The 71,307-nt window shown below is 40.4% G+C and overlaps 5 protein-coding genes across 17 annotated transcripts in view; 4 read left to right on the top strand and 1 right to left on the bottom strand.

The window, feature by feature from the left end:
- bmp15 (bone morphogenetic protein 15) overlaps positions 1–2,250 on the top strand; it is a 3,370-nt gene extending 1,120 nt beyond the window's left edge. The window contains exon 2 of the mRNA XM_026162595.1: positions 589–2,250. Within this exon, the coding sequence (XP_026018380.1) occupies positions 589–1,592 (1,004 nt within the window). The 3' untranslated portion in view covers positions 1,593–2,250. The remainder of the gene's footprint in view (positions 1–588) is intronic.
- Positions 2,251–13,471: 11,221 nt separating this feature from the next.
- Positions 13,472–15,654, top strand: leap2 (liver-expressed antimicrobial peptide 2). Its single transcript, XM_026153162.1, has 3 exons — positions 13,472–13,890; positions 14,599–14,786; positions 15,063–15,654. The coding sequence occupies exons 1-3, from the start codon at positions 13,813–13,815 to the stop codon at positions 15,115–15,117; spliced, it is 321 nt and encodes a 106-aa protein (XP_026008947.1). The 5' UTR covers positions 13,472–13,812; the 3' UTR covers positions 15,118–15,654.
- A 4,879-nt stretch (positions 15,655–20,533) lies between these two features.
- On the bottom strand, positions 20,534–52,899 carry phka1a (phosphorylase kinase, alpha 1a (muscle)). Of its 13 annotated transcripts, none has more exons than XM_026162594.1 (35): positions 52,593–52,899; positions 45,973–46,131; positions 45,782–45,829; positions 45,132–45,300; positions 43,369–43,451; positions 43,202–43,282; positions 40,548–40,646; positions 40,321–40,467; positions 39,764–39,817; positions 38,028–38,150; positions 37,834–37,929; positions 36,797–36,904; positions 36,606–36,684; positions 36,269–36,403; positions 35,431–35,540; positions 34,356–34,500; positions 34,096–34,174; positions 33,670–33,839; positions 31,210–31,371; positions 31,028–31,122; positions 30,793–30,938; positions 29,771–29,924; positions 29,136–29,294; positions 28,926–29,055; positions 28,148–28,249; positions 27,578–27,693; positions 27,318–27,353; positions 27,062–27,097; positions 25,679–25,774; positions 25,140–25,169; positions 24,466–24,504; positions 24,079–24,240; positions 23,773–23,826; positions 22,371–22,571; positions 20,534–22,289 (listed from the first exon to the last, which is right to left on the bottom strand). In XM_026162594.1, exons 1-35 carry the CDS (start codon positions 52,668–52,670, stop codon positions 22,116–22,118), a joined length of 3,855 nt encoding a protein of 1,284 aa, XP_026018379.1. In that variant the 5' UTR covers positions 52,671–52,899; the 3' UTR covers positions 20,534–22,115. The 13 variants fall into 13 exon arrangements, with proteins under 13 accessions (XP_026018379.1, XP_026018378.1, XP_026018366.1 ...); XM_026162593.1 differs by having other exon boundaries at positions 25,679–25,714; XM_026162581.1 differs by lacking the exon at positions 25,140–25,169 and having other exon boundaries at positions 25,679–25,714.
- A 1,608-nt stretch (positions 52,900–54,507) lies between these two features.
- LOC113012816 (E3 ubiquitin/ISG15 ligase TRIM25-like) lies at positions 54,508–56,652 on the top strand. Its single transcript, XM_026153147.1, has one exon. The coding sequence runs from the start codon at positions 54,554–54,556 to the stop codon at positions 56,213–56,215; it is 1,662 nt and encodes a 553-aa protein (XP_026008932.1). The 5' UTR covers positions 54,508–54,553; the 3' UTR covers positions 56,216–56,652.
- A 2,215-nt stretch (positions 56,653–58,867) lies between these two features.
- LOC113019079 (tripartite motif-containing protein 16-like) lies at positions 58,868–63,696 on the top strand. Its single transcript, XM_026162580.1, has 2 exons — positions 58,868–59,056; positions 60,746–63,696. The coding sequence occupies exon 2, from the start codon at positions 60,779–60,781 to the stop codon at positions 62,453–62,455; it is 1,677 nt and encodes a 558-aa protein (XP_026018365.1). The 5' UTR covers positions 58,868–59,056; positions 60,746–60,778; the 3' UTR covers positions 62,456–63,696.
- Positions 63,697–71,307: the final 7,611 nt, after the last annotated feature.

Here is a 71,307-nt window from a genome sequence, read left to right as displayed (position 1 = left end):
TTGTGAGTCCCGTGTGTCTGTGTAGGTTCTCACCTTTTACTCCAGCTTTCTCCCACAGTCCAAACACAGGTCAGGTTAACTGGTGAATCTAAATATGAGCAGTTGTCTGTGTGTTAGGTTAGGCTATGAAAGCTTGGTGATCAGTCCAGGGTGAACTGGACTACAGAAGAGTCTTAAATCTTCCTAGTGGTCAGCAGGGGCTGCAAAAAAAGTAGTTTGACTGAACAGAATTGTCACTACACCCATGTTTTATATAAAGCAGAGTTAATTGGGTTCAATGATTAAGGGGTGGGGGGGCTCACACAAACATTTGTCTGACAGACATTTTTACTATAAAAATATTTAAGTGATATTTAAGCTGTTTCAGCAGCTGGAACATCTTCAGGATGCATTTAAGTACATTTTGTAAAAATCTCTTTAAGAACTTGTGAACCTGAAACTCAGACTTAAACGCTACATTATTTTGTACTGCACAACAGCTTTTACATATATTAATGTTGGCTCTGCTTTGCTCAAAGGACTTGAAGCAGTCAGTGAGGGATCGATATGATTGATGCTGATTTATTGACTTTGTCTCCTCCTCTTCAGACCACTGCTACACCTTCACGGTGCAGTACAACCTCGACACTCTCCCCTCAGAGCGACTGGTGAGAGCTTCTTTTGTTCACCTTCGCTCTTCTCCGCCCTCTTCTTCCTCCACAAACTTGAGCAGCGAACAGGCCGTCCAGCCGCCCCGCTGCAGGGCTCAGATCACCGCGCTGGGTGCAGAGAGTCTGGTCACCTTGGAGCCTCACGAGCGGTGGACGGAGACGGACATCACTGCACACATCAGCAGCCACGTCCTGCGTGGGAAGGATCGAGGCCGGGGGAGGCACTTGACCCTCACTGCCCAGTACTGGTGCACAGAACCTGAGCTAGCTGAAGAGAGCAACGGCCTCCTGCGGTGGTGGAGGATTCTGTCTCGAGGGAGGACACGCTGGATCGGTGAACCTCACCTCGAAGTTCCCTCTCTTCTTCTGTACCTGGAGGAGGAGAGGGAGGTGAAGGACTGGATGGGAGAACTGCTTGGCACGGAAGGGGAAGGCATCATGAGGCAAATTGGGCAGTGGCATTTTTCGCTTCACCGCCGCCGTCGCTCCAAAGATTCTTCAGAGCCTCAGGATCCTTCACTTGACGCACTAAAGAATGCCCCCACTTCCTCTTCATCTTTCTCCACCCCCACCTCATCCTTGATCGTCTCTGATATCCCCAGCTACAAACACAAAACCAACACACCCAAAAACCGATGCAAGCTCCACTCTTTCCGCCTGTCTTTCAATGAACTCGGCTGGGGCCACTACTTTATCGCCCCGCCCGTCTACAACCCTCGGTTCTGCCAGGGCGACTGCCCGAGGGTGCTCCACTATGGCTACCATTCCCCCAACCATGCCATAATCCAGACACTCATCAATGACCTGGGCGTCGGGGACGTCCCTCCTCCGTCCTGCGTGCCCTACAAGTACATGCCCATGAGCGTGCTGGTCGTGCAAAAGAAGAAGGTGGAGTACAAGGAGCTGGACGACATGGTGGCAGAGTCCTGCACGTGTCGCTAGAGACTTGGAGGAGCACGTCTAAGTGATTTAAATATGCTTTGCACTGTGGGGGAGGAAAAAGAGACTTAAATAGAATTTCTGATGGGACACTGTTTTGAGCTTCAGCTTGGCAGCTAACCACAACGAGCTTTATGCTGGAGGGAGGAAGCTGCTGTTGTGGTTTCCGTGTGGTTTCATGGTCCCTGTTGAAGCAAGGTGGATGCTGAATGTGAATGCGGGATCTGCAGACAGAAGAAAGCCCTTACTTTCCAGTGTGCAATGACTGTACTGTAAACCCTCTGTGGCTAAAAGCACTTTGTAGGTGAATATACTGCTGATGAAATTATGGATCACTAAAAAGCAGGTTAGGTCACCCTGAATGATTATTATCCCAAACGTCCCAAAAATATAACAAATGTACAAATACATAAACTAACTTTGGGTAAACACCAGTCTACGTATAAGATTTAAACAGAATAAATGTAAAATCTCAGTATTCAACCTTAATCTACAGGACTTTTTCTTCCTGTGTGTGTCTGTCTGTGTGTTGTTCTTTGTGTAAATCTGTTTCACGGCATTAAAAAAAAAAAAAAATCTGGATAATGTGACGGCACTATGCCGGGCTGCATTCTTCAGCAGGAAATTAGATGCTTGTTTAAAAAAAAAAAAAAAAAAAAAAGGTAAATAAAAAAACAATTTTAATGGACAAAGGGGTTGACCTTGTTGGATGTAACTGTAGAGGTGTTGTGACGTTACGTTCTTGATGTTGAGTGTGAAAGAAAAAGTGTTGTAATGGAAAAGTGTCATTTTATATAAGTGAAAATGAATAATAAAGTAAAATGCATATTTTGTGTAGTGTTATTTATTGCTAGTTTTGGTGTTTTTAAAAGTAAGTTGTTAAGTAACAACTTTGAAGAATTTGTTTGTTTGTTTTTTTTAAAAAAGTTCAAAAGCTCCAAAAGACCTACAGACCTGCAAAGACAACTGGATTTGGTCATTTTGTGCTAGCAGATGATTAACCTAAAAAAAAAAAAAAACCTAAAAAAAATAAAAACCTAGTGTTGTTCTTTCCAAAAGCTCTGAAAACAGACCTTTTGGAGCCGAACGCTAACTGTTAGTATTAATGTTTCCTTACAAAACTCCTTAAAACCTTAAACTGCGGCTGCTACTTTTTAAAAATGTGCTTTTATCTGCTGATGTTGACATTTTAATCATGTCCTAAATTTGAATGATGTTCCTAAGCTGTTGAAGTGCATTAACCCACTGAGTCCAACAGATGGAGCTGTTATCCCTTTTTTTTCTCCCAAATGCATGAAGTTTACAGGAATGGGCAGAAATTCTGACATGATTCTTTATGTTTGTATTGCCCACAGTAAAGTTAACAAACGTATCTCTATAAATATGCACACAGCACATAAGCAGGGGTGTAAGCAGGTTTAATTCTATTTGCTTTGCGTGCAGTGATCTTTGGGGCGTCCAGGTTAAGTTTTCCTTGACTTCACTCCGAGGGAATTCCTCTGAGGAAGGTTTTGAAATTTGCATGAAGCCAAGCAGGTCAACCAATCACAGCATGCCCTGTACTACACATACAGATCACCTCATGACAGAGTTGAGGACATTGGAGGTCTATTTTCTTCATTGTTGGCATTTAGTGCTCATTGTCACATTTATATTCAACTTATTTTTCTTTGTTACTTGTAATGTCTGTGACTGAACTACAAAGACTACAATTGAATTAATAAACTCTCTATTAATGCCAACAAAAATTGTGAAACCAAAATTCAGACCTTATGATAGTTGTCCAAAAACACCCAAAAGTTCACTTTATATATATTTCCACATCAATGACCAGTTGATGTCTTGGCCTGAAAGCATCCACTCATGGATGTAAATGACCTTTAATGTGGGTTTAAAGATCAGCAGAGGTCACACTCACAACAAGCACACAGGTAAAGGGCTCAAACTCAGTTTTACTAAGAGTCACAATCGGAAGATCACATCAAGAGGAAAACACATGTAGCCCATTAGCCTGCTTTAATAAATAAAAATAAACCCAGGATAATGATGCTCTGTTTTAAATATTTTATTATGTTTTAATTTGCACCATTTGTTCATTTAGTGTGATGAGAAAAAAAATCCTTATGATGTAAAGTTAAATAATGAACTTTTTTTCTACATCTTTATTAAAGTTGAAGGCCTTTTGGGAGTACCAGATAACACAATAAAACTGCTATAAAGTCGAAGTCTTGGTACCTGATATAAATCTTTTTTTGATTTTTAATGCCTTGGATCTGGTAATACAGGACCTCGTTTCAAGTCCTCTTCCCAGAAATGCGTTCAGCCTCATCAGCCCCTGTATATTGAAAATTGTTATATATAATTGTTTCGTATTTCTTTTGTAAAGCAGAACAACTGGGAATTAGAGGAGAAAGATGTCAATAAAGGCCTCCTTCATTGGCTGTGATCCGTGTTTTTGCTATTAAATTAAAAGGAGCCTTCTTTGGTAATAAGTAAATCTTTTAGCAGTCTTATAGCTTTCAAAGTATTAACAGTAAAAAGTTTCAATTTAGTTTTGACTGAAGTCACTGGAACTTTGGCAGTAAAATAAATCTATCCGCTCTTAAATTCACTGTTTCCCCCTGTGGCTTTTCTGTTTACAGATATGGAGTTTATAAGGTGACTCTTGAGCTTTTTAGAGGCAAATTCATCCACACCGGCCACGAGAGAGGATGAGGTGGCAGGTAGTGTTAAGATTAAAACTTTATTTTTAAATATAGGTTTATGGACTACAAGCTTTTATAACTGTAGAATGAAATCATATTCAAATGTAAGAATATTATTATTTTCATCATTATTACTATGACTATTACATGTATCTAATAAGATTTTCATGACATATTTCCATACAAAAGTCATGTATAATATAATATAATATAATATAATATAATATAAATCTAATCCTAAACAGGCCATCGGTGAGGTGATGGATTTTAAGAAGGAGCAATAATTTTATTTTAAACATCCTGTTAAGTGTACACAAACATTTCTGTTCGTCCGTGTCTGTAAGTGGGTCACAGAAAAGCTGTCATCACTGTTTACCGACACTCACACACCCACCTCAACGTGGATATCTATGTAGGTTGAGTGACGCACACACCACACACACAAATGACCCCTTTTAGAAAAAAACTCTCATTTTATTGTATTTTATGTTCTCATGCCTGTTATTTTGTTTCTTATAATCTTTCTTGGAAGATAATACATAAAATAAACTTTCCTAAACTGTGCATCAGTTTCACTTTACAGTCTCCAAACGCGCACATGCATTTAGATCAAGTAGATTTAGCTCTGCAGTCCTTTAGGCTCACGAGCGCTGCACCTTTCCCCTGTGTATTACACACTCTCATACAGAGGGTGTTTCTTTTTGAACAGCTGAAATTTTTACTTCTTTCAGAATCAGAATACTTTATTAATCCATAAGGAGGTTCACTTTATTAATAATATCTTCATGGAGCTGTGCCACTGACTCTTTGTCACATTCAGAATTTTCCATCTTTTTAAACTTCGCGTCACGTCCAGGAGTTTTAGATGAAAACAATGCATCTTTGAACCTTGTTATTATAACCGTGTTATTGTATGTAATGAGTATAATTGACAGTAAAATTATTCACTTCCTCACATCTAACTTGATAACTATGAATTCCTCTGTTTTCATAATTTTTTTTATTAAACAAAATATTTGTAGACAGAGAAATCATTTAAGCATTTAAATAATTTAATTTACACCCTCATGAGTGTTTTAAAGCCATAAATAAGAAAATAGAGATATAAAAAAAATCATTTTTTTATTTAAAAAAACAAAACAAAACAAAAGTCTGACTGGTGGGTTAAAACTCGTCATTTAAAAGGCAGAAGATTATTTAATCTGTAGCAGTAAGCAGTGATACTTCAATTACCAAATGTAATTACATTTAAATGTAATTTAATCAAAATTTTCAGGCAGTAGTAATGATCAGATTTCTTCATTGTTGCATTGTTGTAATTTAGACACATGTACACACTGTCTTTGCATCACTAACAGTCAATCAAAATTCACTAATAAAATATAGAATAATTTACCTAATATATATTATTTATTTATTTGTGTGTATTTATTAAAAATACACACACACACACATACAGACCCTGTGTGTGTGTGAAGAAAGATTAGTGCTGGTGGGACTGAATTTATGTGACACATTAGCAAACAAAAATGACAAATATTTAAGAAGATCTAAAAACAGTATATTAAAATGCAAGCAAATACAACAACAACAGTAATAATAATAATTCACTAATAAAATATAGATAATAATAATAATAATAATAATAATAATAATAATAACAATAATAATAATTATTATTATTATTATTATAAATTGCTCCCCTTTTCCTTTACTTGTCCAGTGTATGTCTAGATGCGCTCGCCTCTTGCAAATAATTTATTGACTTGTTTAGCTAATGACTCAGTATATGTAATGAATGGAGCCTTGTATTTTTATTATTATTATTATTATTTCTTTATTTATTGATGATAATGTCAGTCTTTACTGATTTCATTCTCATTTACTTACACAAACACACATGATCATGCATGTTTACCCACCAACCCACAGTACTGTTACTATGTATCTTGTACATAGTAACAGTACAAATATTATACATTTTGAATCTCATTTGTGAATATAGTGTTATTTAATGTAAACCATCATGGTTACATAAAATAAAATACAAGGAGAATTGTAAAATGTAAGGCATGTGTAATTTATTTACACTCATGTCTATAGTTGTTATTTTGCCCGAGGACCTGCAGCGTTGGCCTGTTACGGAAATATTTTATGACTCACTGACGGGAAATATTCAGTTTTACAAGGCCTCCCTGTGAACTACTTTGGGGGATTTCGTGTGTGTGTGCAGTTTTGTCCTTCTCATCTTAACCTCCTCTGACAGATGTTGCACACACGCACGAAGACATCCACTGTGATTCCCATAAACACTGCGCACACACATACGGAGAACAAATAAACCTGTAAAGCTCTAAAAGGCTTTGAGGTAAAGTTGATGAGTTATTGTGTGTGTTTGTGAGTGCGGTAGGGGATGAAGTGTGTCAGCAAGGTAGTCATATTGTGTGTTTACTGTGTGTCATGTGTTCTTACATTGTACATAAAATTGGTGACACACCGCACACTCACAGCAACAACATGAGAGAACGGTCTGTACTTGTTAGCTTTCACCTCCTATCAGACTTCTATAGGGCGGAGAACCAAATTACAGCTAATCATAACAGACTTGCTTAACAAGGTGCACTAATTGTAAACTGTAGAGGCAAATCTAAGGGGGGGGGGGGGAGTTACAGTTATTTTGAAGGGTCAAATTAGCTACAAAGTCTAAAAACCTGGCTGTAAATATCTTTATTTTATTGCTGAAGCTGGAAATTTTAACAGAACTGACTTGCTCAGAGAAGATCTGACACGTAAGCTTTGGCTTCACTTTTAAGTTCTCCGCTTGGTTAAGGTCAAAGATGTGAAGTGGACAGAAAGTGTCTGAGAGAACAGCTATGAACTATGAACAAATAAAGATTCTTTTTTTTAGTTACAACTATACTCGTTGTAGTTTCTGACTTCACTGACTAATTTTTTGGCTTAAACTAAATGCTCTTCAGTCTTTCTTTTAAGTTAGGGCTTGTTGCTCTTGAACTAAAACATTGATGTTATTTGTTTGTTGTGAAATTAAATGTCAGGGCGTCACTGCAGTCAGCAGGATTTGTCATTTTGATGTTTTAAATGCTAGTGCCAAATGTCACAAATATCCCTCAATAACTTAAAACGTGTTTCTCTCTGTCTGTGTAGTTTTTGCACTCTGGTCGAATCAGCGAGGCTCACTGAATGAATCTGAACATAGAAGCACATTTAGAAATGAAATTTAGAGATAGCCTGAATACAAACGAGAACTATCTGTCTGGATTTGTGCCACCGAATCTCTAATCAATACACTAATGGTAGATGGTGTGCCACGTTAGACAAACAAAGCACGAGAGTCAATAGTGTTCCTGTAGCACATTACCGATAAGCTAAAAATAAACGTGTTTAAAGATGCAGGGTGAAAACCCCCCAAAAAACTGGGTTTTATAAAAGCCATTGCTGAAGTAGAAAAAAAGAAAGCACAGCTGGAAGAGGCAGACAAGATTTTTCATTAGCACCTCCAGCCGTGAAATTAAACTGCTGCAAAAGCTGATTTATATGTGCTGTAGGAACATCAGAGAAATATTGTATCTGCTTTAATGTGAGACTTTCTCACAGATATCCAAGTCAGCGACATGTGATTATAATTTCTCTGTAACTCTGGTGCATAAAGCAAAACTAGGTTACAGCTGGAAGTGATGAACTTAAATTCAAAATTTATAGTTTGTACAAAAGCGTTTTAAATTCGTGACATTTAGCTTTTGTTGCATAACTCAATAAATAAATAACCTTTGTTTGAGTTTGTTTGAACATAATGGTCTCGTTCATATTCTAATACCGACACAAAAACATACGACCGGGGCCCTGTAACAGAAAAGTTACAAAGAATATTATGAACATGTTAAATTTATGTTATTAAAAATATTTCATTTGGTAACAAAGTAACCACAATCTTATGCAAAGTCTTAGTCACTTTAGCAAAAAGCATCGTATTTATGTTTGTTTTGAGACATGTTACATTGTCATGTATATGACATATACACATATAATTTTATGTGGACTAGTTACAGTTGCGATTGTGTGTGTGTTTATAAGAGTACTGTCCACCTTCTGATCTCAGATCTTGTTCAGATATCGTTGAACGTAATAATGTGGGACTGCACTGAATTAAAAACAAATAATTCAATAAATCTGCATTCGGTGTTTAGCATTTGGGTTCACCTTTAAAAATGTCAAACTTATGGATAAAGATGTTTGTCTATTTGACAGGTAGAAACATTAATCTGAACTAAGTCAAACCCAATGGATGAAAAAGTTATTGTTCAATTATTAACGATTGACAATTATTGTTCTGTTAGCAACTTAGGTTAGTCTGTTTTTCTAGTTGCTGATTGCATCAGTATAAAGTCATGCAGAGGAGAAATCCAGGGAGCCAATTAGAAGACAGTTGGCTTGAACAGAGAGTGGTGTTAAAGGGAGATAAGCGCAAACTTAGAGGCTCCATCAAAGCCATTGAGAACCTAACCAGTTAAAACTGTGAATCATGCAAAGATCCTCTATTAGAGTCTAGAATGAAAGTATGGAGCTGGGAATGATACTAAGAGTTCCCCCTTGAGGAGCTTTTGTGTGGCAACTGTGATTTTTACTGATGAGCAGTTCTTAAACTACTTTATATTTTTGTAATATAAACTTATGAATTCAGAAAACAGGCTTTTTTGTCCTTTAAATGCTTTGAATTTTAAATTAAGTAAAGGTTTAAGGTTTAAGGTTGGGCAAGAATTATAAAAACTATATTTAAATATGTATATATATATATATATGAGTTGTCGATGTGGCAGGTAGGCTTAAGAAAGAGCCTGATTTTTTTCTAAATTATCATAACTCTGGCTCATTCTACTTCTGATTACTTTTAAAGAGAGAGATAAGTGATAAGCGCTGCCACTGCTGAACCTTCACCATATTTACTTATCAAGCATTTATTGACTTCCACTCAAGGCCTTCCCACATTTATATTACCTTCTGGGTAACCCATTTCTGTGAACACCAGCCTGCACAGTCCACACGAGGACTGAATGCTGGTCAGATGAGGTCATGTCTGCAACCCTTCGATCAGGCCGTCCAGTGGAATTCAAGTTGAGAGTTCAAGTATCATTGCCTAGTCAGGCTTTTTTTTTTCCAGAGCTGATGACAGTGGCCTGCCTGTGCTGGAAGAAAAACTGGCACAGTCACACCATGAAGGCTGAAGCCAGCCAATGCTGCTTCAGTCTGCAGCACAGGCCACGCTGCAGCCTCCCACAGAGAGACCCTGGCATGATGATTAAAGTTCACTGGATTTGCTTTCCCTTTGTAATGTGGAAACTTTTTTTGGCAATGAACATGAGACAAAAAAGCCAAACAAACACATCAGTTACAGCACTCATTGTATTGTTGACGCTGCTGATCAGGAAGGACCTGACCTGCCAACAAAAGCCGATTATAGCTTCTCTTCTTGTGTAGCTTAAAGAGGGTGTTTCAGGGTTTTTCAGTGACGGTAAAGATGGAAACTGTTTCACATGAGCACAGGACACAATGAAAATGGAAACTATCACAGTCAGAAAAAAAATCGATGTTTAGCTTTGATTAGAAGTTTACATTCGTAGACATGGATGTCATGGTAATTTTGAGCTTTTAATGAGTTTTTGAGGGTGAGATTGTTGTACAACAAATATCTTAAATTACTTTATGCTCCAGAGTACACATACGTACTCTGTCTATGATCTGGTGCAGTACATTTTATTTGTAATATTCAGTACATTTAAAATATAGTCAATAGAAATTTGCTGTATCACTACCATCAACACCTGCTTATTTCACCTAACAAACTCTTTAGAAAAAAGAATTACAAACTTGAGGAAACCACAGGTGAAGTTGCAACAAAACGCCCCTGAAGCAGCTGCAGTGTTTGTTAGGTTGTGTGAAAGTGTCTGATTGCATGATGGAGGCAAGGTACACTGAGGTGGAGTTGCATCATTCAAAATTGCAGGTAAGTTCTAATGATTGATTCAGAAGAACTGATCCTACCATAGAGCAGGAATGTCAAAGTACAGCTGGAGACATGTCTTTAAAGGAAAACAAGCAAAGCTTGACAGCTTTTCTCGGTTTTTCCAGTTCATTTAAAGGCACAGAAGTCTTCTCGTGTAGGCTGCCTGTAAGCAAGCAACAGTGTTTTAACCCATTCAGTCCATGCATTTTGTTAACTATATCTCCAATCCAGAGTTGTAGAGGGACTAGAGCTGGCTGTTTTGCAGAGAGAGGTGGGGTAAACTCTCGACGGGTTGCCAGAGTGTCTGTATTCTTTTTTCTTTTTCTTTTTTGTCTTTACAATTCAAATTCCATTCAAATAATTTATCTAGACTGAAAAATACCTTTAACCTTCGGCACATCCTCACTCCCTTATAGAGTTATGACTGGCTTGTAGTGCGCAACAGAGTTACACTATGAGGATCAGGAACGTAATATTAATATATTTGCACTACCGTATATACATGTAGAGGAAATTCTTGTCAAGTAAAAATGTAAAAATCCCCCTGGTAGCATGTATACATATTTGCAAAGTGTAATGCAGCTGGAAACAGTTTAGTGATGTATTATTAATAGCTGTAATATAATCAGAAGACAAAGGACACGACTTTAAATACAGTTTTTATCTGCCATGCTTAGGAGGAGAAATATGCATGTCTCTTTAACTTGTTCCTTTAAATATTTAAACCAGTTGCAGATAACCAACTCTTGGCACTGGTCCTGCATCAGCGCAGCACAGCCGACACAGAGCCGGCGTGGAATAACAGTCTTTGCTGTTCTCCTCCAAAGCCCCCAACAGCGTCATCTGTCCCTGAAGTTTCTCTGCTGTCAACACGATAAGTCACGCTTGGCGATAAATCACGACGCAGATGTTCTGAGTTTATGTCGCGCTGATTCCTGTCAGTCTTGTGGGCTTAATGGTGAACAACATTACAGGAATCTGCACAGTAACTTTCCACTACATCCAACCTCAGATCCTCTTTATGAAATCCACCTCCACTTGTTCTCTTTTTGTTTCATTTCCAAGTATTTTAATCCTGTTTCTGCTGTGAAACATACTCAGGATTGATTTACATGAAAATGTTTCCAAAGGTCAGGCTTAGTGCAGTTTACCAGTGATTATTTGAATCCACATCCAGATGTAGATCAAGGAATTAGATGTTAGATGGACTCTTTACAATTGTGTGATATTTTCTCATTGTTTATGCAGGGATTTTCAGCCTTGGCAGACGTACGTCTCTTACTTCTGTGTTGGTGCAGTATATCCCATAAGATAAGTAGTCCAAGGGTTGCTTTCGACACACAGGTAGAGACGCTCCTGTTACTCTGTACCTGTGTTAACACTAATTCAGTGAAAATACAAACTACAGACTGAGATTAGCTTCACTGGCTGCACTTTAGAAGGTGGTGATCACAAACATTAAACTTACTTTTTTATTTATTTATTTAAAAAAATTTTTTTTTTTTTACATCCAAGTGATCATATACTGACACTTGGTTTGGACTCCACATTGTAACACACTAGATCAAACTGTAGTGTCATTTTCAACATGTAGTTCAGTACGATGGAGTTCATCTGCAGCGCCTCCACATGCCATGTCACACATGGTTATAAAAGCATAAGCACATGCTGTAAAGCTGTCTACATGGTAAGCAAAGAGACAAAAATGAAAGTAAAACATGTAAAAAAAAAAAATACTAAGAGGAACAGAACGTCACATTTATACTTTCAATTTAAATTTCAGATATTTATCATTAAACAATTAAATTTAAAACACTTCTGATAAAATTTATTTTAACTCTATTTAAACCTTCTTCTGATTTTTTTTATGTTACTGATAAGTGATAAGCTTTGGCACTGCTGAACTTTCCCACATTTACTTATCAGGCATTTATTTACTTTTTATCTCTGTGAGCCAGAAGCTCAGACTCCTCTAAATGCTCAGTTTTAGTCTTTTTAATTTTTTTTTAAATTGGATTTTATTATGTCAGTGAGAGCATACGTTCCTAATACAGTTAGCTTAGGTGTATAGCACAGAAGCCCCACCCACCTGGTGGATAAACCTTCTGTCTTCAGCCAATCAGGGGAACGTTTGTTTAGAGAGAGGAGAGGCGCTAAAACATCTTGTTTTAGACAGAAGAACTGTGTGAGAATCATGCACATCCACTTGAGTAGTCCTTAATCCTGTCTTCCTTCTCTCACCCCAACCGGTCGCAGCAGATGGCCCCGCCCCTCCCTGAGCCTGGTTCTGCCGGAGGTTTCTTCCTGTTAAAAGGGAGTTTTTCCTTCCCACTGTCGCCAAATTGCTTGCTCATAGGGGGTCATATGATTGTTGGGGTTTTTTTTCTCTGTATGTTTTATTGTTACCTTACAATATAAAGCGCCTTGAGGCGAATGTTGTTATGATTTGGCGCTATATAAATAAAATTGAATTGAATTGAACTGAACTGAATAAATGAATCTTTTGAAAGCTTCTATCATTTTTACAGCCAGAAAGATGGATAAACCAGGTGATGTTTTTTTTTTTTTTAGATAGCTGTTCTTTATTCTGAGCTTAAACCTATAAAAGATAAACAGCGAGACCGTTTACATTTTGTCTTTAAGTCTGATCTTTTGTCATATAATGATGAATAAAACGTTCTCTTTTTGTAGTTTTAAGAAAATGAAATTTTAATTTTGGTGTTATTTTAATCTTAGTCTGTTTGGAGTGACTGAGAACATCTGCACACATCTGTCACACATACCACATCCCTGCTTATGTTTGCTTATGTAAACCCTACCCTCATAAATTTGCACCAGCTACATTATATAAGTGCATGATGTCAATGTCCCTGGTATTCAAATATGTATTGCAGAACACAGATTGATAAAAACCTTATCATCCTCAAAGTTCATTCACATGCATTGAAATAGAAACACATAAATTTAGCAACCTCTCTCAAACGAGTTTGACCCAGCTGTCCTTGTGTTACCGTCACGTGGGCCGTGTATGGCGCCTCTGTGCTCACATTAGACACAGAAGGAAAAAAAAATGTGTTTGTCTTTGTAATAAGAAAGGACTTTCTCTGAACATACTGGACACATCATGTGACATTTAGACTGGATAAGAGAGGCAAAGAGGGTGAGATGAAGCAAATGGGGTGGACGCTGCATGGACTGTGACTCCCTCTCCCGCCCTCACTGCTCTCCCTCTCCAGGGATCAGGCCCTGACTATATAACAGAGAGACGAGCCCTCCTGAAATCCCCTAAGTCAGGCTCACTTGAAAAGACTTATAGGTTCCAGATTCACTTCTTCTCACTTCTGGAAGTTGGCAGGGGTGCTTGAGACCTCCACAAAGTCTTGGAAATCAGGGAAGCCTCCAGGTTGAGGCTGAGCAACGTAGCCAAAGAGAAAGAAAGGACAATAAAAGCAAAGAATCTCCGTAGACTTACCAGCAAACACCCCGGTCCACTGGAAAGATGCAGAAGACAGGCTTCTTCACCCAAAAGAAAGCAGCAGCAGCACTGTGCATTGTCCTGTTAATGGTGGCTCAACAGGTGAGTGGAGTAAATTTAGTAATAACCACAGATGTGGTGTTAAATTTATCCTGTTCATTCTGCCCTGTCATCAGGAAACACCCATAACCTGATTATGACTATAATTGTAATCCTGGGCAATTAGAACATGTAACTTTTGTTTCTATTCAATTGTTTTTCCAAGTGAGGAAAAACAAATCAGCTTAAAGTCCAATTTGCCTTTCTTTAAAGGATAGAGTGATAAGTTTGTTAGACTATGGTTACATTAATAACCCTCTAATGTATTCATCTCTTATAAGTCTACCAGCAGCATCTTTCACTTCCATTAGTTTTGGATCTAAACCCTTTTTGTGAAAGCCTGCTTTGAATTTTCCCACTTTTCACATCAGGCATAAACTCATATTTTCCTCTGTGGAGTGTCCATAGTTAAGAACTAAAGTGTAACTGAAAGGGTTTTCTCTCCTGCTGGTTGTGTTTGATCCTCTCTTTCTCTTGCTTCTGCCTTATTTGACTTCCTGTCAGAAAAAAAAAAGAGTTTTTCCTCCCCACGGTCACCAACACCAATGTCTTCAGTGTTCATATGAAGTCACTGAGTCACTAAATAGTTGATGAAGTTTATATCTTCCCAGTGCTTTGAGTCAGAATACACTGGACTACATCAGCATCAGTCATCAGTGTGGTTCCTTTTAACGAAGATGTGCATACCTTTCTGTCCCATCTGTATTCCAGGTGTGTGCAGGTCCTTTGGTTTCACAGGATCAGTCCAGCTTCCTCCAGAGTGCAGATCTAAGGGGGTCAGATGTCGACCATGCTCCGAGGAGGATAGCCCGGATGACCCCACTGTGGCGGATCATGAACAGTAAACCCTTCGGAGCATACTGCCAAAACAACTATGAATGCTCCACAGGCCTCTGCAGGTAACTGTGCTGGCAGAATTGTTAATGTAGAAAGAAAAAAGGAAATGTGGAGATTTTTGTTAAGTTCAGAAAATCCACTGGGCTGGTAAATCCTGCAAAATGAAACAGATCTTTTCTATGGCAGCTTGTATCTGCCACTCAATATATTTGTATTTTTTCCCTCAAAATTTCAAAATGTTATTTTTAATAACACGAACACTTAAATACACCTGATTGGAAATTTTGGCAGAAATAAGCTTTGATACTTTGTTAACATCTGCTTGTGTTTTGTTTTAGGGCAGGACACTGCTCCACGATGAACCGTTCGGCATCGCAGCCGGTGAACTATTAGACGTCCGAGGACACAACCAGCATGTTCATCCTGACGGGTTCTGATAACTGGGAGATCAGCTTACCCAGGCTTCTTCTTCTTCTTTTACTTCTTCATTTTAAATCAGAATTTGTATTTATTTTCCAGTAAAATTATATCTAAACAATTTTTTAAATGCACCTGTCAGGCAGCTACTGCCCCACCTGATGCATTTCTAATTGAGAATTGTCAGGCCTTTCAAACCTTAAGCATTTGATGACAGTTTAACCACACAGAAAGTTGTATTTCTGCAACTATTGAGCTTTTTTTTTTTGTTATTATCTCTGTGTCCTACTAGTTACCCTGGCTTTGAACTTATCCCACAGCTGATATAACGGCGCTCGATAACAGCGTTTCATTTAAAACCCGTTCCTTCAGAAATATCATAAAACAGTGAAACATTTTTAAAGGACATTTGTAATTCTGTAACTGAGCAGATGCGTAGTCTCCACATTTTTATGACTGAGATGTAATTGGTTGTGTTTTCTAGGGTGTGATAAACTCAGATTTTTAATGATACGACTTTATCAGAAGTAAATGTAACAACTAGCTGTGCCTTCTACAAACTCCTCACCCTTACTTTTTTTTTTTAATACTCGCAGTCATAATTTCTGTCCCCTTAATAATTGGACCAGCCTAGTTTAGTCCAAGGTTAAATTAAAAGGTAAAATGTAAATGAAGGATAAACCAATAGAGAACAAATGACATGGAGCTGACCTTTGATCACTTCTTACTGTTGGGCATTTTACATAAAGCAAAGTTTTAGAAATCTTAAAAATATGAATGAATATGAATATGAATGAAGTTGCGGAAATGACATAAAAGGTGATGGTATAAAAACTGAGAAGAGGTGGAGCAATGTTGTTATGGATTTAAGATAAAAGTTATTTAAAGTACACTCAGGTTCTTGACAAAAGGTTCAAACACAGTTGGATTAACTAACAGTATCTGTAATGCTGATTCTGGTATTTTATTTATTTTATCTTTTTTTTTAAATGTCAAAATGTGCCCATTTTCATTTACTATTTTAAACTCAGTTTAGGATATTTCACTTTTTTGTTTTGTCCCATAACCGTTTGGGTTTTTTGTTTTGTTGTTTTTAAAAAAAAAGGATTTAAAGCAGGAACGTTATGACATCTACATGCTCAAACAATCTTAAATCTGCAAAGTCTCAAAGTCGAGCTACCTGATGGGCTGAGTGTACAAATACTGGGAACAGATTCCTCACTATGAGCTGCACAGCCTTGTTTTTTATTTGCACATCTATGAAATCCTGAAATTTAAGAGGAGGTTGCAGCTTTAGCTTCAACTCACCTGCAGTTTACTTCATGCACACAGCAGGTGCTTGCTGATATTTTGTACACTCAGGTTGCACTTTTAAACCCAAATTATCTTTGTACTGTGTATTGCTTACTGTACTGTTTTACTTGCATCTGAAGGGCCGGAGATGAAGTGAAATAAAAGCATCGGACGAAAGAATCAGTGACTCAAACGTGGACTTTTGTACGCCGTTGCTTCGTGTCTTCTCATATACCTTTCACCTGGGACATAATGTGGACAAAGCTGACATTTGAATCCAAGGTAAACAAATGAATCTGCTGCCAGCGTTCAAAAGTCAAACAGCTGCTGGTGCACAGATATTCAGTCTTTCACAACGAGAGAAGCCAGCCAAGCGTGTGAGTGGGTGCAGGAGATAAGTCGTGTTCATTTAAGAGGAATGACGCCTCCGGAAGGAGTTTTCCACATCTTAAGAAAATCTGCAGAGTCATCAGAAATGTCTGTTTGCATGTTTGTCTGCACATTCCTGCTGAATTCACTGACAAGAAAACAGAATAGATGGTAATCCAAACTCTTATTTGTCTTTGTAAAAAGTGCAAGTACAGGTACTGGATCCAAGTCCTTTAACAAGGATTACCTTACCTTTTCAGACATTTTGTTTGACCTTTACTGTTTCGATAGGAGTTAAGAAGGGAAGGAGCAACTAAGTGGTGATAATACACTTGATTAAGCATTTGTCAGAAAGTCTGAGCACCGCTATAAAAATCAGAACTTCTGGAAGTTTCCTCGCCTGGAACATTCAAGTGTGTTTTAACACCATGATGCAATTTCACAAACTGTGCAACATCTCGGACTCTACAGGCTTCAGTTAGTTAAAAGTTAAAGTTCATGACAGTATTGTTAGAAAAAGATTGAATAAGTATGATTTGTGTAGAAGGGTTGCGAGGAGAAAGCCTCTTCTCTCTAAACAAGGCAGCAAGGTTCAAGTTTACAAAACCGCATCTGAACAAATCAGAAGACTTCTGAAACAATGTCATTTGAATGATGATAGCTGTAGCCCAGGTGGTGGAACAGGTTGCCTACTAATCGGAAGGTTGGTGGTTTGATCCTTGTCTGCTCCCGTCTGCAAGCCAAATATCCTTGGGCAAGATACTAACCCCAAGTTACTCTCCGATTCATCCATTGGAATATAAATGGGTGAAATCTGTGTAAACCGACTTGACTGCTCAGAGTAGAAAAGCACCATATAAGAACCATGATACCAAAGTATTCTAGAGTCAAATGTGAGGCCATCTGTCTGACAACGTCCCAAGCAAATCTACAACAGGATGGCTGAAAAAGAAAAGACAGTGGTGCAAAGTCCAGACACCAACCTGTGCATTAACAAATGTCCACACACCTCAATGTGCAGAAGCAATGCTGTAAAGAAGAGTGAGACAAAACTTCTCCAAAGGTGAGAGACTGAAGAAGTCATGCAGAAAACGATGGTAATGCCAAAAAGTGGTTCTACAAGCTACTGAATAAAGCGGCATATTCAGCTTTTGTCACAGGACTGTATAAAAGATGGATGTAGGTATCGTGACATCATCCACTGGGTTGGGAAGTCTGAAACTGAAGAAAAGCAATTTGTCAGTCACAAGTTTTTATCCTGGATAATCCTCCTATTAGACACTTAAAAACAACCAAAATTTACAAAATGGACTTCATGCTTTGAGAACGTCGTGAAATAAGTGAATAAATCAACCAGGCAGAGGTCTACTCAAGGTCAGCAACCAAGACGCTTACAAAAAAAGTGTGGAGAGTGGAAACCCAGCGTTGACTTTGTCCATCTTTGTCCATGACTGATGTTCATTGTGTTGGAGTGTTGGCCATATAGAGTGCAGTATGAGCCATAAAATTGTGCTCACTGGGGTAAATTTGTGTGATTAAATCCTATAACTGGGTATGTTTGTTGATACTGCCAGAATACGACATCTGAGTTGTTTTAGAAACAGACTCCATCAAACAGATTGCTGGCACATGAGTGTAACACTTACAGCTGAAATGTATTCATGTTTTTGGCAAACAATGAAGAACAAGAGAATTTATCACTAAGTATTGGCATCAAGTTTTTTCAAATCACATCTGGTTTCGCTGTGTTTAATTAATCACATAATTCAGTGAGCAAGCTGAACAGATGACTAAGATGGAGAAAAGAAAAAAAAAAAGTGGTTTACGTGAAATAGAAACTTTCACTGACCATAATTTGCTTAACCACAGAGACAGATTCATGCCTGGCATTGGACAAGTAATCATTGGTCTGCATGTTCAGGCCTGCCAAATGCAGTCCCTGTTTATCCTTGTACGTTTGCTTTCCACATACATGTAACCAGCCACACTTTGAACTGTTTTTGTTTTGTTTTTTTTAAAGTTCAGCAGCACTTAACATACTTAATTTATCTGATTGAATATTTTCTCTTTTGAGGCCATTTTATTTCAGGTAAAAAAAACCCCAAGATCCTGTGCTTAAACCATTTATAACTCTTCTCAAATTAACTAAACCTTTCAGCAGAATTTGAAGAACTTACATCAGTGATGTTATGGTTATGTCTGTGGTTTCTAATTCACTACATTCACTCACCTGATACCTTTTTTGGTATACCTTATTAGTTTTTGGTTGGATGCCCCTTTTTGCTTTAATTCTTGGTGACACCGATTCATTAAGGTACTGAAACTCCTCAGAGATTTTGGTCCATATTGAAAGGACAGTATCGCACAGATACTGGCTGGACATCCACGATGTGAATCTTTGGTCTCACCACATCCCAAATGTGCCCGGTGACTGTGGAGGCCATTTGAGTACAGAACTTGAAACTAGTTTGAGATTATCTGAGTTTTGTGACACTGTGTTATCCTGCTGGAAGCATCTATCAGGAGGTGGTCATGGACATGGTCAGCAGCAATACTTGGGCTATGGTGTTGAAAAGATGCTAAGGAGCCATAAATATTCCACACCACCACAAGCAGTTCTGCATTTGGCTAGGGTCAGTGTCACTACTGGTAGCATGAGGCGATATATGGACCCTACAGTGGGTGCACAGATAGTCCAACTCCTTGACGATGGCACATCAACACATGCCTTTGCCAGTGTCTCCAAGCAAACTGAGGAGCATGGAGGAGATTCCAGGAGACAGACAGGTACTCTAGGAGAGCTGGACAATGACAAAGAAAGTACTTAACCCATCAGCAGGACCGGTATCTGCTCCATTGTGCAAGGAGGAACAGGGTAAGTACTGCCAGAGCTACAAAATGACCTCCAGCAGGACACGCGTGTGAATGATTTTGATTGGTCAGAAACACGAGTTCATGAGGGTGGCCTGAGGGCTCTGTCTCCTCTTGCGGGCCCTGACCTCACTGCCGGTCAACGTGGAGTTCGATCTGCCACTCAGTACATTACGTTTTAGTCCATCTGAGGGTGCCAGGTTGCACCTCAGACTGTCCAGGAGCTCGGTGATGTCCTGGTCCAGATCTGGGAGAATCCTCCATGATACCAGCTGTCATCTCAGGAGCATTCCCTGAAATTGTCAGGGGTGCAAATAGGCATGTTGACCATACAAGCTACTGAGTACCCCTAATTACATTTAATAAGAATGGACTAAGCCTGCCTCGTTATTTATACACTTTGATTTTTTTGAGGTGTCTTTGAATTCAGCCCTCACAGTTTGGTTATTTAATTGCCACTAAACTTCTTGGCATCCTTTCAATTTCAAGACTTCCTTACTGCTTCCCTGTTCCTTTATTTTTTGGTTTGAGCAGCATATTCATATATATGAAGTTAAACCAACAAAGCACATGTAACAGGCCTGAAAGTTCAGGCAACTGTAAGATGGAGAGAGCACTTTGAAAAGTTTAAAAAGACCTACTCAGTAACATGACTGATTAAAAACACTCATAACTGATTTTGATTATTTTATTACAGAATTAGTTTCAAAAACAAAAAAAACAGTCAACCACCGGCTTGCTCATCGATACTCGTTCTGATACGATCGGCTGTAGTTCACGTGGAGTGTGCTGGAACGCCACAAAATGACTGACGTCAGCTGATTACTGGACATTTAAACAGGAGGCACGATCAGGCATGTTCTTCAATAACCTTAATAATTTATTCCAAATTTGCCGTCAATATCGTAAACAATGAACCATCGAAGAGCCAACAGACAAAATGTGTTCAAGTTTAACTGCAATTAATCTAAAAACAGAAACAAAATTACAGTTTCAGCAATCAGATGAGAAGATTAAGGCAAAGAAACGCATTAATACACTACACGCTGAAGAAAACGTTCTGAGAAATTAATTCAGTTCATTTATAGCTTTAAATAAAACAGCACTCCTGAAGTTTCAGTCACACAAACTTCTAGACTCAAAATACAACCATGTTAAGGCATCATGGCCTCTTTAAGACACCTACCTACAGGAGCTGACTTCAATTAACGGTTTAGACCTAAAAAAATAAATACTACTTTTTTGTTTGCTTTCCATTTGTAATACACCGTACAAGCACACAGGACTGGAGGTATACGAAGACGGGTGAGTCTTAGAGGTTGAGCGACCAGGTGAGGTAATAAATTAGGAAACGTTAGAAGATTAATTTGAAATTTACGAACTTCATGTTTAAGTTACGCAGGTAACAGTGGTTGGAGGTGAAAATGTTTAAGGTAGTGATGAGCGCAAGAAAAAAAAAGGGAAAACTGTATTTTCTGACCATGTTGATTATAGCTGGGATACATTTACATTCATTTCCACAGAGTGAATTAGTATATTTGGCTCATTTTCCCCATAAATAGATGAAAAAATGAGCAGGGGATGGAAATTAACTGCTTTAACTCATCCCCCCTTTGAGAACTACTACGGATGACCCTCGTTTCTCTTGTCTAAACTTAGTTTCTGTCATATTTCCTTCAGAACAAAATGACTGGGTGTGCATCAGAAGGTATGGGTAGCTTACTAGAGCTACCTCTGGAAAACCAAATGTGCATTAATCCGCAGCTGAAAATCGTTCCCAACAAAAAGATGCATTATTTACCACAGTTTTAGTAACATTTGCTAATAACTATAACTATGATATTTTAGGAAATGTATTTAAATATCTGGCCAATGTTTATTTTGCATTAACACTGAAAGTTTAAGTACGGTGCACAAATTTTAAGCTTATGAAACAAGAAATTTTGAACTAGTGGATGATGTGAATTTATACTAGTTAAAATACTTCAGCTCTGGCAAGGGGTTAATCAAAATTGCTGATTTCAAATTTCACATTTACGCTTCCTCCTCCTAACGTGTGCCATTAGAAGTGAATATCTGTGCATTTCCATCACAGCTTTTTTCAGGTGAGTAACACGAGGCATTTGAACGCACTGCCAGACTTAAAGTAGGGAACTGCTGGTGATTACTGAGAATAAAAGAAACACAGGAAGTCAGCACCCTGAAAAGAGGAACAGACGAGGCTAGCTAACGTGGCTGCTACAGTTTGTGCAGCATTCTGTTGCTTCGGTACGAGCAATGGTTGAAGACGACGAATATTCACGTAAAACTTGATCTATCATCTGCATTAACACACATGTGGTGACAACACGAAGCGAGGCTGTTACGTTAGTTTATGTAGTAAAAAAACAAACAAAAAAACCAAAAAAAATAACAACTAACTGTTGCACCATCTCGTCTTCTCACTGTACGGCACACGAGCCGCTGGGCAGGAAGTCCTGCACGTACACCGCCACAGCCTTTGTGAGGTAGGTCATGCTCCCGAAGCGTCCGCTGGGGGCGCTGTCATACAGCAGCCTGCATATTCCTGTGGACGGATCCCTCTCCAGGATGTGCTCCTCTGCACCAAGGTCCCTCTGCAGAACAATGGAAGAAGAACAACCTGCTTTAGCTGATGACAGGGATACGGACGCTGGAAGTTTAGAGCGACTGCTGACCTGGTCCTTGTCGAACATGTCGTTGGCCAGGTGGACGATCTTCTCCACGTGGATTATAGAGCCGATGCTCTGGATGTCCACGTCAGCCAACATGGTGAGGACCAAGATGGCCTCCACCAGCAGCTGTCGGTACTCGGGCTGAGGGACTCTGTTCAGGACAGTCTCCACATGGACAGAGAACTTTATCTCCCCTGGGGTCATCTGGTGGAAAGTTATAGTTTTTATTTTATGCGTAGTTTGTAAAATTATTTAGTTTTAAGGTTTTTCTGTTTAGTTTTTAAGTTTGGTTTCAGTTAGTTGGATAATTTCAGTTCTTTTTGTTTTTTATTTTATTTTTTATTACTGTAAAATATTGGATCAAATGTTTCGTTTTTATTCCTGGTTAACCAGGATGTTTTTTCACACCTAGTTTTAGTTTTGAATTTAATTTTAATGATCTTGGTGAGCAGATGAACAATAGATATGTCTGTAAAGAGAGTTTCTTTAAACTTTACAGATAAAAAAGGTGATTTTCTTGCATTTATGCATAGTTTAAAACCTCTAAATAGCTATCAATGGAACAAAAAATTACAACTTTAAATGATAAAATTGTAGAAACAATCTTAATTACTAGCAAATAACAGAACAGAGGTTTTTGCTTTTGGCTGTTTGACTGTGGCTGACCTGACCGACAACACTGCAGACTGATGAAAGTTTTACTTACATTTTGAGGGGGAAGTAAGCAGAAGAAGAGATAAGTAGGCTAACTACAATGAGACTCACATGTACAAGTAAAATGAACCAAAAATAAGCTAAAACTAAATATATTCAAACTTAAACAAGTGAAAAAATATTTCAACATATATTTTTGGTTTTCATAAGTGGTCACAATATACAGGAGCGATAACCCTGATGCAAATATACAAAGCACTAAATGCAGCTTCTCCTCACTTATTTTTATTATTAATACTATTTTTTTTTATGTTGTTTTAAGTTTATCATTCAAAGTTATAGTTTGTTTGTTTTGTTCTATTCACAGCTTTATGAAGGTTTTAAACTAAAGTGTAAATGCAAAAAAAAATATCACCTTTTTTAACTGTCGTTTCCAGATTTCAAGGGGATTCATTGTGCAACATCATTCAAATGTTTGCCGATCAAAGTATTAGTGTCTTAACAAAACGACACAATATATTACTCAGTATCGGTAAAAATCAGGATTAAATAGAGTCAAGGTTTTTCATGCAAAGTGTAGTAGCAGTAAAAAAAATGAAGGATTTTTAGGATTTTGATGTAATTTGGCAAAATACCCAACGTAGCATTTAAATGATAAGAAGACAGGTTTTAAAAAAAAAAAAAAATAGAAAATACTAAAGCAGTAAAATTTCTCTCTCAGTTTCATGTGAAGTGTGTAATCAGACATCACCTCTCTGGTGGTTGAAGATGGAAGAACAAAGCCCTCTATGGACAGACCGTGGCACTGCAAGAAGCACATCAGTATCACCACAACTACCACACAAGTCCAAGTGTGACAGAAACTTTTGGTTCATCTCGTCTTGTCACTTTACGTTAAAGATGTTTTAAATTTAACCACATGAAGGCTCACAACAGGAAACAATAATTATACGACAGGTTTAAAATGTGGAATGCAAATGTTTACCAGTTAATCCAAGAAGTGAATAACATTAAAAAACACACTCATGAGTAAATATGCATCTGAGTCATAACTCACCTTCTGCAGGATCTTCCAGACTTTCTGGTAAAAGCCGACGGGCACTCGGTTCAGCGCCCCGTCCAGACGCCTCCTACGCAGCCACTGGCCGTGTCTGGTATCCTTAGCAACCGGAATCTTGTCCGGGATGTCGAAGGATTCCATGGACGGCAGCCGGAACCTCTGAACAGATGGGAAGAGAAAAGTGGAGTCACTCGCTGTAACTGCGTCTATTCTGGAAGAACAGCGCCCTCTTCTTGTTTTGAGGCACAGTGACACCAGCTGACTGCTAATCCACATCTGATGCAGTGGCTCATGTTAGAGGGCCACTACAGGAAAACAGAAGAAAACAAACAAACAAAAACACTAAGTAAAAACAAAAAGCGGGAGAATAAGGCTAAACTTTACCCCAGACTCGATGCTTTCTACGTCCGGTGACTGCATGCCCTGAGAGGCAGAGAATAAAACATAAAAGAGGAGAAAGGAAAAAGAAAGCAAACAAACAAACAAACAAAAAAAAACTGACTTGAAAATAACTGAAGAATTAAGGATCGGTAAAAGCCAGCAAGCATGAATAAAACCAGGGCGTCAAGTGGGAGAAATTCTGTTAGAAAACCACGAATCACAGCACAGCTCCACCCAATCTGCATCATACTGTAACAGCTGGTTAAAGATCGGCGAGATCTTACTCACGAGACGGACCTGTGGGCTCCAAATATTTGAGGTTTTACAGAATCGACAACTGTGACATTTTCCTACAAAGCTTACTATAAATAATTCAGCTTAATTAACATAACTTTTCTTTTTCTTGTTTTAAATGGAGTAAAATTAAATTTACAGTCAACTCTGATTGGTCAGAGAAGCATTGGTTAATAATAATAATCACAATTATTGATTAATCAACAATAATTATTACTGATTAACAATTATTGGCAAATCAGTATCTGAAGCTGTGGTTAGCTGCTTAGATGATTACAATTGCAATGCAGTTTACTTGTTGAGCAGCCACACATTAGAGTGTTAATCACTCAAACCACCCTGAATGCTCAGTTATCAGACTTTAATGTCGTTATCACCGTCACCTTCAGGGTGGACGTCACAGATTGGTCGAGCTGAAAGGAAGAGAAGATCACAGATGGAGGCTTTAATTTAACTTCTGCCGAAACGTTTTCCATTCAGATTCCATGAGAGACGGGTCGAATCACCCACACCACCATCATTACCCCTCATAAGAGTGTGGCTGGTATCGTTTTCACCCTGTGAGTCTGATTTGGTTTTTAAGCATTACGGTAGGAATTGACTTGATCACACGGGGACAGAGGTTGCTAACTTTGTATCATAGTATAATTCCAGGTGTAGTTGAGCTCAAAGTAAAGGTTGAGTTTTAAGATGGGCGTGGCCTGATCAGAGTAAAGGATTCAATATAACAGACTCACACAGCTGTGAGCGATACAGCCACGGAAGTTCAGGTTTGTAGTCAACATGACGACAATGATAAAAACCAGCCAAGGTTTGATTCAGATTGATCAGAAACGACCTACAGCTCCACTTCATTTGAATGAAGTGTGAACTGAAAATTACAATTTCTAAATCTTCCTCACACTTTCTTTATCATCGTCACCTCAACTGAGTCGGTCAAAGACACGCTGCGGTCTGTCTGTAATAGACAAAAACACATTAAACAAAGGCCAGTTTTTAAATCTGCAACCCCAGCTTGCTCTTCCACAGCAAAGCCAAAAGCACATTCAAATCTTCCTCCTCAATACCCATGAAATCATCATCATCATCACGAGCAGAATTACAGCGGCTGCCTGAACCATCACAGCTTGTTGTTCCAGAGCTTTCAACTCTCTCTCACAGTCTTTATCCTCCGGGAGCGTTTATACAGTGTTTAAATCAACTTTAAATACAAATATATGGAGGGTCAGTGAATTTAGGGTAGTTGAGTGATATAATTCAGGCTAACATAATACAGCGACGTTGCAAATCTCATCTACAGATTAAGGATGAGAATTAATAGAAGTTTGTGATAAGGGTCATTCTGTGAGGTTAACACCTGCTGGTGGTTTAACAGATACACAAATAACGGCAGGAAGAAGTCACCCAAAATGGACACAATTATAGCAGGTGACTCAGGGGACCCGATCCACAGATCAATAGTTTGAATCATTTTATTACCAAAAAGTTCTGGTGTAACAAGTTTGCAGTACACACCCTCAGTTTTAAAGCATCTACATTAAGGAATAGTGATATCAAACTCATCTCCCCTCATGGGTTAACTGCAGCCCCATCTGAACTCATGCACAGCCCAACCACTGAAACCATTTCAAAGTCTATTTAAAGTTTATTTCTACTATGGGGTCCCCATTATTCATTTTTTGTTTTATGAGATGCTCTATAGTGGGAAATAAAAAAAAAAAAAATCTCTCTCTCTCGATACACACACACACACACACACACACACACACACACACACACACACACACACACACACACACACCTTATCTGATAGCCTATAAAGTTTACAGTTAAATGACTGATGTATTTTAGGTTATCTTAAGGAAAATAATGCATGTTCAAAAAATAAAATAACATTCATCAAGACTGGTGTCATTATGTGTACACTACAATTTAAGAATCATGGTAAAAAAAAATAATATAATTTTTGTCTAACCCAAAAAAACAAAACAAAATAGCCATAAGTTTCTTTTGACTTAAGGATGTTTTGTTAGCTACTCTCCAAAATGTTGACAAAACTCATCTAAAACCTTCATCATGATGAAGTCTGAGGAACGCAGCTGAAAGCTCTGGAGCAAATAAGCAGGCCTTGAGTTTTACAAATGAACAGCCTCCCTAATGATCGATCTGTTGATCTGATCGATCGGTGAGGTTTACACAGAAGGTGAATTAACAGCTACAGGTAAAAAAACAAAAATAAAACAACAACAACAAATGAACAGATGTCATCACTGTAATAGGTAATATTCTTTCATGTGATCATCACCTTAAGCGTGTCCATCATGGATAACCTGCGATCCACCTGCAACACAAGGACCAGGTCGTGAATGAACGACTGAGCTGTTCTAACAGACATAATGATTCAAATCGATCAATAGTCTCGATCTTAAAGCCGACAATTTCCCATCAACGAGCCACCGCTCTCCTTCAGCACATGCTTTCAGCTCTCTATGAATTACTTCATGTCCCACCAGCACCCTCTTCCAGGTGAATTAGCACCTCATTTAAATCATTAACATCACCTTGTTCAGATCCGTCAAAGACAACCTGTGCTCCAGCTGCAAAAACACAAAAGTCGAGTTTGCCAAAAAAGCTCAACAATTTCAAAATAAGAGCCTCTCCTGCCTCCATCTCCATCTCTGTTTAATGGGCTGCTGAGTTTACTCGTTTCATGACAGTCAAATGTTAAAGTTGACACAGTGTGTGTGTCTGAAGAAGCGCTTTAAGATGAGCTTCCTATGTGGAGCAAGGTAACTGTAACCTCACAGTCATGGCATCCTACCATTTTCATGTCGCTCTTCAGTTTGCTGATGCCGGCTCTCTCGCTTTTAGTGGCTCCCACATTCCCGAGATGATGGATCGAGATGGCAGGACTGACGCCGGCATCCATCTCCCGAACTGTGTGGAGGGTTGAGGAAGAAGAAACAAACAGCACAGGCACAGAGAGAAAATAAATGGGAGTAAAGGTCAAACGGTGAACGTGTGGATTTTTGTTTAAAATCAAGTCTGGGAAAACAGATTAGGACAATGATATCAATAACAAGAATAAACAATCTAGAGAGGTCTTCTCTAGCAGTTAGTGGAACGTCATGCGTGCAATGTTACAGTTTCTCTGTGGAAATATGAGGCCTGTCAGTGGCTTACTTATTAAAAACTGTTGCCCACCCTTCTTCCACAGCATATTGAAACAGATTACTTTGGCTACACTCTTGTCAAAAGATTTCTCTTTTCATGTGACGACTGCCCCACCCAATCAGAAAGCTTCACCGTCATTGCAAATGAAGCAGCAGTGACTGCGTCAGAGTTGCAGCATATGACTGGTTCTCGTGTTACATGAGGTAAGAGGTCTCACCACTGCGCTCCACTCCAAACTCCTTCCCGCTGAGGATGTGATGGAGCAAGTTCTTCAGTTCAGACGGACTCAGACTCATCAGGGTCTCTGTGGCCTCCTCTCCTGTTTTCACAAACGCAAAGACAAACATGACACCTGAAGCCCGTACTATGAAGAAAGATTACTGTGGAGCTTTAAGTCAGAGTTTCTCTTCCCATGAAACAGACTCTTATCTGGCTAAATCACCATGGTAACTTATGCTGAACACATAACTTGGTTAATACATTACAACAAAAACCTTGAAGATAAAGTTTACAAGAGTGAAAGAAGAGTTCATTAAGATTTCATTTCCCACACATTTCTTTTCTTAGCCTTACATCAAGCCAAAGAGGCCAAAGAAACTATTTGGAGGGAAAGCCAAGGAAAACATTTTACGATTGGAGGCAATATTTCACATTTAACTCGCATCAACAAATTAATCAGTTTAATAAGATCTGTGACTGTGTTTACAGAATGTTGATGATGCACTGCTTGGATACGTTTGGGGTGTTTTGTTGTATATATGTGCTTTTATGTCCCGGGGCTACAGTTGTAAATTAGCAGTTCTGTTAAAAGCCAACACGTAGTTCATCCTTGTTCAATTTACAAATACATGGTTTGTAACATTTAGGCTGAATGTGATCTTTGGTTTGTTACTCCACTATAGGCATAAAGTCACAATGAGAGACATGGATTTTTAGTAACAAACTTGAGTAATTTACTTCTTAAAGCCCAGCTTTAAACCACCTTCCCGTCTTACCTGAGCAGCCGAGTGACTGAGCCAGCTCGGTGGCCATCACCTGGATGATGAGACCGATTCTCAGCCTGAACATCTCGCTGAACAGCCCGGGCTGAGTCCTGATGCTCATAGCCAGGTACACCATGATCTCCTGGTGGAAAGACATTTAAAGGATGAAGGACAGAGAGAGGAGAAGGTTTTAAACACATGATTGTGGAGGAGGTGACTCACCTGTGTGAGAATGGCAACACTGATGTTGTTTTCACTGGCCTCGTCGATAAGATTCGCCAGCTGGTCCGGCGGTATCGGAGCCGTGATGGTTTTCTCTCTCGGCTCAGGAGGGAGTCCGATCGTCAGGTGCTTCTGGTGGGCCAGCAAATCAGAGCAGGCCTACCGAGAGAGACCACAACCAATTAGGAAAGAGCAGGAAAAGTTAAGGGCTTGCTGGTGGGAGATCTAATGCAGCATGGAGTCAACTGATAGCAGAGGGTTGGCATTTCAGAGGTATTTCACTCCAACTTCAGGAGCTTTTCTTTAAACCTTCTTAGAAGTTTTTAATTTAACCACAAACTGTGGTCAACTCATTTCAAGCTTTTCGGACTCTGTGACTCGCTGCATGTGAAGGTAAGAGATGAATGACTGAAGATTTAAAGGCACACGTAGAGTTCAAATCTGTGCCAATAATGAACAATGAACCCACCAGTTGTTCATATAGATTTTAGTTTTACATTATTTTTTACTTTACTTAAAACTGTAGCTTCAGGACTTTTTTCATAATCATGGCTAAAACAGAAGATTCACTAGTAACGTCACACCTGACCACACAGCTTCTGTACGCTGCCCTGTTATCTATAGCTGCACCGTACCGAGTCGAGCTCCTCCACCTTCTTCCTCAGCATGCCAGAGATCATCCTGATGAGACCCCAGTGTTTCAGTTCACCTGCCTTCTCATAAAGATCAGTCAGCAGAGACCTCACAGTGGAGCCTTTACCATGCACACCCGTGTCCCAGTCCATACCCCTGACAAAGGAAAGACAGCAAGGGCTTTTCATTCTTTTCAACGCCGTTTTGACATGTCACAGCAGCACAGTCTGAATCAGGAGCGCTTAATGACTCAACTGTGGAGTCAAGTTCAGATACTTCTTCCAGATCCTGAGACTCACACTGATGAGCTAGCTTGATTGGTTGACTGTTTGCATGATGCAGCACAAAATAAGCCAGCCAAAGACGCAGCCGTACACAGAAACAAGCCAGCCAAGCAACAACAAGACTTCACTGTCTGTAAATATCTGTCAAAACTATGACTAAAAATTATTTATTAAACAGTTTTTTTATGTGTAAAACACAAAGAAAACAAAAAGTAAACAAACTGCACTATTTTGCTTCCACGTCAAGGCGGCGACCTCCGCTCAGCACAGCTAAAAATACAGAGCGCTACAAGTTGGCCAGTCAGCCGATGACCTTTAGACTTTAGTTCGTTGTTTCTTGTAAATCTTTAGAGTCTTCCAATGAGCTGTAAGTGAGCGTGTCACCATTACTAAATCACAATCATTCAAAAGGAAAAAATGTAAATGTTGGGCTTTAACCTGGTTTTTCACATTTACGAGGAGATATTGAAATAGACAGTTTTGTTTTAATCCTTCTATTCTGTAAACATCCATCAACTGCTGGGCTGCCGGTGTCTGGGAATACACGCTTCCCTAGCAACCAGTGGTTGCCGGGGGTAGCTGACGAGTCTCTAGGCTTTTGTGACTGAGGCTTTAATATTTTAATACCAAAATTAAGTTTGCTGCAGTTCCTGCTTTTTCGCATCACCTTCGTTGTGTTTCATATCTGTTTTAATAAAAATCATGGTGATGTCAAACACACCCAGCCTCATGTTTCTCACTTGTCTTTGTAGAGGATGTAAAGTATATCAGCCTGGTCCTGCAGAGACTGTGTGTCTTTCAGCAGCTGGGCCAAAGCGTTGTAGTCGATGGCTCCGCTGGCATCTCTGGGAATGCCACTCTGTGTTGTGACCCCTGCCTCAGGACCCTGGAGTGAAAACACAGAGAGACCGAGGAGTCTGCAAGTGAGCAAAGAGCTGACATCAGAGGAGAGAAAAGAAAGAAAGGAAGAAGAACCTGAACGTCTGGTGATGCAGGAGAGTCTGTAAGATTCAGGTTGAGCGTCGGCTGAGGAGAACGAAACAATTTGCTCGGCAGGTACATGTTGACATCTGAGGGGGAAAAATAGAAAACAACGTTTTATTATTAAATTTGTGATTTAGTCGAGTTTGTCAGTCGGAGACGAAGCGCCGACTCACTTTGTATGTTGAGGTCCTGAGCTTTGTTCATCAGAGTCACCATCTCTTTGGTTTTGGTGGCCGCAGCCTTGAATCTGCTGAGACCTCCCACCGGACGCTTGGGCTTCTTGGGGGCAGAGTGGGCCAACAGGTGGTCAAGGTACTGCGCGAGGTCGTCATCCTCTGTAGGGAGGGACCAAGAGAACAAAACAAAGCGATGAAGGAGGGTGGGATGAGGAGAAGAACAGAAATGTGGAGAGGGAAAGGAGGAAAAATGAACACGCAGAAAGAGATCATTTACTCACCGCTCTTTTTTGTACAGACAAGTGTTAAAACTGAGTTTCCTTCTAAACTTCATAAAGTACTAAAAAGAAATAAGATCTGAAAACCATTTTTCATTTTATGCTAATTTATAAACTTTGAACTTGCAGCTTTTAAAGGGTTTGCTCACTCAAATCTCACAAAAACAAAACTTATTATTGAGTATCTGAGAAAAAAAGATCTTCGTTCATTTCAGGTGGTTTACAACAAAATTAATATTGCTTTACAGAAATTTCTGTTTTTCCGAGGAACAAATTGCAAATATTCATAAACACCATTAAACGTGACAATTGTGTGTAATAATTATAATGGCTTTTGTGGGTGAGGCTTTGGGGTGAACTGACCCTTTAAACTGAAGACTTTATTGGTCACAGCCATGCTAGCAAATTGTGATGCATTTAGGGACCAACGGGCTGTCTGTAAACAGGCGTTTAAGGCAAATCTAACCAGCTGTGCGTGAACACAAACAACACAACCAGAAACTGAGAATGTTTTCATTCTTCCACTCGTGTTAAGATTTTGAGGCGTTTTAAATGCACCACAGTCAAAAATACACTTTTATTTTTTAAAGAGGACCCATTATCTTTATTTCCATATTGTCATTTTTCAATCATGGACTCTCTACAGCAGCAGTTCTGAAGCAAGTCATTTTAGCTCCTTCCTAACTTTCGTCTGATTGGCTGCAACGCTTAAACCAAGCGTGGGGAACTCCAGGCCTCAAGGGCCGGTGTCCTGCAGGTTTTAGATCTCATCCTGGGTCAGCACACCTGAATCAAATGATTAGTTCATTACTAGGCATCTGGAGAACTTCAAGACATGTTGAGGAGGTCATTTAGCCATTTAAATCAGCTGCTTTGGATCAAGGACACATCTAAAACCTGCAGGACCCAGGAAGATCCCATCTGCCAGTGGGCGGAGCTTCTGTGCTGTAATTCCCATATAAGTATATATTTTTATTTTATTTTCTCACTTAATGCATAGCCAAGCAGAGCAGAAAAATAAAGAAAAACTGCCTGAAAATGCTTTGTTTTAAATATTTTTAAAGTTTTAAATTGAGTGTTCAGATTGAACTCTGGCTTGAAAGGATCATTAAATCTGAGCGTCTTTTTTTCTCGTTGACTGCAAATGATTTTACAATTTTATTGTTTTACAAGCATTAATATCCGGTTCTAAAACAGAGCTAATGATTTTACTTGAGGATTTATACTAAATCTGAATATAGAGTACAGTTAAATCTGGTTTTTATTTTCCCTCTTTCAAACCAATAAACACCAGTTATCGACTCACACTGAGCCATTAGATCCTCCTCTGTCCCAATGATAGACACAGGAGGATAGGCTTTCTTTCCAGCCTTCAAAAAGGCTAAACTTTACTGATATAGTAGCTTTTACCCCGCATGCATACATTCATTTATTCAGTGCTTTTACTCGACTACTGTTCAGCACTACTTTCATATTTGCCCTTCCTTTGTAACATTGCATTTATCCATGTCTGTGATTGGTCAGACGATCATTAAAGAACTTGGCAGCAATGTTTAAAAAGTGCAGTAAAAGAAAAACAAAACATTTTAATTACTTGTATATTTGCAGACCTCATTACCAAGCTTTCCTGTGTTAAATATGAGCATCAACAAACTGACTGTACATCAAGTATATGACATAAAATAAGGAAAAGCATTAGAGGTCCACTTTACGGTCCATTACAATTCAAGTTTTGAGTTATTTTATGTAATAATTTAGAGCAAAAGAAGAAAAATATTCCAAGTTGCCCAACAAGGCACCCAAAGCCCCGAGTGGAAGAACTCTGATACACAGGGATGATGGGTGATGATGATAGGATGAAACAGGAAGTGTTGATTAATGAAGTCATGGGTATTTGATTTTAGATTTCACAATGAGATGGCATGAGGGGAAAAAAGAAATAAAATGTAGATGCACAGATGCAACTCAAAAATCAGCCAATGTTAAAACTGTCAACTTAAAGAAACTGTAAGTCCGCTAACAGCTGCTGGGGTCTGTGACTGTGTGAGTATTTTCAGGAATGATCAAACCAACCCAGGAAAAGAAAAATGAGCTGTCAGTGTGAGCTCCGGCTTTAAAAACGTGAATCCTGGTGTCACCATTCCTTCTCCACCCTCCATCCACGCTGTGTTTTTCTTACCAGCATCATAATGCAACTCATGCACGTATCCATCGCCGTAACGCTCATCATCATCACCATCATACTCTTCGTCGTGGCGGCCCATGCTGCCAGAAGCCTTACCGTCCAGGAAGCTGAGGTGAGCACAACAGGAAGTGGTCAGGAACTCCGACAGCTTCCCCGTCTGGATCCTAAAGACGAAGAACAGAAGAGGAGGGGATGATTATGAGAACTGGGAAACATTAATAAGCAGTTTGATGCATTTTAATGACAAATCTTGGCAATTAATCAATAAAAGAGGATTTTAAATTGTCTCTACAGTGCAGGAAAAACTAATAAAGTCTTTAATTGGACACGCAAAGAAAGACAAAATAAATAAAACAAAACAGAACTTATTACAAGTTGTCAGATGTAAGAATTCAAATTTAATGCAAAAAAGAAATTGACCTTGCTCCTCCGTAATATCCGTCCTGTAATTTCTTGAGTGTTGCCAGAACTGCAGGGTCCAGGTCTGAGTGATCTTCAGCTGAAGCACAAACATAAGATGAAAACATGCAAGCACAGAAAATGTAAAAACAGAAAATACTTTTTTTTTTTCAATATTTAAAGATTTCCTTTCAAACTCTCTCTACCATTAATAATGCAGGTGCTTCATTTAATAAATAAGATGTATTTGGACATTTAGCAGAAAAGGTCTTCTCACTCACTCAGCATCGTCTGTGAAATGGGAAAAGTGACAGTCGGTCTTCCCGTCATCCTCCATCTGCATGAGAGGTAGGCGATTTCTGTCCTCAGCATCTCCACGATCATTTTATTATCCAGAGCCAAATAGAACTGCTGATGGTCAATGAACTGAAACAGAGGAAAATATGTTTACTTAAGTTTATTTAAGTCACCAGATTTCCCTTCACCAGAAGGGAATTTGGGTGGTCTGCAAATCTCATTTTATCATCAATCTCATTTCTCATTTTGACACAGATTTTATTCACAGTATATGATCAAAAAGAACAACAATGGTGTGTAAATGTCTGGGAGCTGCTGGACTTTTGGGAGAGGAATACTGTCCCCATGTTTTGGCACAGATGGTTTCGCCTTCCCTGATGGAGCTTTAACCTGCACGTGTGGATGACACAGTGAAGATGAAGGACCTCCAGTATTGACTGTTGGCCTTTGTCTGCTGCACAGAGATCTCTCCAGATTACCTGAATTCTTTTAGGATATTCAGTACTGAAGATGATAAGACATTCAAAGCCTTCATAATTTAATGGCGGGAAACATTACAAATGTGGAACAGCTTCAGTAGACAGTGATGAACTTCTGCACATCTTTGCCTCTCTAAGACGCTCTTTTTAAACCCACTCATGTTACTAACTTGTGGCCAATGAACCTCATTAGTTGCAAAATGTTCCTCCAGCTGTTTCTTTTCACTTTTCCAGCCTTGTGTCGCTCCTATAAGCTTTTTTTGCACTGTGAACAAGCCAATATTATTCATGAGACAGTAAAACAGTCTGATCCAATATGGTGTCCTACGGTGGCCGGGTGCACCCAGGACAGGCTGCCAGACTGTCTCAGGACATTCACACCTATGGACATCGTTAATTAATCTAACCCCACTAACTGCATGTCTGTGGACTGTGGGAGGAAGTCGGAATACCTGGAGAGAGAACGGGGGACAGGCTCCAACCAGATGGTGGATTCAAACCCAGGACCTTCATGCGTGCCACCATTAAAATAAAAAGTGAGCTGCGTGTTATTCTGATGTTTTCTGTAGTTTTTTCTAACCTGAGGTGTGAATGTGAACATGGTGTTCCTGATGATGTAGAACTTGGAGGTTCCCAGCACTCCTATCCTCCTGTAGGGGCGTCCTGTCAGCCCCAGCCTCGGGTTACGACCTGAAACAAAAAAAAAAAAATAAGCAGTTAAACTTTTGATTTCATGAACCCCCCCCTGATAAAAATCTACGCTCTACTCTTTGGCTTTTTTTGTGTCCTTCAGATATGATGTTTTGTGAAGTTAGTCAGTCTCATCTAATTTAGGAAGTACCGTCATAACTTTACTGCAGACGCTGCTGGACTAAAAAGCATCTACCCTGAACAGCAAACACTTCCATCCCAGACAAAATAATGCTGAATTTGCATTAATTTGATTTAAAAGATTCAAATAGTCAAGAAAAATCCCGGGTTCAGATCACAGACAGTCTATGAACGATAAATGTCGTCATCGTGACATCACCCGCTGGTTTGTGATTAACTTTGAAGCCTTGAGCTCAGCGTTTTGGCCGCCAACATCGTTTTTTGTTGTTGGTGGTTTTTAAATCATAAGCGATAAGCAGGCAATGCCTCACATTCACACGGTAACGACGGCTCAATCATAAGGTATGCTTGTCCTAAAGTATCTCTCTCTTTTTTTAATGGTTTATTTGACTGTAAAACGGACCATTATGTATAAAACTAACATGTTGTAAAAGAAAAAAAAAATCATGTGACTAAGACTATAATATTATCATTATCATAAGTGTTTACTGAGGTCATGAATCTGTAGCAGGCTCTAGTCCATAACATTTGTGCCTGATGCATAAAATCTTGATGGGACAGATCAGGCTACAGCAGGGCGTTTGTACCAAGTCTGGCGTAGATATGGCTGAGGACTCTGGAGGGCTGCACGTGGATGGGGTGGATGTCCGCCACCGTCTCCACCTCTATCCCTTGCTTAAACAGCAGCTCTTTGATCTCCTCCGTCTCGGCCAGAATCGACACTGAAGGGGGAGAGACGCACATGAAACCATACAGATCACTGACATCACTCACATCTACTGCCCAGCCTGCATATTGAATTATCCTTGGGCAAAATGTGAGTGTGTGATGAGGTGGTTAAAAGAACTTAAGTAGTCCATTTAAAATAATTAACACTAATCTGGAGCTCAAAACGTCGTACTGGGACCTGGGCGGTTAACTCACCCTGTACGACCACGTCAGGCTTGGGGATGGTGGAGAAATGCCGGTTAAGAGGGTCAATTTCTCCAGGCGCCAGAAAACCCTGAAAAAAAAAACCCACCAAGTTTTCTTCGACTCTTACGGTATAACTTTGTTATTAACACTTATCTGAGCTGCAGAGCTACAGCTGGTCATTTGTTTATGTAGCAGCTCACCTCAGCTAACAGGTTTCCCAGGATGTACAGACTCTGCCCCCACCTCAGGGGTAATTTTCCCATCGGGATCCTCTCCACGGTGTGAGGGTTTATGTACTCCTCCTCCACCTGTTTGAATAAGCAAAAACGAGACAGGATAAAGACGTTTGAAAGGTCTGAACGAGTTTAAATATGGGGCATTAAAAGTCAGAGGTCATGAGGTCGTTTCTCCTCATTTATCGTTTTAATGGGCACGGGCGTATTGCATTTAAGAAAACACTTAAATCACTTCTGCTGTGAGTAAAGAGAAGCAGATTACAGTTTCTGTTTTTTTCTACAGAGGAACTAAAACACCTGAAGATGAGAACAGAGAACAGGTTGAAACAAGTGGACTTGAAACTGAGGCTACCCTCCACACTTACATGGATATTCCCACTTTTTGTATTTGTGTTAAAGACCCCGAGTCAAGATTGTGGCAAACTGACGTGTGACACAACGGCCTCGGTGCTGACAGCTGTGTACATGTAATCAGCATATGATCAATATCACAAAGGGTGTGTAACAATAAATGTACATATACGAGGAAACACTGGAAGGACTTCCTGAGGGCTTGATGCCAGTATAACCAGTACATCTATGTGACAACATCATTTACAAGCCAATCAGGAAAGCATTTGCGACCACATAATTCCAAAGCTACTAAGAGCTGACAAAGTTAGACACAGTTTATTGTTAGCTTAAATAACAACCAGTGTTTAAAGATGAACAGCCTTCAGGTTGTCAGTGATGAAAACTTCATTTAATGCAAACTGTTTTAAGCCTGCAGAAATAATAAACTGGCAACTGAATAGTATCTCTATGTTTTCAATCTGAAAAGCCTGTCTGGATGCTCCCGAGATATTGCATTAACAAACATGAGTCCATGTTGCCCATCTGCCTGGCAGGGTGAAGACAATACCCCATCGGCCTTTTACGGCTGCAGGGTCAAAACTAAGAATCTTGTAGCTCACACATTAAAATGAGTTAAAATCAGCTTCTAAATCATCAAGATGTCTGACCTTGTCTGCGGGGACGCTGTAGAGCTCCGGCAGCAGTCGTACCCCATCCTTCTGTTTGATCAGGATTCCCTCCAGAGCCTCCTGGTACTCCTGCACCTGGATCACATCAAAACACTTCCTTTGTTAATAAAGGAGGTAAATACCGTCAAACACTGATGCACACACACAGGCAGAGTCTCTGAGATTTAAATTACCTGTTCAGGGCTGTTGATAAAGATGCCATCCAGTATGAGGTAGGTCCAGAACAGAGGCCACTCGCACTCGATGTTCTCAAACAGCTTCAGCTCTGCGGACTCGTAATACAGTCTGTTTGGATCCTTTATGGAGACAGTACAAACCTTCAGCTGCAGTACTTGCAAAATCAGATCCAGATCTGACTTCTTTCCTCTGTGAGAGTCAAACTGTCTCAAAAATCTGAGTTTCTCAACATGAACCCGATACTTAAACAGAGATCCTAAATATGTCCACTTCTCTCAGGAACTGTTTGCAGGCTGTAACCATGTGAGTGAACTTTTATGATCATGCACAACAAACATACATATAAGTAAGATTAGGGCTGTGCGATATGACCAAAATCTCATATCCCCATACAAGACATCTAACGATATAAATCACAAACATTTAACATTTTCTGTAAATTCTGTGAATCTCGGGCAGCTCGCCTCGTGTGACGTGTTTCCAGCTGCGTGTCGCGTACCTGGAGTCGAGTGTTTTAACCGATGCATGAAACAATACATTTTTAGTCATAAGTTGTAATGGACGCAGTTTTCTTTGTGAGTATTTATTACACGGCGTGCTGCGGGGAAAAGCCTGTTCTAACATTTGAGTTTAAGGTTTATTTTTTAGCACCTGACGGCTCTTTTTTGCTTCTCATCCGTAAATACTCTGCATCCTCTTTTACGTGATTCAGTTTATTTTGAAAAGTCTCAACAGGATCTTGAGCTTTATTGTGAAAGGTTTATGTGGAAAATAAACAAGCGGACACGCGATGGTTTTGCTTGATGCTAACAACAACGCATAAAAACAGGCGCTTGTCCGTCCGTAGTGTGGTTATATTAAATATAAGAGAAAGAGAGAACTTTAAGAAATTAATATAGCCACTACAGTGTCCATCAAAACCATGAAAAAAAATGTTGCCGTAAACAGTTTATTTTGCAACACCACAAAACAAACGATAGCGTATAGATGTTTTTATATCGTCATCCGATATATATCGTTATATCGAACAGCCCTAAGTAAGATTAAGAAGATTAATATAGAAAATTGTATAAAGTAAGAGTGTCTTGGGTCTTTTGTACTTTTGTTCCTTTCCTTAAAAAAAATAAATAAATAAATAAATAAATGTATGATGCCAGTGCTTCCCTGTCTCTACTTCCCTGACAAATCCATGTCTGTTCCCCTGTATCCCCCTGAAATCTATACCCATGCAAGGAATTTCACTTTGTCCTGTCACAAATGTTTGAGTTTTTCCATAACTTCATCTTTGGTTTGGATTTTTCTCCTCAGATTCCAAACCAAATCTGAGGAAAAATGACCCCGACAGATATTAAAGAGTAACACTCACAGATGATTCAGTGCTACAAGATAATCTGTAAAGCTGCAGACATTTGACACACTCCTTTAACCAAACATGCTCTTTTCACAATCCCATATGTAACAACAAAGCAGCACAAGCCTGGTGTTCGCCTCAGACGTGCCACCAAGCTTCATAACAGTGAACAGAGTTTAAGCCACAAAGTTTGACCACATTAATAAAGCAACAAACAGATCAAACAGCTGTGCATTTACTGACTGCAGGAGACAAAACAGAAAAAAATGCTACATAGATTCAGTCGAATGTTTTTTCTTCTTCTAATCCAAACAAATAGATATAAATAGATTATCCGACAGGACGAATTAGAGGGAGCATTGACCTTTACAGGTTGTTTACCTCTTTGGGGGTTCTGTGTCCATCTCTGAGAAACCTGCAGCAACCGTATCGACCCTGAACAGAGACAGAGGAAATCAGCACCTCAAACATGCCGCAGCATAAATACACGAGGCATATTCTTATAAAACAAGCTCAATTTTAGCTACAAGTTGTTTCTTTTAAGCTGGTTGGATTTGAAAACTACTTTTTGCCCAGTCTAACCTTCCTCTGTGTCCTGGCTTATGACCCAAACTTTCATTTACTGCTAAAACAACCAGCTGATTCAGAAATCACACATAATCAAAAAAAGTCCAGTACTTTTTTTTTAAAGTGTCTTCTTTAAATGTGACAGACTGTTTGAATGAAGTCCACAGAAAATCAAACAACACATCCAGCCATATGAACGTTTTCCTGCTTTCTTGTTGCCGTTTTCTTCTTTTGGGAAACTTACATTAAATCAATGTTCTGCACAAATCAGCCAAAGTTTAGAAAATAAATTGTCCTTGATATACCGAAAATTATAACTTGAGCCCTAAACTTCTGCCACGTTGACCCTGCCTCTGTGAACTTGTCTGCACCTGCAGTTTGGAGATGATCTCCTCCTTGGTCGCGTTGACTATACTTATGTCCTCAACTGCAAAAGCGGGGTACGAGATGATGGCCAGCACTCCGGCATCCACTTCTTTAGAGATGGACGCTCTGGGTAACATGGACGTCAGGATGGACTGATGGGAATACAGACATATATTAAAATCAAAGGAAGCCGATGAGCTTCCTATCCTGATATTTAACTGTGTGCACGTACCTGGCACTGCTGTATGTCATCAGCCAGAGCGTGGACCAAAGAGCCCGGTCCTCCCTTTGCTCCAAACAGGTTGAGTTCATCCAGCGCCTCCAGAGCTGCCTGAAGGACACAAAGCAAACACACTCATTAATAACAGTCAATGAAAAGAGGGCAACTGTCCACTACTCAAGTCTGACTACATTCAAACACTCTTTTACTTCCCAAAAACAAACAACAAGGCACCGCTGACAGTTTAGAGGCTTACAGTTATTTCTGCTGTTTATCAGGCGCTACAATAAAGCTTTAAAACCAAATCTGGAGTTTGGTTATCAATCCAGATAACATGTAAATAGGTTATACCGTGATATGACTGAAGTATTTCTAAAAAAATCTAAAACTCTGGTTGTAAATAAAGACTAAATGCTAAATACCAGCAAAGTCTGGAGGCTCAGTGAAGTCAGGCTCCATCTGCTACCAGGTGACTGTAGCTGCACAGCTATTGTTAGGGTAATACAAACTAATTAGCACAGAGATGATGGAGGATAAGGGTTAAATTGCAAAAACATCAGACAAAAGAGCATTTGGGACCCACAACACGAGGTTAGTCTGATGTGCGGCTGTGTGAAGCCATCAAATATTACGTTTTAGCTCAAAGAAATGAGAACAGTGCAAATAAAGCGCTGCAGAGGCTTTGCTACTGCAGATTCACTAGGAAAAATAGAGGATTAAAACACAGTTTGTGGATAAATACACTCTGGTTTGGTAAACAGCAGCTTATTTGCACTGGAAATGTGAGGCACTTATTTACATTTTTAAAATTATGGGTCAATTTAAACTGGAGATGGACCGATCCGATATTACGTATCGGACCTAAATTGCTGGATCGGATATTGGAGAGAAATAAAAAATGTAATCCGATCCGAAGTATCACAAAATCACCTCACAAAACGCGCTACTTGGCATAACCCAGCTGAGCGCATCGGAGCGGTATGTGTCACGTGATAGAGCGGCTGTTGTCTGCGAGACCTGTCGGCGGTCTGGTAGAGCTAAACTTCCAAACCGCGGAATTTAATCTCGGAGAAAACTATCCCAGAGAAGTAAAGCAAGTGTGTAAGTTCATCGCTAAATGTTTGCATAGTATTTCCACGTTAAGCTTAACAACTGATATATGGAGCCACAGCTGGACTGGCCATCGGAGTTCCATATTGCAGTGAAAAGGAAGCGATTTGTCCCGTAATTCAGCTAGAATGAAAAAACAAACAAAAAAACCCCCAAAGCTGGACTTCTTCTGTCTTTGCTGCACAGCTGCCTCCTCTTCTCTCATCCTCTCCCCCTCCCTCTCCTGTTGCTACTTCAATCATGAAACTGATCAATGATCAGCTGATCGGCTTTTCTGACGCAAGTCCCGTCTCTCTTGTTTATCGCCCACTTTGAGCCAGAAAGAGGAAACCAGCACGTTTAAGCTTGATCAGCTGTTGTTAGAATTTATTTAATATTAATTTCTAGTATCAGCTGATGTTTGCTGGAGCCACAGCTGTAAAAGCTGCTGGTCATGATATGGTTTGGTTATCTGGTGAGAGGGAAACATGAAGATGAAACCAGGAGATGTCCTTACTGAATCATCAGAGCTGAACAGGTGATGGAGAAACAGGTTTACCTTTTAGGTGACATGAATGAGTTGAAGGGAAGTTATGAACTGTTTCTGAGAGACAAATAACACCAGGATCCTTTTTTATGTAGCTGACAGCTGGTAACTGTGCAGGGGTGGATCTAGGAAAGTTTTGCCAGGGGGGCCGATAGGGCATTAACAGGGAAAAGGGGGCACAAAGAAATACTTTATTTTGTTTATTCATATCGGTAACGGCAGATATCCAAATTTATGATATCGGTATCGGACATAAAAAAGTGGTATCATGCCATCTCTAATTTTAAACCTTGTGGTTCAATGCGTTAAGGAGCAAATCATGTTAAAGCTGCTCAGCTCAGGTCTGCTGTTATAAATAAGATTAACTTTACATAATTAACAGAGCAGAGAAGGTCCTGTAGTGGTGCTTGTTTTCAAAGTCTTAAATTAAACGTGTGTGTGTGTGTGTGTGTGTGTGTGTGCTGAGTATTATGTTATTTCTGAGTGAGAAGCCATTCTTGGAAGACCACAGAGAACATGATAGCCCTCTTTTAATGCCAACTGAGGACAGAGCCGGACGCACAGAGAACATGCCCGGCTGCTGCTGCGTGAAAAAACTCAGTAATGTTTACCAGTAACCTGAAAGTTTCACTCTCACTGCAGATTTTTACCGACTGAGGTCAAATGTGCTGCAGAGAATTCAATAAAATTAAAACATGTTGGAATTTAAAAAAAAAAAAAAAAGCAAGACTGTCACCCTTGTTCTGGAACAGATTTGACTTCACAGTTTATCTGAACATTTACTGACATGCTGCGGCTGAGAAGATACTTTCAGTACAGAATGTGATCCAGACTTAGCTCTGTGGAGTCAGGGTCTTCTAAAGGTCAGCGTAAAGGCCGCTGTGCACCTTTGACAGTGCCAGACATTTTTACTGGAGCACCTGTTCCCCCTGTGCGTTGGAAGCTCTGCTCTCACTTATTTTGTCCCCCCGAGCTTGTTAAAGTGTCGTAGATGTCTGCGTTTATTGCATGTTTGTGTGTCTGTGCCAACCTTGGCCATGCCGATAGAGCTGGCGTTCAGCTCGGTGATGCCCTGGTTGGTTTTGTCTCCTCTTTCCCACATCCCATAATCCTGAGGGGAAATAGAAACAAGACAGAATGAATAAAACAAGAAGCAGTCATTTTCTGTGGAGCTGGAGAAGAATAAAGTTGACTTACAGCCACTTTGTAAGCCGCCTCAATGTAGAACATGAGATTCTGAACTACGTCCACTTCGTCCTGGGTGTAGATGATATGAAGACCTGGGACACAGACGTAAACAATGAAGACAGGAACCTTCATTTAAAAATGTATCACAATCATTTTGTTTGGATGCAAATCACACACATACAAATTATTTTTCTAGATTCTGGAAGACAAAATGATACCACACACAGAAAATAACACTGACAGCATATATGTTGAAATTTTGGATTGATTTTGTTCTAGTTTTGGCTTTCCCTTGTGAAAAGGGGAGCATGAAAAAGGTGTTTTTCCCTTTAAATTGTATAGTGTTTATATTTTCACTGAGTTTAGTTACTTGTTACCTGTTGTGCTTCCCTTCCTTGCCCCATTTTGATCTTTTCAAAGAAATACAACCCAAAAAGAAAGGAAACAAATACACTGATTGATGTAAGACGTTTTAAATTTAACTCCCCACCCAAAAGAAAGAACGCATCTCAAAACCTTACATCTGCCCAAGTTCACATCTAGATGTGATAAGACTTACTCCAGGTCTGATGTTCGGCCACGTTCTGAAGGTCTCAGGCTACGTCCACACTAATGCGTTTCCTTTTGAAAACATCGTTTTCTCTCCATTTTAGCCTCCCATCCACACTGAGACAGCATTTTGGCTCAAGGAAAACGCGGCGTTTTGAAAACACTCTCAAAAACGCACACATTTGAAAACGGTGCTTTCGTGTCGCAGTGTGGACAGCGAAAACTGAGACTTTTTGAAAGCAATGACAGTCATGTGATCCAGTCATGTGACCAATTAAACTAAGATAGCGGAGCAGTTGTTTTGTTTCCTCTCAGTTTTGACAGCCCTATTAAAGATTAATCTCAGTCTGTACATGCTCCAGATAGCTTTTCTTCAAATTCTTTAACTCTCACTCGCTTTTGCAACTTTGTACTTTTGTGTTACTCGCAGCAGCAACTCCAGGTTGAATCGTCTTGCGTTTCACGCATGCGCAGTACTGGAACATAAGCGTTTTCGTCTGTTTCAATGTGGATGCACAACTCTGTGAAAACGACTGAAAACATTAGTGAGGACGCGGAGCGTTTTCAGACGAAAACGCCATTTTCAGATCTATCCGGGCGAGTGTGGACGTAGCCTCAGTCAGCCCCAGCAACCACTGGTTGCTAAGAAAATGTGTACAATTTGCGACAGGCTGGCAAGAGTCCTTTCCATGCAAACTGCTGGCAATCAGGACAATCTGCTACTTTATCTCATTTCTGTATAGTTGTATATTTGAATTTTTTCGTCTTTATTTTTACAGTTTGCACCTTTGATCTGATATCTCGTCCCACTGTATACTTGAGTGCATATTGTTGGGGTGACAATAAAACGCTACTCGACTTGATCAAAGCAATTATGACAAAGTTTTTGGTGCAGGGCTCTCTCTATGACCAATTTCACCTAGTAACCGGCAGAAACCTACAGCCAGTCAGGTATTTTTCCCTGTACGGCACTAACGGCTATCTAGACCTGTGCAACTGAGGCCTAAGTCTGACCAACATGGTTTAAAATTCACTTAACAACTCCTTCAGCTAAATCAACACAAAATGGGAAAAAAAATATTAATGATTCTTCAGCAACAAAGTCTGATGTAGACAGACTCAAGGTAACAACAACATCTATTAACACTGGTTCTGGTTTTCCTATAATGCTTTTTAGTTTAGTTTCATCTGTTTTACAGGGGATGTTATAGGTTCCCTCCTACCAGACGCAGTCATCTGAGCGAGGAACAGCAGGAAAAGCGAGGTGGCGTCGACCTGCAGGTGACCCCACTGATCGTCCCCGACCACTGTCGCGCAGGTCTTGGTGTTGTACTTGGCGTGGAGCGAGTCTGAGGTACTACGGCTGTATTTAAACTTCTCCACCTTATCCAGCTGAGAACAAGAAGGGTGGAGAGATTTTTCTTTTAAAGCGTGTGAAAAGAGCAGGTCCAAAGAATGTGCAATGATTCCTAAACGTTAATAATGATTAAAATATCCAACAAATGTAATCACAGAACTGCACAAATGAATGCAGAGGTTATAAATATGGAATCAATGTTATTTAAAATGGCAACAATAATGTTCACATTTATATATAAACTGTGGAAATTCACAGTCACACTTAGAGTCAGCCGCCCCCGCTCTCAGACTCACAGCGAGCGCAGTTAAAGTAAAATCATAATAATAATAATCCAATCTGACGACGGCACGTTCAAGTTTAATAAAAGTAATAAACATCACAATGTGAGCAACGAGAAGCTGGTAGGGAAACAGCTGACAGGGTTAGAGAATTTTTTTTTTTTTTAAAGAGAGAGGGGAAGTGACGTGTATCTAACAGAGAAGTTAAAAGACAAACAGAATGGAGATATCCTACCTGCCTCATTATGCACTGCAGGACGCCTCTCATTAGCTTCACCACACTCTAGAAACGCAGAGAGACGCTTAAATGTCAACATTTACACCTCAGCCTGCACATCTTTAAATAAACAACCCAACCAGCCAAGTCAGAGAATAAAAACACAACCTCTTGACCTCAACGCTCTCCACCCACAGGCGCACACCTACCTGCTCCAGCTCGTAGGCCTTCGCTTTGTCTTCGTCCCGGTCGGCGTTCTTCCTGTAGGCCAGACTGAGCGCCCACACGGACACGATGCTGTAAACATTGTCACGGACCCAGGCGTCAGGCTGATCTGGGCTTGCTGGGAGAAGGCCTGTGACCGGATCCTATGGGACACAGGCAGAAGTCAAAGGTCACAGGCACTGTAACCTTTGATAGGCACTGTAGGCAATGTAGAGGTAAACTTTGCGAGAGAAGTCAAGATTATTGGACATGCAGAGGATAAAACGTGTTTTCTGTGCAGCCCTTTGTAACCTGCAAAGGGCTGCCAACACAATTGGACAGATTCGGAGCGAGAAAGGCAAGAAAGACGGGGCAAATATTGCAAAGTCAAGATAGCTATGCTGATAAACTCTTACCCGAGTGCGTACACTTGTGCAACCAATTTATTGTACTTCTTTTTTTTTTAAATCTTTCTCCCCCCACCTGTTTCATTGGGAATGACTAAAATCAGAGGGACAGCTCAGGCTGAGCAGTCTGGAGACAAGGTTGGAGAGGTGGGGCTGAGATGGTTTGGACATGATGAGAGATGGAGGATATATTGGACAAAGGATGTTGACGATGGAGCTTGTTGAGGAATAGAAGAAGAACTCATAGGAGGTTAATGGTTGCAATGGAGGAGGACATGCAGAGTGTTGGTGTGACAGAACAGGATGGCTGGAGTTGCAAGACGGAGGCAGATGATCCACAGCTGAAACAAGTTCAGTGGTAAAAGCAGAAGTTGTTGGTTTTAAATATTGCATCCAATGAGAAAATGCACAGAAATACAGACACAACAACAGCAGACAGCACAGCTTATACTACAACTTTGATGTTTTATAATGCTTTTATGACAACATGCTGACGTCAGCCCATTACAGCGTCATTGTGATGTTGTAGGGCAGGGGTCTCCAACTCCAGGCCTCGAGGGCCGGTGTCCTGCAGGTTTCAGATGTGTCCTTGGTCCAAAGCAGCTGATTTAAATGGCTAAATAACCTCCTCAACATGTCCTGAAGTTCTCCAGAGGTCTGGTAATGAACTAATCATGTGACTCAGGTGTGTTGACCCACGGTTATATCTAATACCTGCAGGACAGCGGCCCTCAAGGCCTGGAGTTGGAGACCTCTGTCATAGTGTAACGTACTGAAAAAATAAAAAGTGTGTGCTACAGCTCTCACGATGCACTTTCATATGACATATTACTGGATATGGTTTCTTCACATTTCTTTCTCATGGTCAACTTTGACCTTGAGTACTAACAGTGAAGGTCAAGTCCAAATGCTTAGCCAACCTTGGTACTCATGTCCCCCGGAGCCTAGTATATTGTTGTGAAGTCTGAAGACAATCTATAAAAACTTGTGGGTAACAAAGTTTTTGGTTTGTTTTTGATCAAGGCCATTTGGTGTGGCCTTGATCTGATTTTGAATAAAATTAAAGCAGCTCGAGTTGTTATCGACATCTGCCGTCACACAAAATTGAAAAAAAGATGGATTGAAAACTGTGGATGCTAAACTGATAACAAACAGACTGACAGACAAACTGAACCAATTACACACTCCCTTCATTCTGAAAAAAAAGACCATTATAGAAAATGTTGAGTCATTTTTGTCAATGTAATCGACGAGGGGAATTTGAAGACTAAGCATGCATTTCCCCTTACTGCACGAGCAGCATAGCTGTAACTGTGCATGCTTCTCTTCATTTCCCCTAAGGTCGGTGTTTGCTAATAAAACCGGATAATTGCAAAGTCCCTTTCTACGAGTAGAGAACTCTTTCTTCCTGTTATAGCGAGGTTGTTTGACAGCAAAATGCACTTTTCAGATCAGCAAATGTGAATCGCTGCTGTCTGTCTTGCTACCTGCTGCCTAAAGAATGTCCAAATGTCATTTTATCACATGCACAAGACATAGTACGGCTGTCAGAGCTTTCAGCATCAACACAGGTTTCATCACCAACAGAAATGACACTCAAAGTGTTTTGTGAATATGTTGCAGAAACACAGCGAGGTGTTGTCAAGCTCTAAAAGTGAGAATGGTTCGAGTGATTCGTGTGTGGAACAGCTTGTGTTTAGTTGCTTTTATAACAGGACAAACTGCTGCAGATCTTTTTCACTCACATATATCAAAGTCTCTGAGCTTGCAGCTGCAGCAAGGGCCTCAGCTCTCACTGAGTAACTGCGGTCCTTAGTGCACTGATCCATCTGAGCAGTGAACTGTATACAACTGCGGGCTGGCTAAGCAGCCACTTGGGACTTGTTCAAAAAGTGACCTCACACTGAATTTGTCTACTGGACTACAAACTCGGCAGTGAGACAGTCCAGGATCACCCCTCCCCAGGCTTCTTACGCTCTTCCTCCAACTTATAAACTCTATAAACTCCAAAACAGTGCTATTACCAGAAGCTTTTCCAGGTGTTTTCCTCTCTTTAAGAGGGTGAACTGTCCTCTGTCCTTTCTAGGTGGAGTTGTTGTGTTTGCTTTACTATAACCTCAGCCTCTCTTTTACCATTTTTAATTCCTTTGCTCTGTTTTTGTCTCCAAAGCGTCACCGATCTTATCAACGTGCTCTTCTGTAAACAGGACTCGCTAATCTCTGTAGCTTCTATGTAAACTGTGACAGGACGAAGACACACCAGCCGATACAAGGGTAGATGTGTGGGGTTATCTGCTGTTATTCTCCCTGCTCTTTGCTTTACTCTTTACCCAGATGAAGGAAAATGTTAATCCTGAAGCACGCTGGGATATTTTAAGCAATAATATGATTTGAGCTTTGTTGCTGCAGCTCATGTTCCCTGTACTGACGTAGCAACACTGCAGTGCACAAAGTCAGGGGTATCGAGATTATTTGTGCTGTTTTTGGCTGTGCAAAGGACTAAATTCAACACTTTCTGTGAGCCGGAGGTATCGTACAACATCAGAGGTGTCCAGGCCATAGATTTGAAGTTATCATTGTAGTGGAGGGATGGCATACACAAATCTGAGCACATAGCACAAAGCACATAGACAGGTACACTAGCACCGTAACTGCAAATTAATAAGCTGGATAACTCAAAGAAACAAAGTGTGGGAGATGTCTGATCACCTCAGAGTCTAATATTTTACATAGTCTAAAATGAGGCCCACAAATTTCTGTTTTAGAGGAACGCTGATGTTTTCATGCACACACCAGCAGAGATATTTGGGCTTCAGAGCATCTCTGAACTGAATGCAGGCTGCAGCCACAGGAAAATGTCTCTCTGAGCCAAAAGTCAAAGGCACATTTCATGTTTATGTGCAGCCAGATTCATGGAAGCAGATCGGGCTGTATGACTCCTGTGCACGGCGACAAAAGCTTGTTACTTTCCGTTAACATGAGGATTAATTTGGTTGCCTTAAATGGCCCAAACTACCAGCGGCTCTCACATTCAGGTTTGTGAAACAGGCTAATTTGAGGTGGCTGTTTGTTTTAAAGCCCCTGAATAGAAATATGATGAGAACATCGTTTTGCTTGAATGAGTGAAGGAAACTAATAAACTGACCAAACTGAACATGAAACAGCTTAATGAGATATGCTTCATTCATTAAATTAAAAGCATGTTAATAAACAACAAGTCTGAACTTGACCGGGGTGACCTTTAGTGAAAGTGAATATGACACCGCTGCTGAAGGTCGACTCTCTCCCAGTGTATGCGACACAGGGAAAACACACTGCCCCCCCCCCCCCCCCCCCCCCATTTTTAATGTACTGCTTGTAAGTTGATCAAATTAAGTAAAGTAAATAAAAATGAATGACTGAAGAGAGGGGAAAAGACAATAAACTCAAGCAGTTATGACTACAAAAACCTTAAAAAAAAAATAAAACAAAATAATACCAACAATACTAGTTTCCTCGATGCAGGATGATAGAGGGGTCTCTTAATGTCAGTAATCAGGACTCGTTCTAATTATGGTAAATGGCCTGCATTTGTATAGCGCTTTACTTAGTCCCTAAGGACCCCAAAGCGCTTTACACTACATTCAGTCATTCACACACTGGTGATGGCAAGCCACACTGTAGCCACAGCCACCCTGGGGCGCACTGACAGAGGCGAGGCTGACGGACACTGGCGCCACCGGGCCCTCTGACCACCACCAGTAGGCAAACATGGGGTTAGTATCTTGCCCAAGGATATTTGGCATGCAGCCAGGAGGCAGCCAGGGATCGAACCACCGACCTTCTGATTAATTATGGGCAACACCTGCAGCCCAGTTATAAAATATTACATCAGAGACTGCAGCAGCAGTTATTCAAACAGCCATATTACAGGGGTGTTCATTGTTGAATGTCTGGGGTGCCACTACCCCCTGTAAAATATGGCTGGCCACCAACCATATGAGAAATATTACTCTAACAACCCCCATTGAATGGAAAGCATGGCTAGGACCACTCAAGTACTGTACTTTAAGTATTTGTTGCACCACAACACTTGTTGGTAAGCTTTTGATGAATAAAATGGTACTTGTGTAGCACTACTTTACTGTAACTGAGCAATCTGAACACTTTTGACTCAATCACACACACATTCATACAAGTGAGCGTATGAAGCGCCTTGAGGCGACTTTTGTTGTGATTTGGCGCTATATAAATAAAATTGAATAAATTGAATTGAAAGTGCTTTTCTCTAGTGATGTGACGTTCTGTATCGAGGCTTCGGAGCGTGTGTCGAGTAATGGAGGGGGCGTTTCCGCGATGCGCGTATCGAGGCTTGCTTCATTTATGGGAGGAGCTGAAAATGATGACGTCCGAAGCCTCGCTGCCCGGCTGTACCACGTGACTGGTTCATGAAGTGGTTCGAACTTTGCCGCGAGATATGACAGCGATATAAACCCCTCAGACTTCATTCAAAATGTGGGTGTTTGATGGAGAGTTGCGGTTAGTGAGAGTTTGGAGACAGTTTGGAGGTTTAGGAGAGTGAGGAGAGAAAGTCAGGAGAGAATGGAGCCAGCTAAGAAGAGGAGGATGTCCTCCCCTGTGTGGGAACATTTTGATCTTATTCCTCCCAACAAGGTATGTACATTTCTACAGAAGATGTATTTTCACAATACTGATGGTGCAATACAATTTGTGTTAAGCTGTCTTTACTGTTGTACAAGGTGAAGTGTTTGCTATGTGCCAGGGAGCTGGGATATAACAACAACACCTCATCCATGCTTAGGCACTACAGAGCTTTGCATGAGAATAAGGGGAACACCGATTGTGGAGCAAGACCAGGTGAGCCATCAAATGCCATGATAATATAGCATGCTGTAATGTTACTAAATGATATAACAATATTATACAACTGTTATAAGTTACGTGTGTGATATTTATATTTGTGCTTTATCTTTATTGTCTTTCCTCAGGAGAACAATCTCAAATAGATGAAGACCTGGTCAGCATGGTGATTGAGGACTCCCAGCCATTTAGCATTGTGGAGGACAAAGGATTCAAAAGATTTGTTAAATCATTAAATCCTAGCTATGTTCTCCCCACTAAAAAGGTCATAAAAGCAGTGAAAATTTAGTTTTTACAGAATAAAATATGGGCAGGACTGAGGCTCAGTGTGTAGCTGTCCATACCTCAACGTTACAAAAGCACAACCACTGTCCACACCCCAACCACACCTCACCTCACAGTAAATGATCATTTCCATTTCAAGCATTTCCAAATGATCATTTTCCATACTGCCAGTATAAATATACACAGTATACTGCCATCACTACAATATACATGTTTTACACACTCCTTTTGTTGTTGACATTTACAGGCTGTGTGCAAAATGCCACACTCTTCAAATTCATGCCAGCTATTATTTTTACGTCCAGTAGGTGTCCTGCTAGAGCAAATGAAGCTTCATGAAGCTTCGCGTTGGGGTGAACCAATTGGATGAAAAGCTTCAGTGCTTCATGGGGCTTCATCTGCCCATCACTACTTTTCTCTGTATCTAAGGGCCTTGTCTAACATTCATGCTCACTCTGATTAGGGGTTCGGCACCTTGCAGGAGGATACTTGGACATGCATACTGGAGGAGTTATGAAATCGACCCCCTCTACCCCCATTTGCCTTAATGAAGCACTTACATGGGTACTTTTACATTAAATACTTAAAGTTTCTTTTGCATTTAAGACTGGACTATCACGCCCAGAGTTTTTATATAATATTGATACAAATTTAAACATTTGTCTTTATTTCTAATCAAACACTGTAATGTCCCGTGGGCCACCCCATTTAAAACACTCTGAAACCGCCCCTGCAAGAGGATGTAAAACTTAACATGTCCGCATAGTTTTGGCCTCTTCAGAACAAGTTGACATAAAATGGCAAAAACTTCCCCAGTGCATCAAAGACCTCCATTACACCCACAGCTACACTCACAGCTACACACACACTCTTCAGGGAAAGTGTGTGTGATTCAAAGAGCTCTGCAGCCTTGCGAAATATCGCCCTGCCTCACCTCCTGCATGCATGAAAACATCTGAGTTTAACTCGCAGCGGACCAGCTAACACTGCCTGCACACATGACACCGCCTAAGTGTGTATTTTAAAGCTAACGGTCGCTAAACAGCTGTGAAACAACAACGCTTCACACTCACTTGGTGCCGCAGGATAGTCTGCTGCACTATCCGGGCATAGTTGTCCAATTTAACGCCCGAGTTGCTCCGACTTCTCATGGTGACAAGTCAACGGTTCACTTCAGGAGGGCAGAAGGAAAACTCTCTAAAAGCTCCCCAGAAAAGTCATTTCCTCTTCCCCTCTCTGGGGTCCAACAAGCCGGAAGAGGCCCGCTATTACGGTGACCGGAGGAGCTTCTGCCCGGCTGTCATAAAAACAGCTCGGCGGCAGCCTGGAGCTGTAACCTGAACCCAAAGCTGGCTGCGATAAGCTGGTTCCCGGAAGTACCAGTACCAGGAAGACACCGGAATTGTGGAGACTTCAAAATAAAAGCGTAGAAAGGGGGAAAGGGCTCTGCACTGTTATCCTATAGCTCAAAGATGTCCAACAAAAAGTTTAACTACACTTTTAGTCCTGGAGATATCTTAATATTAGAAAAAAAGAAGTGCAATTTCAAAATCAGTCTTTACCTTTACATAATAAATAAATGCTCCTGTAGTAAATTAAAGAAATCTGTCAGCAAGACTCTTTGGGCTTAAAATGCAAGAAATAATTGTGTAAAACTATAGAAAAGAATGTCCTGTAATTATAAAACAGGTTTTTATTTTTTTTAAAAAGTTTTAATTCTGTAGTAGTGAATAAAAAAACAGGTCACTTGTGTCTTCTTCTCTTACTTAATTATTTTTGTTTAGTATGAATGACCTTAGGGCAGGTTTTATTAGTAGGAAAAGCTGTAAAACTAAGACACTCTCCTATCAGCGTCATCAGAGGAATTAGTTGGTGTAATAGTTAGGTGACATCTCTGTTAACTATATGCAGTTTGAATGCTCATAGAAATGTTGTGCAGAGTAGGATTAAAAACTGCGTATTATTTTTGCGAGCTAATGCTACTGATCTGGTATTTGCTATACTTGCCTTAGAGATGCAATGTGTACGGTTCTGCCCTCTGCTGAATGGTCCTGTCCTCCTACCATGAAATTAGCTATTGTTGCTTTAAGAACAACAATTAGGATGTACTGCACTCTTGCTTATGTTACCAATATTATAATTACATTTGCAGATGATACAGATGCAGATGAAGTAAAAATAAAGTTGTAATACAAATCACTCAATAACTTCTTGATTACCAGAATTTAGTAATAGGTGGACCAATCTAAATATCAGTCATATTGATACCATACTAGTGTGGGTACTGATACTTCAGTTTTAGATTCTCTCTCCTATGCTCTGTACATTCCTCCCATTTCATCAGTAAGCAGACATGTCTTTGCATGTCTCTGCAAACATTACTGTTCTCCCAACTTACATGCACAGCTTGCTCCTCCTGTGCTCTACTGTGTTTTGTTGTTGTCATGTGACTCACTTCTTAAAAGTGTCAGTATCAGTACTTGGTAACGGTGTTACTGGCCCTGTATTTACTTGGTATCAAACAATACCAAAATTAGAAAGTTGGAAAACTGTAAAAAGAAATCACATTACTTCTGAACTTTGAACTTGATTGGCTCTTTGTTGCCCTATCTTGTTTTACCTGCTCTTCTCTCTGTCAACAGACCATCTGTCCCACCCCCACACATGCCATTGGTCCCACCTGAGCAATGCTTAGTCCTAATTGGTTATACATAACACCAGTATAGTGGATTCAACCAGGAGTGGGTAATTGAGAGAAGTAAAGCTTACTGAAAGAAATGCAAAATAAAAGCATGGACAATAAAAAAAAACACAGAAATACATAATCAAGTAAGGGGGGAAAAGGGAACTGTGAAATAATTCCACTGAATGACATTTGTCTACTGAAACACCCTACTGTCAAGTGTGACTTCCCTCGTGATTTCCTGAAACAGAGTGTAATCCGATACACACCACTTTTCCCTCCACAGTAAAACTGGTTGACATTAACCTTCACATACAAAGATTCACACGGGACATTCACACAGGACAGACAATGGATCAGGAAAAACTCTGCTGTTCAGTCTGTCTGGATCTACTGAAGGATCCAGTCACTATTCCCTGTGGACACAACTACTGTATGAGCTGCATTAAAAGACACTGGGATAAAGAGGAACCAAAAGGAGCCTACAGCTGTCCTCAGTGCAGAAAAGTCTTTGCACCGAGGCCTGAGCTGGTGAAAAACACTATGTTAGCAGAGTTAGTAGAGGACTTGAAGACACCTGCAATCCGACCTGCTTCAGCTGATCTCTGCTATGCTGGACCTGAAGATGTTTCCTGTGATGTCTGCACTGAAGAGAAGCTGAAAGCAGTGAAGTCCTGTCTGGTATGTTTGGTTTCTTACTGTGAGCAACACCTCCAGCCTCACTATGACTCCTCTGCCTTTGACAAACACAAGCTGGTCAAACCATCCAACTGGCTGAAAGGGAACATCTGTTCAACTCATAATGAGGTGATGAAGATTTTCTGCCGTACTGATCAAAAGTGTATCTGTTATGTCTGCTGTGTGAATGAACATAATCACCATAACACGGTTCAAGTTGAAGAAGAAAGGAAACACAGGCAGAAAGATCTCAAGCTGATTCTGCAAAAAATCCAGCAGAGGATTCAGAGAAGACAGGAGGAAGTGAAAGTGCTTGATAAAGAGGTAGAGGGGATTAAAGTGTCGTCTGATGAAGCAATGAAGGACAGTGAGACCATCATCAATGAGCTGGTGAGTTACATTAAAGAAAAGGGAAAAAGTCTAAAGCAGCAGATACAACTCCAGCAGAAAGAGGAAGAGAGTCGAGTTGTAATGCTTCAGAAGAAGCTGGGGCAGGAGATCACTGAGCTGAAGAAGATGGACGAGGAGCTGAAGCAGCTTTTACACACAGAGGACAACACAGAGTTTCTACTCAGCTACTCCCTGCCTTTCAAACTCAACGATTATACAGACTCACCAAGCTTCAAAATGTGTCCAGTTAAGTACTTTGAGGATCTGCAAACAGCAGTGTTAGAAGTCAGAGATAAAATCAAAGCTTTTCTCGCTGAAGAATGGAGGAAGATCACTCTGACAGTGAGATCAGTGGATGTTTTATTGCCACAAAGCAAGCCTAAGACCAGAGATGAGTTTTTAAAATATTCGTACCAACTGACAATGGATTCAGATACAGTGCACCCTAAAATATTTCTGTCTAATCAGAATAGATCTGTGTCAAACACTGTTCAACATCCAACTAATGACTTTTCTTTTCAAAGAAAGGACAGGTTTTCCAACCACCAGCAGGTCCTGAGTAAGGAGAGTCTGATTGGACCTTGTTACTGGGAGGTGGAGATGAAAGGGAAAGGCCTTTCAGTAGCCGTGACGTACAAGAATAAAAATAAACTGGATCAAAGTGATTTTGGAAGCAATAATAATTCCTGGGCATTAGAGTGTTACGGTGACTGCTACAAATTCAGACACAATAAAATCACAACTTCCATCTCAGGCCCTCTGTCCTCCAAAGTAGGAGTGTACGTGGATCCCAGAGCAGGTGTTCTTTCTTTCTACAGCGTCTCTGACACCATGGCCCTCCTCCACAGAGTCCAGACCACATTCACTAAGCCGCTCTATGCTGGACTGTGGATTTGGAAGAGTTATTGGGCTGACAACACTGCTACATTTAATGAGATAAAGTAGACCGTCTTCATTGGTTTGTGAACCCATCTTGTTCTTTCCTTTACTCACTGATCAAATGCCATCATCTTAAGCCAAGTGTCACGGGGAAACATGAAATATTGATTAAAATCTGATAGATTTCTTTGTGCAGGAACATGAACTCAGTAGCAGCTAGGTATGATGAGTGCCAGTGTCTGCACATGTATCATTAATCAAAATGTGAGAATTATTTTGTACGGTTTATACTGTTGCTGTGAGGTTTTCTGTCTCACTGTATGAATCATTCATGAACTTTCTCAATCATTTTTCTTCCTTTTACATCTTTTGCATTTTAAGAAAATAACTGTAATGATGCGTTCAGTACACCCATAATAATATAAAATCAGTTGTACATTCTTAAAAAATAATGTTTAACAATAATTATTGATAAAAATGAACTAGTGAGGGCAGTAGGTTAATCAGGCTGACTATTTTTAATAGTGTCTGCAGTATTTATTGTATCAGTCCAGCTGTTACATGATGTCATTAGTTTTGAATTTGTTCACTGTTATTGACCCGTTATCATGTTTGTAACATTTGTGATGACCTATATGACATAGTTGTCTAATAAAGATGAGTTTAGTTTTATTCCAACAACTTTTCACACCTTGAATATTTATATAATTCAGTAGATTTCGTATAGTGAGCATCTTGGAGTATAATGCAGGATTTTCTCTATCCACACAAAAACTGAATACAAATGTTGAGTTAGTTTTTTTTTTAATGTACTTTAAGTATCCTTTTAAACAGCTGATTATATGTCATTTTTTTCATCAAAATACCAGCTTAGGTTTTGAAACTGTTGAAATATATACGACAAGACAGGCTTTATAATTCCCATTAACATTCAGATGATTTGAATTCAAACAGAAGTGTCAAGCAGTACAAAATAATAAAGACAGTTCATCACCCCAATGTGATGCATGTATAGAGTTCTTCCTAGAAAGTATCATGTTTTCCTTTTTTCAGTCTTAAGCAATAGACCCAGGAACTTCTGTGTTCAGCCCCCCCAAAGGAATTAAATTCCCGGACAGCAAGACGGTCTTTGTTTTCTCCATAATCTATCGCTTTGGTTCTCACAGCACTAAACCAAATGGGGTTTCTCAGCAGTTCTCCCCTGAGGATGAACCAAAACCATCTTGCTACACATCTGAACTTTCAGAAGTCTGATGTGGAAAACCAAAGATATAGTCCACTTAGCCTCATAAGATGTTTTGTGTCCTTTATTGTGTGCTTGTGGGTGATCCATTGGGCCCGCGCTGCCACCTCATGGTAAGTCAGAGTATTTGCTTTGTAAACTACATGTCTCGTGTCCTTCCTCAGGTAAAGATGCAAATTAGCATGTTGGAGCTTGTTTAATCTGTTTCAGAAGCAAGAGCAGCTCAAAGCAGACTGTGGGTTTTCTCCAGGCTTTACCACTTCCTGTAGGTCCTGGTTGCATATGACTGTTCTTACTGGCCTGGCTCACTCCAAAAGCAGTCATTCTGTTAGTCATACCACCTCATTGCCGTAGAAAAGCGTCTCACAGCCTCTGAAGCAGATTTAAGAGTAGAACATACATTTGGTCTCTTGGTATTCCCAGTAAAAGAAAGATAAACTCTCTGACAGAGTGCTCCTGCACACGTCTGTAAAGCCTCCTGCTCAGCTTTAGATTAAAGCAGCCCTGGGAGATGAAGTCGTAGATAACCAGCTAGGTGATATCCTTTGTGGAGGATTTAAGTAAAAGATGGCCATTTAAATGTGAGACAACCAAACTGATTACGTTACTGTTTTGAAAAGGAGGACAGCTGTCATGGGGATGGAGCGGACTGAGGCACAGACTGAGAGATGGGATTTAAACAGTTCTTTATTTATCCACACCGGGTGCACTATATGCACGGGGGGAGGGGGGGACACACCAGGGTTTTGAGGATCCACAGGGTCTGGAAAACACAAAGCCTTCACACTCGCTCCGCTCCTCCTCCACATAATCACACTCAGTAGTCCATGGTCATGGACTACTCACAGAAACGAGGGTTACTCCGAAGCGAGCATGAGAAACGACTGAATTCTGCAGAGTCGGGTATTACTAACTAAAGTTACTCAATATTCCAGCAATGAGTAGCTCAGCCCCCCTGCCTTAAGAAGAGCCAGCAAAGAAATTCAGAATCACAGGTGATCAGCTGCAGGTGCATGGCCCAAGGGCGGGAGCTCAGCTCCACCCAGGCAGAGCGAGAGAGAGAGAGAGAAAGAAAAGACAAAGCAATAACAAAAACATTTGTAGCCACACTGGGCTGGCCGGGCAGGCACAGGTACCCTGACAACAGTTGTAAGAATACGATTGATCTCTAAAATGGCACATTAGCAGGTTTCACCATATTTGGCCATTTATTCTGACCCTATACCGATAACAACAGGTGACTAACGCTGGTTAATAGTTTAATGTTACATGTTCTAGACACCTCTGATGGGCTCACCAATAAGACAGTTGCCCGCCCTCTCAGCCTGGCCATACAAAATAAAAATCAACCACTAAGTTTGACAGGTTGCTGAATCAAGACATAAATATCCAACTACTCTGAATATGAGAAACAAAAGAAATCAGTTTAGTGTAAATTCAGGTTTGTAATGTTTATTTGTGTAATTTTGGCATTGAATCTGTTTAAATGCTGCATATGCAGTACCATACTTGTTGCTCATACACAACAGCGTTTAAAGTTCATTTCCTTCACTGGGCCCAATCTGGCAACTCCTGCGTCTCAAAGGAGGAGTCTCGAGGAATGTATTTGTCAGACACAGTCAGTCCCATCTGACCTGTGAAGAAAGCAGGACGCATGATTTCTGGTAAGTAAATACTTCTATGTAGTTGTTTATTTATTTCAAACAAGTTTAATCCACAGGTCCAATGTACAGATCTAACCTTTGTTTCAGAGACAAACAGCCAGCAATACTTGATTAACAGCACTTATTAAGCATTTTTGTTTCTTCTAAATATTTGTAATAATATATGATATTATTACATAATGATAATAATGAAAGTTGTAACCGGTCATAAATAAATCAATGTTTTGGACACTCAATGATTCTTCTGTCAATGCAACAAGTAGATGATCTATGATAGCTTCTTCTGCGTGCTCCCTTTGTCACAGGAGTGGCCACAACAGGTCGGTCCACATTTTTCATTTAACTGATTTTTACACTGGTGTCCTTCCTGACTTCCTGCTTATGTGGCAAATGTGTAAAACACCACTTAGAAGAAACATTAAGGTTGAGACATTTATTTATTATACAAACTGAAAAAAATGGTCTCTTCTTTTTATGTGGACTGAAAATTATTGATTTTATTCCACCACAGGCCATCATGTGACAATGCAAAGCTTTTAATGTTTTAATTATGTTTAACTTGATAAATATTGGCATCAGAGACCCATGAAGAGCTACTACTTTTTTACTTTGAAATGTGTGTTTTGTTTTGTTTTTAATTACAACAAGCAGTCCATCACTCATCACTTCACTCTGCTTTAATTTCTGCATGAAATCAAATATCTTGATGCATTCTCAATCATCCAGGAAAGTAAACCTCCAAAATTTGATTCTGTTCATCTGGACGTAGCGTTTTGTGGGAGAAATGTTTCGTCACTCATCCAAGTGACTTCTTCAGTCTCAGCTGACTGCAGGTTTCCCCAAATCTTATAAACAGTACATTTGCATAATGACTGAAACCAGCCCACTATAGGAACAATGGGCTGGGAGGTCAGTTCCTTAATCATAATTATGCAAATTCTCATGGCCATTGATCAACAACCACTGATCAATGGCCATGAGTACCATTCACAGAGAGTTGGGGGTCTCACTAGGCGTAGCTCAGGGTGATGTACCAAACCCATAATTTTCTGTTTTTTTAATATTCATGTGACCTCAGCCCCCATAGAGAATGGAGCGGGTAGTATTCACACTAAGGAAAAAAATATAAGAATAATATGAGAATTGTTCATTCTAAAATTGGTGCTGCGCTTTTACTGAGGTGCCCAACAAAACACCTGCAAAATATAAAGTGAATCAGGTAAAGAGTTTTTCTGGGTTTTCTCAATGACTGGCAGTGTTTTCACACTCTGGTTTGAATCAGTTAATGAGTTTAGCAGGAGCAACAAAAAATGAGCTGTTCTGTTTTTAATGTGTGAATAACAATGAGAGTTTATATTCATTTTACAGCTAGTTGCTGTAGTTTGTGTAGCTTACTCTGCATATCCCAGAATATGAAGCAGACCTGTGGGAAGGCAGTTTGTTCAAACTTGCAAAGTATGCTGTATGGTTTTGAGGGCTTTCTGGAGTAGAGCCAGAACCTGCTGCAGAGATTATATGTCTTGTGTGGTCTGAGAATACTTTGGGATCCCTCAGTTGGACCCGAAAACCTGGAATAGCCTGATGTCACTGTGGACCAACTTTGAATAACCAGAAGATAGTGGGTGGATAATTAAGAGTGTGACGTATGCCTTTCTGGAATGACCTGATACATCCGTCTTCTTTTCACAGTGAAACTATTTGGCATTCACCTCATCACACAGAATGGCACAACAAGGAAGCAAGTCAGTAAAATTCCACTGTTCAGTCTGTCGGGATCTACTGAAGGAGCCGGTGACTATTCCCTGTGGACACAACTACTGTATGAGCTGTATTAAAGGACAATGGAATAATGAGGATCCAAAAGGAGCCTACAGCTGTCCTCAGTGCACAAAGAGTTTCATATCGAGGCCTGAGCTGGAGAAAAACAGCATGTTAGCAGAGTTAGTAGAGGACTTGAAGATATCTGGACACCAAGCTGCTTCAGCTGATCTCTGCTATGCTGGACCTGAAGATGTTTCCTGTGATGTCTGCACTGAAGAGAAGCTGAAAGCAGTGAAGTCCTGTCTGGTATGTTTGGTTTCTTACTGTGAGCAACACCTCCAGCCTCACTATGACTCCTCTGCCTTTGACAAACACAAGCTGGTCAAACCATCGAACAGGCTGAAAGGGAACATCTGTTCAACTCATAATGAGGTGATGAAGATGTTCTGCATTACTGATCAGCAGTGTATCTGTTATGTCTGCTGCCTGGACAAACATAAACGCCATGTAACAGTTCCAGTTGAAGTTGAAAGGGCAGACAAAGAGAAAGACCTTAAGATGAATCTGCAGGAAGTCCAGAAGAAAATTCAGACCAGAATGGAGGAAGGTGAAGTGCTTGAGAAAGAGATGGAGGGGATCAAACTGTCTGCTGATAAAACAATTGAAGACAGTGATGCCATCATCGATGAGCTGTTGAGTTACATTAAAGAAAAAGGCTCAAATCTAAAGCAGCAGATCAAATCCCAGCAGGAAACTGAAGAGAGTCGAGTCATGGAGCTTCAGAATAATCTGGAGCAGGAGATCACTGAGCTGAGGAGGAAAGAAGAGGAGCTGAAGCAGCTTTCAGGCACAGAGGACCACACCGAATTTCTACTAAGTTACTCCATGATGTCAAAACTCAGTGAATATACAGATTCACCAAGCTTTAAAATGTGTCAAGTTAAGTACTTTGAGGATCTGCAAACAGCAATGTTAGAAGCCAGAGAAAATCTCAAAGCATTTCTAAGTGAGGAATGGAGGAAGATCACTCTGACAGTGAGATCAGTGGATGTTTTATTGCCACAAATTGAACCTAAGACCAGAGATGACTTTTTAAAACATTCATGTCAACTGACGATCGACCCAGATACAGTCCACAAAAATCTCTTCCTGTCTAATCAGAACAGAACCGTATCAGACAGTGCTCCAAATCCAAATATCTATCCTGGATATAAAAAAAGGGACAGGTTTTCCAACTACCAGCAGGTCCTGAGTAAGGAGAGTCTGATTGGACCTTGTTACTGGGAAGTGGAGATGAAAGGGAAAGGCCTTTCAGTAGCCGTGACGTACAAGAATAAAAATAAACTGGATCAAAGTGATTTTGGAAGTAACAATAAATCCTGGGCATTAGAGTGTTACGGTGACTGCTACAAATTCAGATACAATAAAATCACAACTCCCCTCTCAGGCCCTCTGTCCTCCAAAGTAGGAGTGTACGTGGATCCCAGAGCAGGTGTTCTTTCTTTCTACAGCGTCTCTGACACCATGGCCCTCCTCCACAGAGTCCAGACCACATTCACTAAGCCGCTCTATGCTGGACTGTGGATTTGGAAGAGTTTTTGGGCTGACAACACTGCTACATTTAATGAGATAAAATAGACCGTCTTCATTGGTTTGTGAACCCATCTTGTTCTTTCCTTTACTCACTGATCAAATGCCATCATCTTAAGCCAAGTGTCACGGGGAAACATGAAATATTGATTAAAATCTGATAGATTTCTTTGTGCACAGGAACTAGAAATCAGTAGCATCAGTCATAATGAATGCCAGTGTTTGCACATGTATTATTAATCAAAATGTGAGATTAGTTTTGTACGGTTTATACTGTGAGGTTTTCTGTCACACTGTATGAATCATTCATGAACTTTCTCAATCATTTCTTTTCTCAATCATTTTTTACTTCTTCCTTTCACTTTTTAAGCATTTTAAGAAAACTGTAATGATGCGTTCAGTACACCCATAATAATATAAAATCAGTTGTACATTCTTAGAAAAAAATCATGTTTAACAATAATTATTGAATGTTAAAAAGGAATTTGTGGCAGTGCTTATACCACCTATGACAACTGAGGAAGTTCAGGGTCTCTCCAGTGATCCTCAGGACTTTCTATACAGGCACTGTAGAGAGCATCCTCACACAGAACGTCGCATCCTGGTTTGGGAACAGCTGTGTCTAGGACAAAAAAGCTCTTCAGAGAGTGATCTGTACAGCAGAACGCTGCTGCAGGGCTGCTCTCCCCTCCCTACCGGACATTTACACCAAAAGATAACCCAGCTCAGATACTAAAGGACCCTTTCCACCCCAGCAATAAACCGGTCCAGTTTCTACACCATCTGCAGAAGGTTCCCCACCATCTGGGCAAGAACAGAGAGGCTGAAGAGGAGCTTCTACCCTCAGTCAGGCCATCCATGTATTAAATCAGGACATGCCACATTTTATTGATTCGTTATTGTGTTTGTAACACTTGTGATGACCACAGATATGACATGTGTCATGATCCTGGGTCTTATGACCCAGCGGTTTCAGTTTCTTGTGTTTTGTCCTTTTGTATTATGGTTTGAGTCCACCTTGTTACTTTAAAGTTTAGTCTGAATCACTAGGTTTTTATGTTTATTTTTTGGTTGTTAGATTTCCTGTGTCTTTGCTCCTGTGTCTCCCTCTGTGTATCTGTAGTCATATAGATCTGAGTTCCTGTGCCTTGTTTCCCCTCGTGTTTTATTCCACGTTTCCCCAGCCCGTTAAAAACGGGCCGTTATGTCTGCGCTCTGGCGACAAAGAACTGTGCGTGTGTGAAGTGCATTTCACAGTATCAGTCTAATAAACTTAAACCTACACCATCCTCCCTATTCTGGTATTCTAAACAGTACCCGAAAGTAGACTGCTTGGTTGAGTTAACCTCCTGAACCATCTACAACACATGGTGAAAACCTGAAATTAAGACAGAGAAGACTAGAGGTGAGACATGATCATTACTGATTACTGATGACAGATTTAGATATATTTTCATAAACCATTCATTTGCCACATCAATAAACAGCATGGCAGGGCAAGATATTTTTTCTAACATGGCAACCTTTAAAAAGTGAAAGGAGATAGAAAGACAGGTGAGAAAGAATAAAACTTAATTGACTTTTTGATGGCATTTTACACACAGTACTAAATCAAATCAAATCAAATCACTTTTATTGTCACATCACATGTGCAGGTACATTGGTACAGCACATGTGAGTGAAATTCTTGTGTGCGAGCTTCACAAGCAACAGAGTTGTGCAAAATACAATAATGTAAACAAGCAAAATACAAGAATGGCTACATCTGAAACTAATAAATATATGTACAATATATATATATGCATACAGTATATGCATTTCTGGATGTGTATACTAAATATGTTTTTCTGCGTGTGTGTGTGTGTGTGTGTGTGTGTGTGTGTGTGTGTGTGTATACATATTTTACAAATTTAATAGAGTAAACAATAAAAAAAATTATAAAAATATACAGAGTTGAGACATGTGCAAAACAGTGGCGTTACTGTACAGTATGGAGTGCATAATGTTGAAGTTCCAGTAGTGAAGCTGAGGTGTCTATGACGTGTTCAGCAGTCTGATGGCCTGATGGAAAAAGCTGTCTCTCAGTCTGCTGGTACGGGACCGGATGCTGCAGAACCTCCTTCCTGATGGAAGCAGTCTGAACAGTTTATGGCTGGGGTGACTGGAGTCCTTGATGATCCTCCCCGCTTTCCTCAGGCAGCGCTTCCTGTAGATGTCTTGGAGGGAGGGAAGCTCACCTCCAATTATCCGTTCAGAGCACCGCACTACTCTCTGGAGAGCTTTGCAGTTGTAGGCGGTGCTGTTGCCGTACCAGGTGGTGATGCATCCAGTGAGGATGCTCTCAATGGCACAGTGATAGAAGGTCCTGAGGATGCAGGGGCTCGAGCCAAATCTTTTCAATCTCCTGAGAAAGAAGAGGCGCTGCTGCGCCTTCTTCACTGTTTTGTTTGTGTGTACTGACCACGTAAGATCCTCAGCCAGATGTACCCCAAGGAAGTGGAAGCTGCTCACTCTCTCCACAGCAGCGCCGTTGATGGTGATGGGGGTGTGTACTTCTCTGCACCTCCGGAAGTCCACTATCAACTCCTTTGTCTTTGCGATGTTGAGGGTGAGATGGTTGTCTTGACACCAGTGGGTCAGGGCGCTGACCTCCTCCCTGTAAGCCGTCTCATCACCATTGGTGATAAGACCCACCACTGTAGTGTCGTCCGCAAACTTCACAATGATGTTGGAGTTGTTAGTGGCCGTGCAGTCGTAGGTGTAGAGTGAGTATAGGAGAGGGCTCAGTACACATCCCTGTGGAGCACCAGTGTTCAGTGTGATGGGGGATGAGGTGATGCTGCCCAGTCTGACCACTTGGCGTCTGTCAGACAGGAAGCTAAGGATCCAGCTGCAGAGGGAGCTGCTCAGTCCTAGATCCTGCAGTTTCCTGTCCAGCTTCGAGGGAACGATGGTATTGAATGCTGAGCTGTAATCTACAAACAGCAGTGTGTCTGTTAAATCTGCTGCATAGGAGTATATGTGGATCCCAGGGCAGGTGTCCTGTCCTTCTATCCGGTTGTTCAGTGATGACGCGACGAATCCTACTTCCAGGCCTAAAGTAGTCTGCGTTTAATATGGCTTTTGTGTTGTTAACATGTTTAATGTTATGTATTTTCTTCTATTTGATCTCAAAAAGCTCCTAAAACAGTCAGTGATCACTGTTTACCTCCCTCGGCTTTTATTACCGCTAATCATTTATTTAAGCTCAGTTTTTAAAACCTTAGGCTGTAACTACAGCCCAGCCCATGCAGCAGTATATGAATGACTAACCTCGTATTGTGGATGGATTATCTCAGTTGTTCTCCTGGCTGAAGTTTGGTCCTTTTACAGCATCCTGCCATGCGATTACATTTGTTCCTGACCACTGAGAACACTCACGTTAACTTTTATCGAGTGGAAAAAAAGTTAGCTTGTTTATATTATGCTAACATAGCTGTGTCGCTAGCGGTCACGTAGCACATCATTATATACCAGCTAGCCCAACTTCAGTAACCCTACAAACGTCACTGCTGTTTAGTTTTCTGTCTTCATTTATGTTGGAAGTGATAACAGAGCTGTACGTTTTAATTTGTTTCCAAAACCCCGCAGTCAGGACATGCTATATTGTATTTAGATAGAAGCTAGCGAGCTAACTCCCTGCTAACTTCTAACTCCGTTAAATGTCATAAATTCCGTTTTCATGGATGCCTGGATGCTAAACTCAATTGTTACACCTGGTAGAGAAGAACGCTGATCATTTTATTAAAGATGAAAGACTTTAGACAGTTTTTCAACTCTCAGTAATGCCATAGTGATCGTTTGATATATGGACCTGCAGCGGAGTTTAGGGCCAGACACGGCTAGTGACGTCAGACTTAATGACCGGATAGCAGGGGTGCGCAACTCCAGGCCTCGAGGGCACTGCCATACCATGATCGGATATGGGTCGAATAGGGTAAAAAAAAAAATCGTATTTCATGCGCTTTCACCTGCAGTGTGAACGTAGCCTTAGATGTGTCCTTGATCCAACACAGCTGATTCAAATGGCTATATTACCTCCTCAACATGTCTTGAAGTTCTCCAGAGGCCTGGTAATGAACTAATCATTTGATTCAGGTGTGCTGACCCAGGGTGATATATAAAACCTGCAGGACACTGGCCCTTGAGGCCTGGAGTTGCCAACCACTGTTCTATAGCGTCTCTGACATTATGGCTGTGTCCCAATTAAGAGACCGCACGTTTGAAGTACGCATTTTGAGTGCGATTACGTCACCACCACGCGACGACGGCTGTCCCAATTCGATGTGTACTTCAAATGCATACTCCAAATGCGCCTTCGATTTCCCCAAATATCAAGCATGGTCCGGTGCACGCTTCGTGGTCCCATATATCCCACAATTCATAGTGCGGTGGGTGTGGATAATTTTGCTGCAAAATATGGCAGAAAGGAGTGGCCGAAGAGTGACCTGTCAAAAGTAAGTACTGAATATGACGTCACTTATTTATGTGCGAATGTTTAATAATGAAGAACATTAAAACATTACTGTTGGCCACATGTCGGCAATATATCTATATATATATCTATATATATATATATAATATATATATCTGACGTCTGTCACAGATGTCTTAGGGTGAGTGGCAGGGTACACCCTGTACAGGTTGCCAGGTTAACCAATCCCCACCAACTTCATGTCTTTGGACTGCAGGAGGAAGCCAGAGTACCCCGAGAGACTCCACAAACTCCGGGAGAACATGCAAACTCCATACAGAAAGACCCGGGCCTGATAGTGGAATTGAGCTCAAGACCTTCTTGCTGTGAGGCAGCAGTGCCAACTACCATGCCACCCAAAATCTACTCATATCATGGTAATTTTAAAGTAAAGGAAAAAGTGACTCTGACATTTAGAGAAATACAAGATCTCGCCTAATTTCACTTTGAAGTTTAGGACTCTGTTTGGCCTAGCCTTAGACTAAAAAGTGTTTTGACACAGTAGTTTCTTTTAGATGTGGGAATACGCTTAATCTATGTGTGGATTTGAGAGCTGAGAGCTGATCTTAACTCCCAGCTGATCCTAAGAGCTTCTGGATGTGACCTGCAGATGGAAGCATTACTGCACAGACCTGGAAATTCTCCTCCTCATACTACAATATATTGATGCATACAATGAATGATTCTGCCAGAATCCGTTAAAGAGTTTTACAGAAGCCACAAAAGAAGAATGTGCTGTTAATCACTGTTCTTAAATAGTGGACAACACAGAGAAATTATATTTCCTTTACAGCTAGTTGCTATAGTTTGTGTAGGTCACTTTGAAAATCCCTGAATACAAAGCAAAGCTGGCTATAGAGTGACGGTTAGCGCAAATTTGCAATGTATACTTGGTAGCTGGGTCAGCTTTAGGTTGTTTGTCTTCTCAGGCAAAGATGCAAAGGAATATATTGCAGTCTGTTTATTCTGCGCCAGAAGCAACAGCAACTCCGACCCCTCGCAGAACTCCTCCAGCCCTTGTTGGTTCCTAATGAACTATTCTCACATATAACTCTTGTTACTGTCCATTCCAGCGTAAAAAGTCGTTCACACCATCATAGATGGGTTCTGTAGGTCAGGCCACATAATTAACAAAGGAAAAAAATTTCCAATGCCTCTGAAGCAGTAGAAGAAGCAGTGGTAGTACAGGTGTTTTGTCTCCATTTTGTTTCAAAATAATATAGTCTATGTCAAAGGACTCTTTTTCTGATGCGCTCTGCTCAGCTTTAGGAGCTGAAGTAAACCTTGACTCAGGCTTCCATCCGTAATCTAATGATCAAACAGGTTTAACCAGGAGCTTGAAGCTGCTCTAACTAACCCCTCTTTCTGGAGTTCCCAGTTGTCTTGGGTGGAATACCTCCATAATAACATGACTTCAGCTGCCACTCGACTAGGTACTATGTAAAATAATCCATTTGTCATATTACAGTTTGCCCTAACTCAGAAAATAAACATTGCTAAGTGTGGCCTCTGCCTACAGTTATTTCCTATTCAAATTCCACTGGACTGTCAAAATCACTGTTATAGTGTTTGGTGAGTGGCCGTTTCAAAAATGAATTAATGTTAATAGTGTTAAGTCAAGGTACAGTATGTGGCAGCTGAAACGTAAGAGTTTCCATATATGAGCAGCAGATGGCAGCATTAATTTACAGACAGACTTGTGTAAACTACTGCTGTATGTGCACCTCGGCTGCCACAATGTCTGCGTTATGCTGTGTAATGTCAATGAAGAAATGAGCAGGTCCTCTAACCTACACACAAGGTGTCTGCTGTTAAAACAAATCTCGTCAAGTTTCAGAAATGCAGAGACATACATAAAAAACATTAAAAAACAAAAGTGGGTAAGAAAAACTCTCTTTTAACAGGAAGAAAAGAAACCTCCAGCAGAACCAGGCTCAGGGAGGGGCAGCCATCTACCAACACCGGTTGGGGGTTGGGGGAGGAAGGATAAAAGACATGCTGTGAAAGAGAGCCAGAGATTAATAATAATAATAAAAGCAGAGAGCTGTATTAGGACATAGTGAGTGAGAAAGGCGACTGAAGAAAAAACACCCAAGGCATCATGGGAATCCCCCGGCAGCCTACACCTATTGCAGCATAACTAAGGGAGGATTCAGGGTCACCTGGTCCAGCCCTAACTATATGCTTTAGCAAAAAGAAAAGTTTTAATCTTGAAAGTAGAGATAGTGTCTGTCTCCTGAATCCAAACTGGAAGCTGGTTCCACAGAAGAGGGGCCTGAAAACTGAAGGCTCTCCCTCCCATTCTACTTTTAAATACTCTAGGAACAACAAGTAGGCCTGCAGAGCGAGAGCGAAGTGCTCTAATAGGGTGATATGGTACTACAAGGTCATTAAGATAAGATGGGGCCTGATTATTTAAGACCTTGAATTAGTGTGTGAACAAGACTCTCCATTTACATGAACAAATTGTAGTCTGTTAGATAGATATGATACAAACCACTGCAGCGCAGTACCTGTGATGCCTACAGCATGCTCTGATCGCTCTTATAGGATATTATGGTCGACAGTATCGAATGCTGCACTGAGGTCTAGCAGGACAAGCACAGAGATGAGTCCACTGTCAGAGGCCATAAGAAAAATAAGCTGTTTCTGTGCTGTGATGGGCTCTGAAACCTGAGTATGATGATTCATATATGTATATTAAATGCAATGTGTTTCAGTCATGTGCATTAAGCTGTATTAACTGAATCAGACATGTCTTGAAAGACAAAACACATGAATAGATAAATATGATAAAATCCCACCAACACATTACTTCAAGTACTCACATCATTAAGCAGTTTCTGTGATAATAATGCAGATTTACAGGTGTGCACTCAAAGAGAAAACACATTAAATAATTCTCTGACTTATATCTGTGCAAACAGAATATTACTATATGTAAATTAAGCTGATAAATAACTCAGAGGGTTTCTTCTTCTCTTCTTTTTTTTCCAAGCGGTAACTCCAGCTATTGTTTTGTTTTCATAAGCCATTTTAGGCTTTAAGCTGTCATGACTAATCTACTTCCTGATTCTCTCTGGCTGAGCTATAGAACGAGAGAGGATCGGAGGTGAGTTGAGGTGGTCTGTGTGTCTCAGCTCCCTAAGCCTTTTAGAGCCACTGCTGCTTCTCGGAAAAGCACACTGATCTTTTTATCTTTTTACAAAGGCAGGTTTGGGACGCACAATCAAAGACAAAGCACTGCTGTGTCAAACGCCTGGTGGTAGCTGGGAGACTCCCTGGTGCTTTGAGAGGCCATCCCATTACCAAAAAACCGATTAAAAGTTCCCTGCTCTCAAAGGCTGAGGTGTCCTGCCAAAGTGGCCTTAAAGCAGGAGGCTGAAGCTCTGCTCAGAGAGCGCTTCTCTCAGGACAAGTGCAGCAGCTAAACGTGCTCACCTACAGGATTTACACATTACATCAATGTAAGCTCACAGTTTATATTCACAGAATGTGACGATCTTAACAACAATCTTAACAACCACGAATTCAGGTTTAATGTCCTGTATTAATTACTTCAGTGAACTAAATCCACACTGCGGGTAAAAGTGCAGCACGTCTGATGTTTTGTGATTAGTGTGAATGGTAACAGCTGACAAAACAAAGAACAAAACAAGCTGTTAATACGATCGAATTGTAACAGAGAAGTGCCCGTTTTGAGAAAGTGTGAGTGAGGTTGTGTTTTTTTTCCAGCTACAATTTACAGATTTCCTCTAGACATGCTACACAAAGGAAGCCTTTCAGCTACTGCTGAGAAAAGAAGACTAGCTTAAAAGATACATACGCTAAATACGTGTGCGTGTGTGTGCGTGTGTGTGTGTGCGTGCGTGTGTGTGTGCGTGCGCGTGCGTGCGTGCGTGCGTGCGTGCGTGTGCGTGTGTGTGTGTGTGTGTGTGTGTGCGTGTGTGTGCGTGTGTGCGTGTGCGTGTGCGTGCGTGTGTGTGCGTGTGTGTGTGTGTGTGTGTGCGTGTGTGTGCGTGTGTTCAAGATTGTTGGTCCCAGCTCTTCCTGTCATGGGCCCTGTGTTTTGAGGTTTCACTGGCTGCTGTTTCTTCTGTATCGTAAGAATGTTTTATGTTTAGGTTTTGTTATTCGTCTCTTTGGTGTATGAGGCTGTCAGCGTCGTTGTTATTTATTATTACTTTGCATGCAAGCCTGTTTGAATTTTGCTGAAATTATTGAAATCCTGTATTCAGGTGATCCCTGTTGGCTGAGTTTCCATATTCCTTTGCTTTTCTCTATCTTATGTTGTGTATAGGTTTTGTTTTATAGCCTGTTTATTGTAGTTTTGTTATAGAAATAGAGAAAAAAGTCTTGATATCATCCTCTTCTTCTTAAAAAAAAA

The sequence above is a fragment of the Astatotilapia calliptera genome, chromosome 3 (assembly GCF_900246225.1).
Source record: "Astatotilapia calliptera chromosome 3, fAstCal1.2, whole genome shotgun sequence".
Taxonomy (NCBI): domain Eukaryota; kingdom Metazoa; phylum Chordata; class Actinopteri; order Cichliformes; family Cichlidae; genus Astatotilapia; species Astatotilapia calliptera.
The sequence above is the reverse complement of the archived record's forward strand: the minus strand, read 5'-3'. Positions and strand labels throughout refer to the sequence as shown.

Excerpts from the sequence above, each read along its gene's own strand:
- leap2 (XM_026153162.1), top strand. The coding sequence starts at position 13,813 with ATGCAGAAGACAGGCTTCTTCACCCAAAAGAAAGCAGCAGCAGCACTG. Across the intron at positions 13,891-14,598 it reads TGTTAATGGTGGCTCAACAG|GTGTGTGCAGGTCCTTTGGT; the intron begins GTGAGTGGAGTA and ends TCTGTATTCCAG. Across the intron at positions 14,787-15,062 it reads TGCTCCACAGGCCTCTGCAG|GGCAGGACACTGCTCCACGA; the intron begins GTAACTGTGCTG and ends GTTTTGTTTTAG.
- phka1a (XM_026162594.1), bottom strand. The coding sequence starts at position 52,670 with ATGAGAAGTCGGAGCAACTCGGGCGTTAAATTGGACAACTATGCCCGG. Across the intron at positions 36,905-37,833 it reads ACAGCGTCCCCGCAGACAAG|GTGGAGGAGGAGTACATAAA; the intron begins GTCAGACATCTT and ends TTATTCAAACAG. Across the intron at positions 27,694-28,147 it reads GTTTGGAGTGGAGCGCAGTG|TTCGGGAGATGGATGCCGGC; the intron begins GTGAGACCTCTT and ends CCCTCCACACAG.
- LOC113012816 (XM_026153147.1), top strand. The coding sequence starts at position 54,554 with ATGGATCAGGAAAAACTCTGCTGTTCAGTCTGTCTGGATCTACTGAAG.
- LOC113019079 (XM_026162580.1), top strand. The coding sequence starts at position 60,779 with ATGGCACAACAAGGAAGCAAGTCAGTAAAATTCCACTGTTCAGTCTGT.